The sequence below is a fragment of the Serinus canaria genome, chromosome 4 (genome assembly GCF_022539315.1).
Source record: "Serinus canaria isolate serCan28SL12 chromosome 4, serCan2020, whole genome shotgun sequence".
Taxonomy (NCBI): Eukaryota; Metazoa; Chordata; class Aves; order Passeriformes; family Fringillidae; genus Serinus; species Serinus canaria.
This window is the reverse complement of record NC_066317.1, coordinates 63915992-63986314: the sequence shown is the minus strand read 5'-3', so window position 1 is coordinate 63986314 and position 70323 is coordinate 63915992. Positions and strand designations below refer to the sequence as shown.

Here is a 70323-nt window from a genome sequence, read left to right as displayed (position 1 = left end):
CTTCAGGAAAAAGTAACAAATCTGAGCCTGATTCACAAACAGCTACTGAACACAGACCAGCTACATTTCTAGTCTGGATCATACCCACCTGGTTCCTGGGTCAGTGTGCTGCACAGAGCTGAAAGCTGAACAGCACCTCAGATTGCTTTTAATGACATCGACAGAATTAAGATACCTGTAAGCAAGCTGGAGCACACCACAGGAAAACAAGGGATAAACTAGCCAAAAAAACCCCAAAAAACAGTGACATAGAATGTTACAGTCTGAAGCAAGTGACAGAGCACACTGAAAGGTTACAGAATAGAGCAGAAACGGAACAGAGAGAAGCAACACTCACCTCAGCAGGGCAGGGTCATGTACAGGAGGGCACAGTTCAGAGGGCAGGGCACAGGCAATGCAGGAGGGTCATATCCCAAGGCCTGTGCTGAGAACCTTGTCTGAGTTGTACCAGGTTAGTTGGACTAATTTCAAATTATATACCACATTACGGAGTAACTACTGAGAAGTTACTCTGCAGAAATTTAAAAGCACATAAGCCATTTGCCAAAGGAGAATTATTTGTTGTGTGCTCCGTTATAACAGAGAAGTGCATCCCAGTTGTTTGCCTGAACCCTGCCCAGGGATTAGTGTTCTTCACAATGTTTTCTCCACATTCCACCCCAGAGCTGGATGCAGCACTCAAGGTGGGGTCTCTCAGAGGGGCAGAGTCCCCATCCTTGCTCTGGTGGTCATGCTGCTCTTGGTGCAGCCCAGGACACAGCTGCCTTTCTGAGCTGTGAGTGCACATGTGAGTCATTTCAAGTTTCTCATCCACCCACCAACATCCCCAAGTCCTTCCCCTCAGGGCTGCTCTCCATCTGCTCATCCCCCAGCCTGTATTTGTGCTTGAGAGATTGTCCCAACCCATGTGCTTCCTTATTTCAAAACCAGGTGTAAGTAACCTTACCCCTCAGAAGCCTCTAAACAATCTCTTGAATATCCCACTGATCCAACCTGTTTGGGAAGCTACAGTAGGGTAGAAAAACTTCTTTTAAAGAAACCAATTCTACTGGCAGTTCTGATACTCAGCTACAGACTGACACACCAAAAATACTTAAGAAAAACAAGGAACAGTGTGGCCAGAAAATGTGACATGAGAAAAGCAATCTGGGAAGGACAGAGGGTGCAGAGTGCAGCTACCATTTTGTTGCCTTCTCTGGGAAAAATACATGTTAGGAAGGCTGTCTCAACCTCAGAGCTGAGCACCAACCATATCCCAATGCCACTGCTTCCTCTTGGAAGTTTTCCTGATTTCAGAAGTGCCTAACAAATCAGACAGCTGTAAGCAATATTACTAGTTAAGATACTCCCTTGAGTTGATGAGTTTAAGGGATGTAACATCAACACCCAGAAATTCCATTTAAAGAGATAAAACCAGGTGAGGTGACTGTAAAAGATGTCCTGTAAGTGAAGAATTGTTCAACCAGCTCCTCTAGCAGCTTTTCCTAGAGAAGAGAACTTGGCAACCAGCTAATGAACATCTACAAAACAAAACTGTCTCAAATTCACTCTGGTGGCCATGTAAATAGATTTTAAGGTCTCCTCAAAGTCAGAGGATGGTGCCAACAGAGACATATCCTGGCTTAGTACCAGTATCAGACACTTGGCTTTCAGCATTTCCCTGCATTTCATTATGCACAGAGCACTGCTAGCAGGAAATGAAGAGTCATGTGTAAAAGTAAACGCAGTTCTGTTTATTTTCCAGCAACATCCCACGCAAAAGCAATAGAAACACGAACTGCTCTCGGCAGAAAATCTGTACAGTTGGTAACATTTACAACAGTTTTACATTTAAAACCAGAAAACTGAAAGAATCAAACACTTTCCCTAGACATTGTTTTCTTGACTGCATTAATAAATGACTGATGACTATTTACAAATTTCAAGTTAAGGCTACTACTTCTAAAAAAACCCCAACATTATTGCATAGACTTTACCATGTTGACCTCCAGTTTCTTGAGGGTATTAAACTTCCCATTGTTTCTAAAATTTTTTTGCAAAAAAAGTGTTTTTTTAAGGTAAGGTAGTTAAACTTACAGTAACTGCAGTAGATGGGCATTACTTCATGTCAGGTGTGTTACAAGAGCCATATGTAAAACCAAGGAAACATTAAAAAAATCCCCCTACTTGGCTCTTGATCTGCAAGTGGACAACTGAAATCATGTTCACAGTGGGGGAGGGAGTGGGGGAAATTGGTAAGATCTTGCTGTGCTATTTACAATTACTAGAGGATAGCACTGCCATTGGCTAGTTTTACTACTGTAAAGTTTTATAAAAAAATCTGATATACATAAATTAAAAGTTAACAAGAAGTCACACAACTTAATTGCAATTTTACATAAGTTTGGTCTGGAGAATACCCAGACCAATCACAGCTTTGAGAACAGCCTTCAACTTTGCTTAAGCTTTCTTACTATTAACAGGTTATGGATCAAGCTAAACTCTCAAATTTAAAAGAAACTTTCTCTAAAACAGTTTGCACAAGACTATTTAACTCACAGTATCAAATTCTTTCAGTGGCTCACTCAAACACACTTCCAAGTCAAATTCTCCTTCTGCTTGATAGTCAACATGTCTAACTTTGGTGGGAGTGCCAGAACAGGTATCCTGGAAGAGAAAGGCAATTAATAATTACTAGTTAAGTAGAGGTTATTAGTACAGGTAATTCAATTAGACCACCATATAACAAAGGCTTACAAATGCTTTAAAAGCCATAAAAACTCAATGCTAGTCTTAATTTTAAAGAGATGTAGGCTTCTGCCCATCCAACCACATTTGAAGATACCTTGCAAGTGCTACAAGGACCTATACATGCAAACATTAAAACATTACACAGATTTAATATTAGAAAAATAAATCCAGTAAGACAAGCATTCCTAGATCTTTAGTGCTCAGTTGTACCAAGTGCTTCCTGGACAGAAAAGGAGCTTACTTCTGTGTGACAAGGAAATTCCACCCTATTTTAATATTAGATATCGCAATCTAAAGTAGTATTTTAACTGTACATTACAGTTCATAACTGATTTGCTTTCAACAAATAAATTTTCTTTTGTAGGCTATGAAAAAATGGGATATTTTTAATTTGAGATGATCATTTAAGTTCTAATTCTCTAAACCCAAGACTACAGACAGATAATGGCTATAGCTGGAAAATACCTGAATTTCAAGATTGCTCAGCTTTATAAACAGTCTCTAAACAAAGTAGATTATGGGATTTGTGAGGTATTCAGGCTGCTCTGGATATAATTCTAAACAATGAACCAATTATCAACAAATAGTTATGCATATGACAGATATGCTTACATCGTTATCTTGACAGCTCGTTTGAGATTCAGTAGAATTGCTTCCAACAGATTCTGTCTCCATCTCACCAAGATCAACAGGACAACTGTAAAATCATTTAGAAGAATATAGCATAAAACAAATTGATTTTTTACTGTTAAGATGCACTTTGTGCAGTTCTGAAAAAAAATGGCCAGAAGAGAGCAAAGAGACCTTCAGAGATCACAGGGACAGTGGTGGCAAACTGGGGAGACAAACAGAACTGCGGGACAGCTCAGTAGTGTCAAACTGGCCAAGGACTGAATTAAAAGTCTTGAGACTGAATACTGCAACTTGTCAAAGACAAACCCAGTGTTCAAGCAATGTCTCAATGCAAATGTTACAGAAGAGGAATGCTTTTTTGTTTGTTTGTTTTGCAAAGATTTAATATCCATTATACACAGCATGTGAAGGCAGCATTTCTACACCAATGCACACAGCAGGGTTCTGGATGAAGGACCAACTCCCTCACACTGATAGCAAGTAAAGGGAAGCTAAAAGAAAGCTTTTCTTTTAGATCCTATTGCTCTGCAGTAGTTTTAAAATCAGCATTCCATTGAGGAAAAACATTACTTTATTAATACAAAACTGCCTGCTGAGGAATTAAGTTCCATCTTTGTCCCCTTCATTCTCTACTGCCAGTTTTATGTCACGTTGCTGATTAGCTGTATTGCTTTCAACAAAGGAAAAAAACTAGGGCATCTGTCTACATCTTCTAGAGCTTGGGCTGTGAACACTTGTGGCCATGCTTTGAGCTTGGGATGAGTTCACAATTCTCCATCTCTGGAGAAGAAGCATTTTATACCACTGTTCTTGAACTAGCAAGTGAGAAGAGTGAGGCAGGTTCCTGTACACTGGATTTCCAAGCTCAATATTCAGACCTGCCATTAGTGAGAACTCTCCAGCACTGCTCCTACCAGCTAATGTGAAGACTGCTCTGAAAGAATTGGCTCCTGCTGATGGTGTGGTGATTATTTTACAGAGCAGCACAGAACTAGCTCTGCTTTCACCATTAAAAAAGTGAGGGATATGGATGTATGCACTTCCAAGGATACTGGGAAAGAAGCTGCTGGTTATTTTGATTGAGAAGGAACTGCACACCACTAAGTGTGGATAAATAATTAGGAAAACCATTCAGCACTCACTGACTTGTCTCAAAAGAACTATGCTGGGGGTGGTGTTTATTTCTTAAACGTGAGACTTCACATCATAATTTCTTTAACAGCATTTTGAATACTCTGTGTACATACATTTCCTGCAGATCACATCCTCCTTCAGTTGGAGGATCCCAGGAATGCAGTGCAACCTTCCACAGTTTGATCTGCTGGTCCCATGACCTACGGCTGTACTTCTTAAATTTGTTTGGAGTTCTGGGATGAACTCCTGGTATACGATGGCATCTATTCAGATATCAGACATGAAAAATTATCAGTGCTTTATTCACACATACATAACATACCTTTAAATGTTAACTGATTGTATTATTTATGAGGAAAGACCAATGTGCAATTCCAGCATTCAAGCAAAGTTTTGCCAGCTCCATACAAACTTCTTCGTTTTTCTGACTCCAAGTCAAATGAAATAATGATAGTTATAAAGAATTATCATTCATAGGGCTGAAAACTTAATTCCAAACTCAACAGCAACTGTAGCCCATTTTGTTTTGTAGTTAACTAATGAGAAAACTGACTGCATAAAAGCAGTTTCATTTCCTCTCATTGACAGGCACATCCAAAATAACTTTCATTTCCATTTCAGCAGCATGAGGTATTTCTTATATACTGACTCATTAAAATAAACCCTTAAGCCACACCTCAGATGACTGTTAGTGTGATCTAACAGTTAAAAAATGTCTTAAAAGTTTAATTTGTAGATGCCTTCTATTTAAATGTGTATTAGATACCAAGTTTAGTACATTAATGTGCTTATAAAGAATAGGTATGACTTGTAGGTGGACATTTAGTTTTCCAGAAAGTCAAGCAGCTTACCTAGGAACTTCTTTAATGTATCTATCATATGCAATCGTGTTTTTTCCATAATTTATCTGTTTTTGTCTTCTCATCAAAACCACCTCATCTGTCTCAAGTTCTACTGCCACCGTGGACTCCTTTGAATCAGAACTGAAGAAAAAAATCATTGTAGGTTTGAGACTACTAAAACACCAGTGATACACAAACGCACTTGTAAAAGGCTATAAATAAACATGTTAAAACTTTTCAAACAAATGCTTGGGGTGTTACTAAACCATGGTGTTGGAACAGACTTGATATGAACTATTTTAAACTGTGTGTTTTAAGAAACAACATTGTACAATGAAAATTCTATTTTCAAGATTTTCCTCAGTGAAGCTAGAAATTTAACCTACCTTCCTGAGGAGGACTTCCTTTCTCTTGAAAATTCATTTATCAGGAGCTTTCTTCTGTGTCTGTAAGAATACAAATCAGTTTTAAGAAATTATATATACACCAAGAGGAACATGAAGGCTGCACTGTCACAGCTCAGAGCTGAATTAACTTTTCAGAAAAGCAGCAGCACCCCACACTGCAAAGACCTTTTTGCTATGAAATAGATGTTTCAGTTTTCCCTTAAAAAACAATAAAAACACAAGGACTTTCTTTTCCTGACTATATTTCCCTAAAGCAACTTCTTATAGCAATGATACAAAAAACCAGTCATTAGTGAGAGGGTATTTTAATCTAAGAGATTCAGGAAAAGCTTCTTCCAAAAGGGAGATATTTAGGGATACACATCCAATCTCCAGAGAGTATCCCATGACATTCCTGCAGGACTGAACCCAAAGCTGATCTAAAAGGAGCAGACAAGAGGCTAAGGTTGGCCTGATTTTACTACAATGGAGAAGTTAAAAATACAAGTTGAAACAGATTCTATCAGATAACTTCCATTTCTCTTCCTTTTACCACTTCATCTTAAACACGCAGGGGTACCTTGCAATTTCTTTGTGAACATTGGTCCTCATTTCATCTTCTTCCACTGCAGTTCCCCAGTCTAAACACCTGGGAAGGGGTCCAGGACCTTCTGGTGTTGTAAAACTAGAAAAAAAAAAAAAAAAAAAAAAAAAAAAAATCGAGGTTCTGTGTTAAAAGTTTGGGTTATTATATTTACCTCTCCCACTCACAGCTTGATCCCTTAAACATGATTATTTACAATACTCAAAATGGCTGTGAAAACCTTGTGTTCTATTAAAATTTTATCACTGTAAAATTAAGCATCAGTTGTGACTTCCACCTTGAGGTTGTGTGGTTTGTGTTGGCTTTTCTTAAAATTGATGTAGGTATCTATAGAAACATACCACTGTAGCTTGATAACCCAGCCTATGCTTTTAGTAACTTCCAGCTCGTGTTCTTCAGAAAATGGTACATGAAATACCAACTTTATTCCTTTACTCACTTGTTTTCACTCCACTAAATGACTTAGCAATTATTTATACTTTGATGACTGCAGACTCATTAGCTATATAAGAGATAAAAGCTGAAGCATGGAATTAAGTTGCAAAGCTAATGAATTAAAATTACATGATAGTACCAGGAGTTGCTCTGTGTAAATATATGCCTAGTAGAGAAGGTAAAGGCACAAAACCATCCTGTTTTAGCCAGGAAACAGAGATTTGCTCTGACTTTGCAAACTGGTTTAACAACTTTGCTGCAGCCCAGGTTCAGACTCTTGCAAGGTTGAATAAGCCCATATCCCCTCCCAACCATCTACTGCTGCCTGCATTCAGATTATTCAGTGTTTCCCCTGTCTGTCTTCCTGATGACCAATCTTCCCTAAGTAAAACTCAAAACTATCCTGCAGAGCTTTTTCAGCAGATCTGGAAATGCTCTGGAGACTTTCCAGGATTCTGTGCAAACATGTCCCCTGGAGTCAGGGAATTACATCCATCTGCACTAAAACCAGCTCCAACTCCCTCCCTGCTCCTAAAATGGTTTGCACAACTTTAAGCAATTTGTTAAATTCAAACTAAAAGTTATTTTTAGATGAAACCCAGTTACCAACTTGGCAAAATTAAAAATCCATAGAATACAGTACAGGTCCCTCTGCAAAGATCTGTTCAAGCTCCAAGGATTTTTAACTTTTGCTTATACCAATTTCTAGATTTGTAGAGAACACAGACCATGTTCTGTTATTGCTCTCCTGTGGTGGAGAACAAACAGCAGAATCCCAGCTGGTCCCAACTGCTGAGTTTTTTCCTCAACACTGTGATGTGATACCTTTTTAAATTTGTTTGATTCTGTACCTGTGCTGTGATTATCAAGAGGACCCAGCCTCCATCCTGATCCTCTTTACTTTTGAGAATTTTAATTTGACATGGTCAGATTGGCATAAACAAAAAGTAGTTTCGGCAGAGGAAGAGAACAACTTCAGAGCTCAATCCAAAGTGAAACCAGGAAGCATTTCTGCACAATTCAGTACTGGGAGACACACAGAAGTGTTGCTTATTTACATTTATCTGTAAAGTTTTATCCTTGTACTGCTGTTCAACTATGCTTCCTGGAATAAGTTTAAGCTACTCTGGATAATGTAACTTGAGCCACTGATCAACGTGTTCCCTGCTTATTGTCAGCAAAGGAAAATGGGTGGGCACAACCTATCCTGTTCAAGAAACCTTGATTCAATCAACTGGGCTGAGGGGAAAAGTCCCATCCACAGATCAAAGTGATTAAAGAGACCGTGGCATGAATAGCTCAGACTAAAAATGTGATATAAAATAAGATATTTAAGTCTAGCTGTGCTGGCAAACACAGAAGGCAGCATTATGGGGAGACCTCAAAAGTGGATCCCCCCACAAATGTGCTGAAATATAACATAACTTCTTTGTACTCCCTTCAGAAACAGAAAATATATGATTTCTAAAAATTGAATTTTTGTCATTTACTTCAATTTTACAACAACTCTTTGTACAGCTTTTATTTACATAATGGGCTTATACAATATTAATCCTCGATAAATAGCAGTAAACCAACACGAAATAGGACATAAATTATCAAGGACATATTCAAGAGGTAAGAATGAAAAATGCTGAGTCTTGAGAACTGACTCCAAGATAAGAGGACTGCACTCGATCATTTTCCCCTCCTTTAAGACCAGCTATTTGTCGCTGATAAGCGATTGATAAACAGGCAGGGCTAAGAAAACTGAGCAGAAGGGTCAGTACAACAGCTCCCGGGGAACAAAAGAGCAGGAAGTCGCTGCCATTGTCACCATGCTCACCTGTCCAGCCGGCTGTCCTCAGGCCTGGGCTTGTTTTTCTCAAACTCGGAGGATTCGGGCTCGTTCTGCCTCCGCCGCTTCCCATCGGCGCCGCGCTTCCGCGCCTGGGCCCAGCGCGGGGGGTGCTGCGGGCTGGGGACAAACACAGCGACACATGGGCACCCGGGTGGGCTTCAGGGCTTTAACCTCCTTCAGAGACCGCGCTTATTTACCCGTTTCACTCCCACCAAACGCAGGGAGGCGACGCCACTCGCTGCGGGCCCCCTGTGGGGCTCTGCGGGCTCTCTGAGGGAGCTCAGCGCACCCCCCCCCCCCCACGCCCTCAGAGAGCTCCGCCGCGGGACGGCGGGGAGAAAGGGCCGAGGAGCATGGAGGGAACGAGGCCCGGGGAGCAAAGGGGAGCCAGGACCGGGGAGCACAGGGGGAGCGAGGGCCGGCGCCGCCACCCCCGCCTCAGCCCGGCGGCCTTACCTGCTCTTGGTGCTGCCGTGCGGGCTCCTCTGGCGGAAGGACATGGCGCGGGGTATCCTCGGGAGGGAGGCCTGGAGGCAGAGCCGGGCGCGGGGAGCTGAGGAGGCCGGTGAAGGGGAGCTGGGAGGTGAGGGACTGGGAGGAGAGGGCAGCTGAGGCGGGCGGTGAGGCAGAAGCGAAGGAGCGCTGCCGCCTTCCCGCTCAGCCCCTTCGCATCTCCCGCCGGCGCTGAGCGACACGCCCGCTCCGCCTCCCCGCGGGGCGCCTCCACGGAGACAGGTGAGGAGGGGGGGGGCAAGCGGGAAGGCGCAGCGGCGGCCCCGCTGCCTTAGACGCTCACATACATCCCCCACCCCCCCGCCAGGGTAATGGCTTAGCCCGCTCCGCCCGGCGCCGCCCCCGGGGCGTGTTGGCGGGAGAATCGAGCGCGGCGGCGCGCGGTTTTGGCGCGCTGTGGCGGCGGGACTCGCGTGAAACAAGGGAAAAGCCCAACCCAAACAAAAAGGAAAATACAAATTCCCGCGAGTTAAACATGAAGGATGACGGTCTCCGGTGTGAAAAATGCGTATTTTATGATTGGCTTTTCGCAAATATTAAAATGAGTATTATACGGGTTATGTTAGAGAGTTATGCTGTATTAATTCTCTTAAGTAGTGCGTTAAATATAGTCTTAGGTTATAACAATGTTAAAATAGAAGCTATGCTATGTAAGATACTTCTTTTAAAGAGAGGACTTGCACCGAGTTAGCAGCATAAATCTTTCAGAGGAACAGAATTTATTGCTCTCTTATCAGAAGAAACGAACTTCTTCCTGCCTCGCTCAGCTGAAGACGCCATCAGGATTAAGAGGAAGAAGCTGACACTGGTCAGACAGAATCCTTTGTTTGAATGGAATTTATGCATCATGTATGAGGTGTATGAATAGGCACCAGGTTATTGCTTTTAAGGATTAATCCTCTGTTAACATGGGTCCTTTTAAAGGGTTATTTTGCCCAGAAAGAGGTACCCAGACTGGCCATAGCTCTTTTTATTGTCTCGTATTGTCCTAAATCCTAATTGTCCAAATTTTCATTAATTATATAACTATTTTAATAACCATTTTATTACTATTAAACTTTTAAAAACAAGTGATTGGCGTTTTTCACACATGGCAAGACTGTACAGTCGAAGCTCACAGGGTAGTTCAAACCCTACTCCAGAGAATTACCAGTGACATGGCTTGTTGGGTAATGACAGGTGATTATGCCTTGGTTCGTGGATCTTTCTGGGGTTTTTACTTGCACAATGAGATCCTGTTGGTCCTGCTATCAGCCATATACTCACACTTTAGAACAGTAATTTAGAAATAACCTGAAGACCTCCAGCAGGACACAAACAGCTTTTAATAATAATATATTTGCAGCCTGAAGACTGGTGGGACACTTCAGAGAGACGGTTTTCTTCTGGCCTTACAGTGGCAGGATTACTAAGGTTGAAAAAGCCTTACAATAACAGGTTCATTAAGGTTGGAAGAGCCCTCTAAGATCATCAAGTACAACCATTATTAACGAGGCATTGCTAAGTCCATTGCTAAACCATGTCCCCAAGTACCACATCAGAAGTACCAAAACAGATGGCAGAAGTAGCAAACAAAAATTTGTTTGGTGGGTTTTTCTAATCAGCCTAAAACACTAAAGCAACTATCCAAGTGCAGCAATGATTTTGGAGAAACTTTCCGAGCACACAATAACAGGTGGTGTTTAGGTTTTTTTGTTTGTTTGTTTGTTTTTAATAAAGATACACTTCAGCCTTGCTATGCATGAAGGGATTTACTTTGAAAATTCCATTCCTATTGCCTGGCCTTACTGTGTTAAATTTTATACAAACTCACATCTTCTGTGTGGCATTTGCATGAATACCCACATTCCTGCAGAAAAGTCTGCTCTGCTGGCACCCCTCCTTTCCCACTACTATGGAAAACAGAACGGTGTTCTTGCACCAAGGTCATGCTTGGTGCAAGACCTTGCAGAGGTTCAAAACATTGACAACAAACTCCCCTCCCTTCAGCCTGGCTCTGACAAAAGCTAGACCAGCATGTTTACCTGAACACACCCAAGCAAGGCAGACAGAGGATAGCTACAGCCTGGAAGCCACACTGTACTTCTAGCAGAACACCATCTACAAATTAAATTCAGTTTATCCAGCAGAAGTATCTGCTGGGACACAGCTCAGGGATTCCAGCTGCACTGCATCTTTCTATCCTTGTCAGCAAAAAATATCCTTCAGAAAAACAGTTTCAGACCAGGTGGGAATTTAAGGGGAGGAGATATTCTCAGCTGTGACCTCAAAAGAGTCATAGAAACAAAACAAAGTACACACAACCCGTGGGATTTCAGAACTGGCAGTGAAGGATGGTTTCCACAAACACAGATAATGTATCATCTATAAGGAGATTCTCCCAGTGGAAGCATGCCAACAGAAGATACTTGTCACTTCTAGGGAGAAACTGAAACCTGTCTGCTGAAGTTCAGGGTATATTTTAGTTTAATTATAAACTGAGCACAGATTTATGCAGAGGAGATTTAATTAAGTTGGGTAAAATTAAAGGAAAAACTGGGGGTGGAGTGCCAGACTTCTGCTTCACTTACCTCAGTTGCAAGCTCTGTGTCAGACAGCCTTGGGTAGGTAAACAAGTGCATGGACAGGCTGCATTCCAGTTCTGAGTGCTCTATTTAGACTAATGAGGTTACTAATTAGAACACAGGATAATTCTACATCCACTGGCAGCACTGCATGAAATTACTTTAGCAGACCTCAAACTTGATCTGCTGTTTCATTCCTTCCCTTGTGCTACCATAGCTTGCTCAAGCACACAGAATCTGGGTTAGGGAATAAATCTGCCCAAAATTTAACTGCCACAGGCAGATTGGTTATGCTATGTCTAGTCTAATATCTTCAACCAAGAAATACAAAGATCTTTTAAGGACTACTGAATTGCAAAATCCTATGGGGATGTGTTTCTAAATCCATGGCAGGCCATGTCTATCATAGGCAAAAGCTTAAGGGCACTTAATACTCATAAAATACTTCAGATGAGTTTTTCTTGATAGCCTATTACTCTTACCTAGCAGTTCCATCTTCCCCAGCAGGACCCTTTTCCATGGCAGAATGGGTGCTGGGACTTCAGGGGCTCCCTCCCACTCAGTTACAATTCCTTAAAACTGAGGGGCTGGACAAAACCAGAATTGTAAACTGCCTTCAGGAGTCTAATTCTAATCTCTGAAGACTCCTCTTTTCCCCTTTTAGCAAGAACTAAAAATCCAAAATCACTACCCAAACCAAGCAAACACCCTAAAACAACAAGAAAGGACTACTGAACCCACATATTCCTTTCATAATCAAACTGACAACAGAAGTGCAAAAGCAGACTGACAAGGATTTTTAATTCAAGTCTTTAATTCTTCTGCATAAAGGCAAATTGCCAAAAATGTAGCACATTCCCTTTATTAACAATCATCATAAATCACAAGGAAATATGCACACTGGAACAACAAGGTTCTAAATATTACCTCTTAGAAAAGTGCTGTACAGATGTGTCCCTTGTACACACAAATGCTCTGTGGTGTGTGACTGATACACCCTTGTGTTGGGAAAAATACCTGAGCATGCCTGGAAATTACATTTTGGGAGTGAGAGGAGTTTCTGAGGAAGCAGCTTACTTCAAAATCAGCAGCACAATGGGCTCTTGACCCTGGGTACTGCCACTCCCACAGCAAGGGAAAGCAAAACCAAACTCCTGCAGAGACAACTCCCAGCTCTAGCAGCCATTGGTATTCCAATACATGCTACACAAGGACTGTAAAACTCTTGTAACAGGCACATGGATTTAGTCCAAACCACTGTAGCCACAGCTCTCACTTCAAACTTCTGCACACAGTGCTAGCAGAAAAAAAGGAGAGCCTATCCCAACACCATCACAACCCTTAGCCTGGACAACAGCAGCTCCACACCTACAAATACTGCTATTTATCCCCAATAGCTGTAGGAACAACAGGCACTGAATGCATCCTCTCCTACTCTTTAACTAAAGACTGGCTCTTTGGGTCAGGCTGCAATGCACATAAAAGCAAAACCCAGGTATTTGAGCTGTGCTGTTGTTTTAACAGTCACTCAACCCCTTCAAGAAAAGGATCTGATTTTGATAAACCATCTACCTTTCCTTTCTCTTCTCTCACCTGGCTTAGGCAAATGCCCCCTTAATACATCTCAGAGAACAATAAATATGCCAAATGGGTGATCACCCAATCCGAAAGTTATGAACAGCTTGTCTTTAATGACTGGAGGAAGGCTGAAATTATCTACATTCTTTTGAAGCAGTTCTTCAGGCTGGATGTCCAGTTCTGGTCCAGTGGAGCAGATGAGGTTCCTTGGCTGGAGGGGTTGCATTTTTCAGTCTGACTTGACACTGGACCAATTCACTGGTAAAGCATCAGCACACCCTGAGGAACAAGACCTCCAGAAGGAATGGCAGGATCCATCACCTGAAGCAGCCTTTGAAATCTAATGCACATGTCACCTGCCATTGCAGGCACAGCAGGAATGTCCTCACAAAAGCTTTAAGCTACATTGTCATTGTAGCACAGGCTTCATGAAATCTGGAGTTTTACACTAGAGGCACAGCTTGCAGAAAACAATCTATCCTTATAAAGATCTGGAGAAACCTAAACAAAAAAGCAGGTAACAGCATTTTATAAACATGCTATATCCAGGCATTAGCAACAAAATATTCTCCTCTTTTCCTCTTTTAAGCTGTAGTGTTACAGTAGCAGTACATGGAAGAGAGCATATGGTGAGCTTATAGCTCAGTATAAAGGAGAAACCCATAATGTCCATACTATAGCAAGTGTTACAGCTGGTATGGACATTTTGAGGACATAAATTACTGAAAAAATACAGTACTAAATTCTCTACATTCCTGAAGTATTTGACAGAGAGAAAAGGAAGCAGCTGAGCCTGTTCTTCCCAACCCTCTGCATCGTCTTCATCTAAATGTCATTCTTAATTCATAAAACAGACTTTTATCTCAATTCTAATTAACAAATTTCTGCCATATCTTAAGTGTCCTATGGACTAAAGTTTCTTCCCCAGAAATCAACCAGATATATTCACATTTATTTCTGTTTAAGACTGAAATTTTCTTTAAGCAAAAGGGAAGATAGTGTGGAATTCTACCATGTAAACAACTATCTGGTTTTCAAGCAAGATTAAACTTCCACAGATAAAGTTCCTGACATTTGAGAGTTAGAGCTCATCACACCTAAAAGCCAAGGTTAAAGGCAATGTTGCTCTAAATACTGATCTCTCCATCCCAGAAAACCAATGTGTTGCTCCACAGGAAAGGTACTCACTTCATACATTCTACAACTAACAGAGCCTTTTTTTAATTAGAACAAGTGTGATTACAAACCCATTGAATATATACACTCCTCAATACAGCCTAATTTACAACAAAGATTACTGCAAAAATGCTAAATATCAACTATGTGGAAACCAGATAGGCTCGTAACTGTGATGCAGAGATGCTTCTTTTACCTGAATAATTTCACCTTATGTTGATTGCACTTATGCTGACTGAAAATCTCTTCCTCTTTCAGTGCAGATCCTACATGCCAGCACCAGTTTTCCAAGACTTGATCTGCTGATCTCAGACTACATCCCTATTCTTCAAGTCTTTTTCTGTCACAGGAGAAATTCTTTCTTCAATACTTCTATATACAAAGAGAGACTAGATATTTCCAAATATTGAATTAGCACTTTAAAAAAGTGAAAGCATGTTAAATCTTATTCATCTTCAAAGAATTTAAATTAAAAATCAATAAAGTCAAAAGAAAAATGTCATCAGCATAATTTTTAAAAGCTCTAGCTGCCTTTTACTTACATTGCTATAATCCAAAATCTAAGTGTTAAACTAATTTTGACCATATACTTAATAAGTTTTATAAGGCAAAATTTTCAAAGATCACTGATTAAGACATTTATATCCGAGTCCTGTTTCAGAGCCTGCATCAAAGGTAGATCAAAGACAGTCTAATTACACAAAAGACTAACTGCTAATAAAATCTGTTTAACCCAGATTATCACCTATCCTATTAATGCACCACAGGAACCTAAAGTCCAAGAGAAAATTTCCACTAAAATCTACTGCTGCAAATGCCAAGTTGTTATTTCATCACTAAAATATCAAGAGACAGAAAAGGTGCTATCGAAATACTTAAAAAAATTGGCACTTTTCATTTCAGAGATAAAAACACATTTTCTGCCTGACAGTTAACACTTTCAACTTAGCAAGTATGAAGCACTAGGTCTTTTAATTAAGGTGCTGTATTAAGTGCAAGAGGATGGGATAATACACTAATAAAAGAGGAACTGATCTGCCTGAACAGGACAGCTGGATTCTGTAGGATGATACTGTGGATGGGCGACTGAAACAGATCAAGTAAGTAGTCAGCACAAACTCACCTTGGTATTTAGATTTTTTTCCTCAGTATTGTATCTTCAGCATTTGCACTTTCCCATCCCCTGTCACGGTATTCTGACTGATGTCCATCCAATAAACTGCTACAAAGTTTAAGCCTACAAATAAAAAAACCAAAGCACCAAAGACTAAGTGGTTTTATTATGGTACCTTTTGAATACTAAATACAGCTAAAATCCTTCTACATTAACATACACTATAACATGAAAACATAAAGACAGAATTTTACCACACAACATATAAATATTGATCAACACATCCCTAAGACAAATAGTTAAAAAAAGCTTAAAAAAATAAAAATCAAATGTTTATAATAAATGGTTGGATTGAATTACAGCAAGAAAACTAAGCTACTAAAATAATATGCAAAAATACCCCTCAAACCCCAGCTGATGAGCTGTATTTGATACCTCTCCAGCCTGAAGTCTGCATCTCCACAAGTCTTGCTGTCAGGCAGGAAGAAGCAGGATTTCTTCTGTTTTGGATTGTTCCATACTGAAGAACAACTGGCTGGAATTGAGTCACTGCATAAAAAAACCCCTATCATTGTGGTCAATACAAAACAACATAATCTCAAGGGAGATAGACAATAGAACTTTCCAGCTCTTAGGCTAAGAAGTGAGAAGCAAACTTCCAGTTCTTTCCAAAAGACACTGTGTGAAAGGGACTCATCATTTTCCAGCATTACCTGGGATGGCAGAGGCAGAAGAAAGCAACAGATGGAGAGCCAGACTGGAAAAGCCAAGTAAACTCAAAGAACAGAAACAGCAACCAAACACACCACATGCTGGAGGAAATATAAGAAGGTTAAAAAAAAAAAAATAAGGTAGTAGTAACCATGAAGGAAAAGATGAAAAGAAAAGGAAAGGACACCTTTACAGCATAAGCAACAAACAGAAATAACAACATCATCACTGGGCTATTTACCTGGCTATTTCTAGACTTTGTTGCACTGTCATTACTTCATCTTTTCCACCAAAGGCTTCCCACTCTGAGCACTTTGAAAAAGCGTCCTGATGTCCTGAGTCAGTAAGGCTGCAAAGAAAATGAAAACGTCTGAATCCCTGCACGGTGGTAACACAGCTCCTCCTAATTTTTCAGAAGGGGGCTAAGCAGAGAGAAGAAACCACACCTGCATGAACATTTTCACTAAGGTCAGTGTGAAATGTCTCCTAAACAGCCAAAATCCTTAGTGTTGCCTAAATCTACACACAAAACACAACCTGTGCTGTGTCTTCTGACACTTTGCAATGGAGCCCTGTAAATATTTGCTATCACAGAGCACAATTATTCTGACATGATCTCCCTTCCTCATTACATTGCACACCTTTGGATACTATTGAAGCTAGTGACAAAGGGAGGGGAAAATACCAGTCATGTTCCAAAAGTCAGTTCATAGTATCAATGAATTCCCACATGGAGAATCATTTCATACCTTTCCTGAGTGTGGCACATCTCCAGATAATGGTTTTTGCTCTCTGAAACCACAGAGGAGTCAGAATTGTTTCTTCTTCTGCGTTTCCATACTGGAGAAGAATTGGGAGAACAGGAACTACAAAAACAGATTTTACACACGTAACATTTCTTATCTATGTTTAATGTTTATCACTGCTCTGCTAAATAACAGCACATGCTGCTGAGGAAGTTTTCTTTTGGGGTATGATTCTTCAGTCACACAGAGGAACACTGAGCAAATCTCTCACAGTTTGGAATCAAAACCATTTTGAGCATCACACACATCCCCCCAGGACAAGATATTTCAGTAAACAGGGAAGTGCATGTCACAGTCTCCCTGCTGTGCTGCAGACAGGCACAACTCTATGAAGGATGGGGACTCCTGCTCCTGAAAAAGCTCCCCTACTTTCAGCACATTGCAGCAATGGTTAAAGAAACCTCGCTACTCTGCTGTATAACCTGAGAGGATGAAAACACACTGCATTTCCTTCTGTTAAATCATGTAATTCAGCAATGCTGGCAATTTTTCCATATTTAGTGCTCTGTACCACTGATAGATCACATTCAACAGCAAAATGTCAAACCCCAAAGCTGCCCTTCCACACTAAACATTTCCTACAAAAACCTGACAGCACTGACCTGTACTGAGTTATTTCCCTAAGTTAAGAACAGAAGTTTGCTCTCATACCTCTCAGGTGTGTGGCCACTCTGTCGACATTCATCTTCACACTCATTTCTTGACTGCTTTTCCTCAAACACAAAGGTGCCAGGAACATCCTCATCTTTGCAGAACCATTCCTGGGAACTACCTGAAGGTTCTGTACTGCTAAACACAGCAGGAAAAAGAAAAAGCTTTAAAAAACTATCTGCCTTACAGCTCCAAACAGAAAACAGTTCAGCTGCAGTAAGAAGTAACAGTTAATGCCATCTGACAACCAAATGGTATAAAAACTGCAACTTCTACCACAGGTCAATTACAACACAGGTAAAACTATTTACACACTACAGTAACACAGCCAAGAGAATTCCATTCAGTCTTCTCCTCCCAGTTTACTAGCGCAAATCTTGCAAAGAATGAGTTGGCATTAACTTTTGAAAAGATAAAAATATTTCCATCTTGAACACAGTCGCCACCATCCTGCAGAGAATACAGAAATCTCTCTCTCATCTTCTTAAACAACTCAAATCCTCTCACATATTGACAGTGAAGGAGACACATTGTGGTTCCACTGACTTCAGGAAAAGGAAAGATGGAAAGTTATCAAACTCAAGGAACAGTAATTGCCAAATTTCTGCTCCTGCCTCTGGCTTTCCAGACAAGTAACATCACCTTGTGCCCACCAGTGTAAATACAAAGGGGAAAGGAATGTGCTACTGCAGGCAGACCAAATGCCTTTCTCCCCCATAACTCCTGACTGCAGATTACCTTAGACTAAGTAACTGCAATATATTGAAGACTAACAGAATTCTAATGGAAAACAAAGCATTCAAGACTACTCCCATTGTTGAGTCTCATCTTTTTACTCCCAGTCTGGGTGGTTCTAATGAACCACAGAGCCCACCTTAAATTCCTTAAGCCCTGACTTGATTCACCCATAGAACATACACGGGCTGCAGATCCCAGGTTTCTTCAGCAGGAGGATCCCAGGCATGCAGTGCTATCTTCCACAGCTTGATCTGCCGGTCCCAGGACCTGCGGCTGTACTTCTTGAACTTGTTGGGAGTTGTAGGGTGAACCCCTGGAAGTCGCTGGTTCCTGGAAACACACAGCAATATTTGTTATTTCAGAGCACAAAGAGTGCTTTCCTTAAAAAGAATCCTTAGTCCATCAGGTCACACAAGCATCGGTGGTCTAATAAAGAAATGTTCATATTTTTAAATACTTCACTGAAAGGTGTAGAAGATGTTACCAAAAATGAATCACAAAAGCGACAACAAACCATAATGTGCTGAGTCAGACTGGAGGCTCATCCAGTCCAGCACTCTGACAGCTGCCAAAAGCAGAGCTGTACTGCCCTTGAACAAGGATGAAACAGAAGCATAACTCATACTGCTTCAATATTATCCTGACCTCCAGATCCTTCTACTTTACTTTTCCTGAGTCAAGTGCAGCATCTTTTATTTAGTATTGCACTCAGCCTGTCGAAGATGGCGTTAAGATTCCTTCCTCCTCAGCAGTCCCAGTAGTGCTGTGTTTTGCATTAATTGCTAAAACAGTGCTGATAAACACACTGACTTTGGGGCATGACTGAACAGAGCTTGCACAGCTTCAAGGCCTTCTCCTTTCCCCAGAGACACTAAGGTGAGAGTGAACACTAAGTTGAGAGGGGAAAGTGCTGGGACAGCTGACTCAAATTACCCAGGAATATCACACAACATATAATGTCACACTCAGCAGGCAAGCCACAGGAAGAATTTCAAGAGAACTAAGGCTGTGTGCTATTCTACACACACCCACCAGGAACAACTAAGAGCTCATCTGGAAATCTGCAACACAGGGCAACTTACTTTGGAACTTCTTTAATGTATCTGTCATATGCCAGAGTATTCTTGCCAAAATTGATCTGCTTTTGTCTTCTCCTCAGGACCACCTCATCAGTTTCCCTTTCAGCTGGATTGGCAGAGTTGCTTCAAGCAGAATTTGAAAATAAAAATTAAAATTAAGTTGAAAAGAAACTAAATAGCATTTTAGGAATTTACATAAACACATAATCAAGAACTGCCCTGTATTCTTAATGTCAGACAGTGAGCACAACTCTTACCTCACTAGTTCTCAGAAGTAAAAGCTGTGCTAATCAAATCTGAATCTCTAATAATCACACAAGGAGCTTTTCAGATAAAGTTTTCAATGCTACTCCCTCCTTCAGGGTTCCTTCAGGCTTGATATGAAACAGCCTGTCTGTGGTTTCAAATCGTCATTAATGCATGTGAACTAGTCAGGGATCATCAGATGGTTGTTGCTAAAACCAAATACAACAATAAGCAGAAATAGCTCAATACCTACTTTGTCATTTTTTTATTTGATGTTCTCATTGTTTTGCCTTCTTCAGTTCTACCTTCCCAGCTGGCGCAACTGGAAAGCAGCCTAGAATGCTCTGATGTTGTAGAGCTAGAAAATAAAGGGAGTTCAACATGAATGTTTGCTGCTATTAACGCATTTAATCAACAGAAACATCAATAATGGACAAAACCAGCTCCACAACTGTAGAACCATGGGCATGTTCCTTCTCTATTTCAGTTCTTAGTCACCTTCAGCCTGCCCTCTTCTGTCAATTTTAAGGCCTCAACATTTAACAAGTCATGTAAGTAATACAGAAGCAGATGTAGCTGATACTCTTACTTTGCCTAAATGGTTTCACAGCAACAGATGACATTACCATGCAAGCTGACATTGTCATTTTAACACCGGACAAAGGCTCCACACTGAGAAGGAACAGATCCACTGAGGAAAAGAGAAACACAACACACTGCTGGCACATCCCTTCAGGCTCACACTCATGCAGTACTCTCAGTATTTTTTATGATCTCATCAAAGACACTGAAAACACTCCTGAATACAAGGCCCTTGCTAAGCTCTTCAAAACATTCATCCTTTAACAAAGCAATATTTTTTTTTTTTAAACATGCCATCAAAAATGAAAATCACCTTCATATAGTGCAGTACTCAGAAAGGTACGAATTACATAAAAAACATTTTCATCTACCCTTTGTAAAACTTTTCCTCTTACATTCTGTTCAGTTTTCTGCACATATCTCAGCACTCACCACTTTGCATCCTTGCTATCAGACTGTAAGATACCAGTCTGAACCATTTCCTCCACCTTGGGTCTTTAGTCTAGAATACCCAAATGTCAAGCAAAATATTCACAGAATTGCCCAAGTACAGAGTTCTATCTCATCTGAAATTGTCCTCACGAATGGACTAGAGGAAAAAATAGGTGCTCACTAAAAACTGCAGTACAGCTGAATATACCAAGTGGACTGTGAAGAGACAAAGATGGTCTGCTCACATTTACACAACAGGATGCAAAAGAAAAGTATGAAAGTAACAGCAAATGGCTTAATTGGGAGTTTTATACTGATATTGACGACTTCAGCAATTAAGGGCTTAAATTACTGCTCCAGTACATAGCCCTTCTCCCTTTCATTTTGAAAATTGCTAATACTGTGGCATGTATTTCCATGAGACACCCTGGTGTCCTTTAGGCATGATGCAGGTATCATCTCCTAACTCTGTGCTACTCTACTGGAAGAGAACACTCAACCTAAACATGTCCAAGCATTTCTTGGAGTCCTAAAGAAGAGTGCAGCAAAGTGGAGCTTTAAAAAACATTTATACTTGGTCCTTACCTCTCCAGCCACTGGTCTGAATGGCAACATCGATATTCCTCCAACACCAGAGAATCGGAATCATTGCAGCTTCTATGTTCCTGCTCTTGATGCCAGCAGTGTGGATGTTGCACAGAACTAGAAAAGAAGAATCTTCATCTGAAATCAAGTCACCGGTAGCCACTGAATGTGGCCTATCAAAATCAAAGATGGACAATTTGATTTGGCATACACATGTGTGATTCATATCAACTTACTCAGGCAACACCTACTTAACAAAGGTGTTGGTGCACTTGCTGAGAAAATAACTTTGACTATTGCAATTTAGACATCACAATTTTCAAACAAACAATATTTTGATAACAAAAAATAGACTCTTGTTGCAAACAAATTGGTGGGGAAGGAAAACCTAACTGATGACTGCCACCAGTGTTTATGGACTTGTTGACATGTCCATCCTCTGTCAGCAGTGCATTACTTGACATTTATTTACTGCCACATCCAACGGTAAGCTCACAGAAAAGGCAAGTCCAGAAACTACACTTCAATGCAATGGCTAGGGAGAAGTAGGTCAAATGTCGATGTGGAAACACTTTTATATAGGAAATTCTGGAGCCCTCACAAGGCAGCCTGGGACAGGGAGCTGCCTGTAGTGCTCACAGCACACTGCAGGTCAGCCAGGGATGGCTTAAGGGTTGAGTTCTCTACATTCTCCTCCTTTGACATCTTAAGTGGCAGCTTACTAAACAAAATACAACCGTAGCATCTCCCAACACCAGAGCTGGCTTCTGGGCTAAGGACGGCAGCTGCAGATGCACCGCCGCACCTGCCCGAGAGAACGCTCTGGCACTGCAGCCTCTGCACTGTAAATACACCACGTTTCTGGATATTTGTGTTATAAATCATAAATACAGTTACTGGCTTTTGCATTTATGTATTTACTTTTGTTTTGCATGTTATTATTGATCAGAAATATCCTGATAAAGCAATTACTGCTTTTGCTATATCTTTCTGTTTATATAGGTACCGTACACTGTTACAAATAGTAGTGCAATATATACTATTTTAGACCATTGCATAACAGAGACTGAGAAATGTTGAAGTGTTTTTTGATGTAACTCAGTAAACGGTGTAAAATGATTAGGTGATTTCCCACACTTGGGGACTATCTTATCTAGAAGACAAGATAACTGAAACCAAAACGAGAGCACCAAAAAAAGAAGCATTTGTTGACTCTTTGTTATCAGGGAGTGAAAATGCAACAGGATGGAAACACGAGAAGAAATAAAATACATTTGTTTAAGCTACAAGATGGCATGAAGACAATTGAAAGGTTAAAACCAAGCAAAAGAACATCTAAACTCAAAAGAATATTTGAATATGTATAAACTCTTAAGAATATGCATGTACCACCTGTAATGCAGGTATATTGCACCTGTAATGCAGTATATAGAGAACATGGATTAATTTAACTGTGTGCTTTTGGCAATTAGCCAAGCACCCCAGAGGTAGATTTTATCCCTTAATAAACTTTTATAAAATTTTTAATAAGTGAGCAGTGTTACCTCCACAATGAAATAAATGTTTTATATAGGAGACACCATTGTACATGCCAGTGTTTCCTTGGAAAAACAGATTTTTAGTCACTGCCCCTGCTGATTTCATGACATCCAGTGTCACTCCTTCCCATCTGGGAGTTGTCAAAAGTATTTGGAGGCTTTTTTTGTCCCTCCTGAGGTTCTTATAGAGATTTCATACACACCTTCTTCCATTTATGCACCCCTCTGCATTCAGGCTGTACTAGGAAAATCCATCCAAGGACGACTTACCATATGCACCTTCAGGAGAATTTAAGCCCTATTTGTACTTATTCCCATGTTCTTAGGTAAGACACCGCATACAGATAAGACAGGCTGATTTCCGCTCATATAAAGTTTTCCTTGGTAAACATAACTTTAAAATTAAAACCAGAAGTCTTACAAAGAATTGACTGTATTTTTATTGAGCTCTTCAGAGGGTTTTAAGATTAACTGCATGTATTCATGAAACCTTTTCCCCAAGGGCTATCTAAATAATACTGTTCATTTTAAACAGTTAAGCTATTTAGCAATAAAACCCACCAACCCCAAAACCCACAACTGAGAAATCCTGCAGTATGTCTTTGGAAGAAAATGTCTTGTGATCCATGTAAAAGCTTGAGGATTTATATCTCAACTCCTTAAACAGCTCAAAAGTCCACAAACATTTCTTTAAAAATGGCACTGAGAACCTCAGCCTTACTGAGGTTTGTCCTGAATGGAATGGTGCTTAGCTGCAGTCTAGCAAGTTTAACATTATCAGAGAAAAGTTTGAGTTGGAGGTGACCTTAAAGATCATCCAGTTCCAACCCTCTGCCATGGGGACACCTTCCACTAGTCCAGGTTGCTCAAAGTTCTGTTCAATCCCTTTTGCACTTCCAAGAATGGGGCAGCCACAACTTCTCTGGGCAATTTAATCCAGTTCACACATATATAATAAAAATACTCTTACTGTAGAGATCATACGATAACTTTGTATCTTGGTTTCAAGCTATGCCAAACCTCATGCTAGAAAAACTGTACTCATAAAATGGATTAAAAATATCTCCTGCTTGGAAAAAAAATGTCTTTTTTGGGTTGACAAATCACATTAAAATAAAGAAAAAAAAGGTAATATATTTTCCCAATACACTCTGGAACATTACAAACTGTGGAAGTAAATAATTGAGCCATGAGTCATATTTTGAGAAAAAGCTGTTGAGATGCAGCACACTGGGATATTTGGGCTATACATGATACACTCATATGGGGTATTTGTACTGACACAGTCCACCCAGAGACTGTCTTTAGTTTCATGACATCACATTTATATAATATACTTCAGACTACTAACATTGCCCATCCACAAATTAGTGACATGAAAAAGCATACACAGAGCTGGAAATGCAAAACTAAAGAAAATTCTTTAAGTAAATATTTCAGTCACTTGCATTACTTAGGGTCCTTAGTTTTGTTCTGTTTTGGTTTTTTTTTTTTCTTTTTTTTTTTGTTTGTTTGTTTCTTATCACTATAAAACATCTAAATCTCTAGGGAGACAGATAGAGGAAGGGTCCAGCTCTTAGGCTGAGAAGTGAGAGGCAAATTTCCAGTTCTTTCCAAAAGATACTGAGTGAAAAGGACTCATCATTTTCCAGCATTACCTGGGATGGCAGAGGCAGAAGAAAGCAACAGATGGAGAGCCAGACTGGAAAAGCTAAGTAAAATCAAAGAACAGAAACAGCAACCAAACACACCACATGCTGGAGGAAATAAAAGAAGGTTAAAAAAAAAAAAAAAAAAAAGCAGTAATAACCATTGTGAAGGAAAAATTAAAAAGAAAAGGAAAGGACACCTTTACAGCATAAGCAACAAACAGAAATAACAACATCATCACTGGGCTATTTACCTGGCTATTTCTAGACTTTGTTGCACTGTCATTACTTCATCTTTTCCACCAAAGGCTTCCCACTCTGAGCACTTTGAAAAAGCGTCCTGATGTCCTGAGTCAGTAAGGCTGCAAAGAAAATGAAAACGTCTGAATCCCTGCACGGTGGTAACACAGCTCCTCCTAATTTTTCAGAAGGGGGCTAAGCAGAGAGAAGAAACCACACCTGCATGAACATTTTCACTAAGGTCAGTGTGAAATGTCTCCTAAACAGCCAAAATCCTTAGTGTTGCCTAAATCTACACACAAAACACAACCTGTGCTGTGTCTTCTGACACTTTGCAATGGAGCCCTGTAAATATTTGCTATCACAGAGCACAATTATTCTGACATGATCTCCCTTCCTCATTACATTGCACACCTTTGGATACTATTGAAGCTAGTGACAAAGGGAGGGGAAAATACCAGTCATGTTCCAAAAGTCAGTTCATAGTATCAATGAATTCCCACATGGAGAATCATTTCATACCTTTCCTGAGTGTGGCACATCTCCAGATAATGGTTTTTGCTCTCTGAAACCACAGAGGAGTCAGAATTGTTTCTTCTTCTGCGTTTCCATACTGGAGAAGAATTGGGAGAACAGGAACTACAAAAACAGATTTTACACACGTAACATTTCTTATCTATGTTTAATGTTTATCACTGCTCTGCTAAATAACAGCACATGCTGCTGAGGAAGTTTTCTTTTGGGGTATGATTCTTCAGTCACACAGAGGAACACTGAGCAAATCTCTCACAGTTTGGAATCAAAACCATTTTGAGCATCACACACATCCCCCCAGGACAAGATATTTCAGTAAACAGGGAAGTGCATGTCACAGTCTCCCTGCTGTGCTGCAGACAGGCACAACTCTATGAAGGATGGGGACTCCTGCTCCTGAAAAAGCTCCCCTACTTTCAGCACATTGCAGCAATGGTTAAAGAAACCTCACTACTCTGCTGTATAACCTGAGAAGATGAAAACACACTGCATTTCCTTCTGTTAAATCATGTAATTCAGCAATGCTGGCAATTTTTCCATATTTAGTGCTCTGTACCACTGATAGATCACATTCAACAGCAAAATGTCAAACCCCAAAGCTGCCCTTCCACACTAAACATTTCCTACAAAAACCTGACAGCACTGACCTGTACCGAGTTATTTCCCTAAGTTAAGAACAGAAGTTTGCTCTCATACCTCTCAGGTGTGTGGCCACTCTGTCGACATTCATCTTCACACTCATTTCTTGACTGCTTTTCCTCAAACACAAAGGTGCCAGGAACATCCTCATCTTTGCAGAACCATTCCTGGGAACTACCTGAAGGTTCTGTACTGCTAAACACAGCAGGAAAAAGAAAAAGCTTTAAAAAACTATCTGGCTTACAGCTCCAAACAGAAAACAGTTCAGCTGCAGTAAGAAGTAACAGTTAATGCCATCTGACAACCAAATGGTATAAAAACTGCAACTTCTACCACAGGTCAATTACAACACAGGTGAAACTATTTACACACTACAGTAACACAGCCAAGAGAATTCCATTCACTCTTCTCCTCCCAATTTACGAGCGCAAATCTTGTAAAGAATGAGGTGGCATTAAGTAGCAGAACCAGCCTTGTTACAGAAGTTCAAACTGGAGAAAAGATAAAACTAATTCCTTCTTGAACGCAGTTGCCACCATCCTGGCAGAGAATACAGAAATCTCTCTCATCTTCTTAAACGACTCAAATCCTCTCACATATTGACAGTGAAGGAGACACATTGTGGTTCCAATGACTTCAGGAAAAGGAAAGATGGAAAGTTATCAAACTCAAGGAACAGTAATTGCCAAATTTCTGCTCCTGCCTCTGGCTTTCCAGACAAGTAACATCACCTTGTGCCCACCAGTGTAAATACAAAGGGGAAAGGAATGTGCTACTGCTGGCAGACCAAATGCCTTTCTCCCCCATAACTCCTGACTGCAGATTACCTTAGACTAAGTAACTGCAATATATTGAAGACTAACAGAATTCTAATGGAAAACAAAGCATTCAAGACTACTCCCATTGTTGAGTCTCATCTTTTTACTCCCAGTCTGGGTGGTTCTAATGAACCACAGAGCCCACCTTAAATTCCTTAAGCCCTGACTTGATTCACCCATAGAACATACACGGGCTGCAGATCCCAGGTTTCTTCAGCAGGAGGATCCCAGGCATGCAGTGCTATCTTCCACAGCTTGATCTGCCGGTCCCAGGACCTGCGGCTGTACTTCTTGAACTTGTTGGGAGTTGTAGGGTGAACCCCTGGAAGTCGCTGGTTCCTGGAAACACACAGCAATATTTGTTATTTCAGAGCACAAAGAGTGCTTTCCTTAAAAAGAATCCTTAGTCCATCAGGTCACACAAGCATCGGTGGTCTAATAAAGAAATGTTCATATTTTTAAATACTTCACTGAAAGGTGTAGAAGATGTTACCAAAAATGAATCACAAAAGCGACAACAAACCATAATGTGCTGAGTCAGACTGGAGGCTCATCCAGTCCAGCACTCTGACAGCTGCCAAAAGCAGAGCTGTACTGCCCTTGAACAAGGATGAAACAGAAGCATAACTCATACTGCTTCAATATTATCCTGACCTCCAGATCCTTCTACTTTACTTTTCCTGAGTCAAGTGCAGCATCTTTTATTTAGTATTGCACTCAGCCTGTCGAAGATGGCGTTAAGATTCCTTCCTCCTCAGCAGTCCCAGTAGTGCTGTGTTTTGCATTAATTACTACAACAGTGCTGTTAAACACACTGACTTTGGGGCATGACTGAACAGAGCTTGCACAGCTTCAAGGCCTTCTTCTGTTCCCCACCCCACAGACATTAAGGTGAGAGGGGAAAGTGCTGGGACAGCTGACTCAAATTACCCAGAGATATCACACAACATATAATGACATATTCAGCAGTAATAGCCACAGGAAGAAGAATTTCAAGAGAACTAAGGCTGTGTGCTATTCTACACACACCCACCAGGAACAACTAAGAGCTCATCTGGAAATCTGCAACACAGGGCAACTTACTTTGGAACTTCTTTAATGTATCTGTCATATGCCAGAGTATTCTTGCCAAAATTGATCTGCTTTTGTCTTCTCCTCAGGACCACCTCATCAGTTTCCCTTTCAGCCGGATTGGCAGAGTTGCTTCAAGCAGAATTTGAAAATAAAAATTAAAATTAAGTTGAAAAGAAACTAAATAGCATTTTAGGAATTTACATAAACACATAATCAAGAACTGGCCTCTATTCTTAATGTCAGACAGTGAGCACAACTCTTACCTCACTAGTTCTCAGAAGTAAAAGCTGTGCTAATCAAATCTGAATCTCTAATAATCACACAAGAAGCTTTTCAGATAAAACCTCTCAGTGCTACTCCCTCCTTCAGGGTTCCTTCAGGCTTGATATGAAACAGCCTGTCTGTGGTTTCAAATCGTCATTAATGCATGTGAACTAGTCAGGGATCATCAGATGGTTGTTGCTAAAACCAAATACAACAATAAGCAGAAATAGCTCAATACCTACTTTGTCATTTTTTTATTTGATGTTCTCATTGTTTTGCCTTCTTCAGTTCTACCTTCCCAGCTGGCGCAACTGGAAAGCAGCCTAGAATGCTCTGATGTTGTAGAGCTAGAAAATAAAGGGAGTTCAACATGAATGTTTGCTGCTATTAACGCATTTAATCAACAGAAACATCAATAATGGACAAAACCAGCTCCACAACTGTAGAACCATGGGCATGTTCCTTCTCTATTTCAGTTCTTAGTCACCTTCAGCCTGCCCTCTTCTGTCAATTTTAAGGCCTCAACATTTAACAAGTCATGTAAGTAATACAGAAGCAGATGTAGCTGATACTCTTACTTTGCCTAAATGGTTTCACAGCAACAGATGACATTACCATGCAAGCTGACATTGTCATTTTAACACCGGACAAAGGCTCCACACTGAGAAGGAACAGATCCACTGAGGAAAAGAGAAACACAACACACTGCTGGCACATCCCTTCAGGCTCACACTTATGCCATACTCTCATTATTATTTATGATCTCATCAAAGACACTGAAAACACTCCTGAATACAAGGCCTTTCCTAAGCTCTTCAAAACATTCATCCTTTAACAAAGCAATATTAAACATGCCATCAAAAATGAAAATCACCTTCATATAGTGGAGTACTCAGAAAGTTATGAATTACATAAAAAACATTTTCATCTACCCTTTGTAAAACTTTTCCTCTTACATTCTGTTCAGTTTTCTGCACATATCTCAGCACTCACCACTTTGCACCCTTGCTATCAGACTGTAAGATACCAGTCTGAACCGTTTCCTCCACCTTGGGTCTTTAGTCTAGAATATCCAAACGTCAAGCAAAATATTCACAGAATTACCCAAGTACAGAGTTCTATCTCATCTGAAATTGTCCTCACGAATGGACTAGAGGAAAAAATAGGTGCTCACTAAAAACTGCAGTACAGCTGAATATACCAAGTGGACTGTGAAGAGACAAAGATGGTCTGCTCACATTTACACAACAGGATGCAAAAGAAAAGTATGAAAGTAACAGCAAATGGCTTAATTGGGAGTTTTATACTGATATTGACGACTTCAGCAATTAAGGGCTTAAATTACTGCTCCAGTACATAGCCCTTCTCCCTTTCATTTTGAAAATTGCTAATACTGTGGCATGTATTTCCATGAGACACCCTGGTGTCCTTTAGGCATGATGCAGGTATCATCTCCTAACTCTGTGCTACTCTACTGGAAGAGAACACTCAACCTAAACATGTCCAAGCATTTCTTGGAGTCCTAAAGAAGAGTGCAGCAAAGTGGAGCTTTAAAAAACATTTATACTTGGTCCTTACCTCTCCAGCCACTGGTCTGAATGGCAACATCGATATTCCTCCAACACCAGAGAATCGGAATCATTGCAGCTTCTATGTTCCTGCTCTTGATGCCAGCAGTGTGGATGTTGCACAGAACTAGAAAAGAAGAATCTTCATCTGAAATCAAGTCACCGGTAGCCACTGAATGTGGCCTATCAAAATCAAAGATGGACAATTTGATTTGGCATACACATGTGTGATTCATATCAACTTACTCAGGCAACACCTACTTAACAAAGGTGTTGGTGCACTTGCTGAGAAAATAACTTTGACTAATGCAATTTAGACATCACAATTTTCAAACAAACAATATTTTGACAACAAAAAATCGACTCTTGTTGCAAACAAATTGGTGGGGAAGGAAAACCTAACTGATGACTGCCACCAGTGTTTATGGACTTGTTGACATGTCCATCCTCTGTCAGCAGTGCATTACTTGACATTTATTTACTGCCACATCCAACGGTAAGCTCACAGAAAAGGCAAGTCCAGAAACTACACTTCAATGCAATGGCTAGGGAGAAGTAGGTCAAATGTCGATGTGGAAACACTTTTATATAGGAAATTCTGGAGCCCTCACAAGGCAGCCTGGGACAGGGAGCTGCCTGTAGTGCTCACAGCACACTGCAGGTCAGCCAGGGATGGCTTAAGGGTTGAGTTCTCTACATTCTCCTCCTTTGACATCTTAAGTGGCAGCTTACTAAACAAAATACAACCGTAGCATCTCCCAACACCGGAGCTGGCTTCTGGGCTAAGGACGGCAGCTGCAGATGCACCGCCGCACCTGCCCGAGAGAACGCTCTGGCACTGCAGCCTCTGTTACATGTTTTGTACGTGTGACGAACAGTAAACACACTGCTATGTACCGGCCAGGTCTCTGCTCTTAGCTCAACAAGGAAGAGAAAAAATTTTTGATGTTTTACTCCTTTGTTAACCGCCAATCATTTCTTTCCTTTGCTCCTTCACCCTGTCTGGCTTTGGGAGCTTCCTGCTCTCAGAGGGCTCGAAGATACCAACACCACGCGGCACAAACAGCACAGCTTCCTCAGAATCACAGACCCAGGCAAACGGTCCCCTTCCAAAGCCGCTCAGTTTTCGCCAAGGCAATAAACGATTACATCCCTTCCCTAACCACCTTAAACAATTATCGGTTTACCGACTTGCAAGAAAACATTTTTTAAACCAGCTTAGGTACACGACAACACTCGCCGTAAGTACGACGCTGTTTGTAAGAGGAAATGATCACCAAAAATTATGCCTTTTACAAACATTCCAGCATTTGCTTTGCACTGCCCGCCCACTCTAGCCTGACGCCAAGCCCCAGTGCTCCCAGCCGGGCTGGGGCGTCTCGCCGAACCCACACGCCCTGCCCGGGACAGCTGGCCCCTCACTCGCCACCGACAGAGAAGACCGAAGGAGCTCCCGCACGGGGGGCGAGGCCGCAGGAGAAGGGACCGTTTGCTGGGAGAGCACGGGTTACACAGCCGGCACCTGCCTCCCGAGCCGCCCGGGAGGGGCAGTACCGCACCCCCTCCCGCCCAGCGGGGCGCTGCCCGCCCTGCTCCCCGTGCCCCTTCGGCCGCTCCCACCTGCGCTGCCCGCCCGACTCCGCTGCACCCGGGCGGCGCGGCCCGCCGGACATGGCCGAGGCGGGCGGCGGCCCGTCCCGAGACGGCCCCGGCCCGGCTCAGCCCGGCCCAGCCCGACACGGCCCGGCCCAGCTGCGGCGGCAGCGCAGGCGCGGCCCGTCCTCCGGCGGGGAGCGCAGGCGCGGCCGGGAGAGCCTCGGCCGGGGCTGTTGCTGAGTGGGTGCTGCTCGGTCCGGAGGAGAGAAAAATGTCCTGCGCCCCTGTGAGGGCCCGGGCGTAGCTTCCCTCACACCAGGGACACCATTGCCCTCACACCCTGTCTCTCCAGAGTGCATCCCCGGCCCACTCCGCTCGCAAATGTAGGGAAAACCCAGCTCCCACATCACAGCGTTACCTCACGCAATAGCCAAGGGTTTGTTTTGGGACAAGTAATTTTTCTCCTAGACCTCGTGAGGGGTTGGTGGCCACCACAGTGTACATGCTACAGGAATGTGTCCCACATTTCATACCATTAATGGAATCATAGAACAGTTTGGCTTGAAAAGGACCCTAAAGATAACTTTCTCGAATATTTATATCTCAGTTCCTTAAATAGCTCAGTCAACAAACATTTCTTAAGAAAGGCACTCTGAACTTTGGTTTTACTGAGGTTATCCTGACTGGAATGGTACTTAGCTGCAGGCTAGCTAGTTTAACAAAATCACAGAATGATTTGGGTTGGAAGGGACACTGAAGACCATCTCCTTACAACTCCCCTGTGATGGGCAGGGACACCTTCCCCTAGAGCAGGATGTTCAGAGCCCCATCCAGCCTGGCCATGAACAGGATCCCTTCCAGGGATGGGGCATCCACAGCTTCTCTGGTCACCTCTGCCACTGTCTCACCACCTTCACAGTAAAGGATTTCTTCCTCTCTATCTAATCTGAACCTACTTCCTTTCAGTTTAAAGCCATTCCCCCTTGTCCTGTCATGCCATGCCCTTGTCAAAAGTCCCTCTCCAGCCCTCTTTGAGACCCTTTAGGTAGTGGAAGGTGCTTTAAGGTCTCCCTGGAGCTTTCTCTTCTCCAGGCTGAACACTTCCTTCTCTCTCAGCCTGTGTCCATAGCAGAGGTGCTCCAACCCTCTGAACATCTTCTGGTTCTCCTCTGGACACACTCCAATAGGTCCTCTACTACAGGAATGTGATATAGGAATGTGATAAATTCTTTATTGCTGGTGCACAGTAATAAGTCTGAGCAAGGTCACAACAAAATAAGTGTTTTATATAGGACACACCATAGCTACAATGCTAGCGCTTCCTTGGAAAGACAAATTTTTAGTCATTGCCCCTGCTGATTTCATGACATCCAGTGTCACTCCTTCCCATCTGGGAGTTGTCAAAAGTATTTGGAGGCCTCTTTGTCCCTCCTGAGGTTCTTACAGAGATTTCATACACACCTTCTTCCATTTATGCACCCCTCTGCATTCAGGCTGTACTAGGAAAATCCATCCAAGGACGACTTACCATATGCACCTTCAGGAGAATTTAAGCCCTGTTTGTACTTATTCCCATGTTCCCAGGTAAGACACTGCATACAGATAAGACAGGCTGATTTCCACTCATATAAAGTTTTCCTTGGTAAACATAACTTTAAAATTAAAACCAGAAGTCTTACAAAGAATTGACTGTATTTTTATTGAGCTCTTCAGAGGGTTTTAAGATTAACTGCATGTATTCATGAAACCTTTTCCCCAAGGGCTATCTAAATAATACTGTTCATTTTAAACAGTTAAGCTATTTAGCAATAAAACCCACCAACCCCCAAAACCACAACTGAGAAATCCTGCAGTATGTCTTTGGAAGAAAATGTCTTGTGATCCATATAAGAGCTTGAGGATTTATATCTCAACTCCTTAAACAGCTCAAAAGTCCACAAACATTTCTTTAAAAATGGCACTGAGAACCTCAGCCTTACTGAGGTTTGTCCTGAATGGAATGGTGCTTAGCTGCAGTCTAGCAAGTTTAACATGATCAGAGAAAATTTGAGTTGGAAGGGACATTAAAGAAATGTCCCTGTGGCTCTTTGGATGATAACCTGAGGCTACTGACAAATGCGTATTTTTGTACTCTATTATTTTCATGTTCATATGGATTTTTAACAAGTTGTTTCTCTCATACAGTTTTTAAGAAGCTCACAAATGTTGGAGGCATGTCAGATTACTTTGAGAATTTAAACTTGGGGAAAATGACTTGTTTTAAGGAATATAAGTCAGGTATTATCATTAGCATAAACCATAATTTTGTTTTGGTAATTATTACTAAGTTTTCTAAGAGGCACTTCTGTGCATTAAAAGATGCAAGGGTATAAAACATTTATGACTGTTTCTCTGTTGTACTTTTATATTGACAAAAGAGGTAGGATGAACAAAAGCAAAATTCCACTGAAGTGAAAACTTCCAGTCAACTCAGAGTAGATTCCACTGCAGTGGCAATTACGAATTTAAAGCTGTCATTACATAAGATAGTATTGGCAACTGACCTGGCTTTAGTCTATAAAACCATCTGCAACTACATGCATCTAAGATTCTCAAGGCCTTTATGATTTCAGCCTCACATTCTTTACAATGAATATTTTTATTCTGAACGGGCTAAGTGCGGTAGGAACTGAATGACTGGTGATGGGAAAACAACAGCTCCAAAATCCGACCCTGTCTTCTGCAACTATTTCAAGGGCCAATCCCTTGTATCAGTGCCACATTATGTAAACTTTTCAGAAACAAATGTAACAAAATGCTTATTTGTGAAGGCTGCTGTGTAGTGATAGGTGCATGTGAGACAACACCACCCTGCCATGCAAAACCCTTCCAAAGGTTAAAAAATCCTGCAGAGACAATTTTATATCTGGAAATAACTTTCCCACAGAAGTACTAAGATAATATTTTAAATTCAATTGCTAATTGACTCCTAGATTTTTTTATTAGTTTTCAGACTTACCAACAAATCTGTCTGAAACTCCAGAACTCCATTTAATTCTATTCAGATGAAGAGTGACATGCCACTGAAGATCTCTTTGGGAAAGAGAGATAAATCCACACAACCTGTCTCAGTGTCAAATTTTCACTCTGTACATCCATACAATCCAAAACAGGAAGTAATGGAAAACAGAGAAGCCACTGTTTTAACAGGTAGTTTACTTAATTGCATAGTAGATGTTGTATATAAAGCAACTGAGATATGCTGAAGCAATAAATGTTCTTAAATTCAACCAGTTTGGATTTTTACGAATGAATATTATTTAAAAATTCCAAAGTTAAAATCCAACACCAACAATTAAATCCTAGCTTTCAAGCAATGCTGTCGGATCTGTCTTCAATTCTTTACCCCTCTATGGATTCTTGCTTGCAGCCACATTTGTAACCATTTCCTGGCTGGCTGCAAGTGCAAGGTAGGTGCATTCACCACCTGTAGCTCAGCTGAGACTCATGAAATGTTTCACAGTTGTACTACCAATACTTGTACCATTTTTACATCCTGCCACCTGTTCCTGCTCAAACCAGTTGTGTGTCATGGTAATCAAGAGGTTGTCATGTAATCACTGGCATGCCACCTCTGCCCATTATTCACTGGTAAGATCCTTGTGGGAGGATCCTGAATCCTTGTGGGATTCAGGTGGGAGGTATTAAGAGGTTTTATTCTTCTAGACCAAAGCTTTAAAGTATGCCTTTCTCTATGTGACCCAACAGTGATATTAATTTACAATTTAAAGCTCAGATGTTTGCTGCACTCCCTTCAAATGTATGAAAAAAAAGTCCCATCACCTAAAGAACATTGAAACCCTAAGCAACGTAGCTCCTGGAAACCAACAGATTTTAACCATGTATTAGCAGTGTAGGTAAGTGGATTGACAAATCCTTCTGTTGTTTGAAATAAAGACATCCATCAAAAAGTATGCTAGAGGTAAATTAATGGAATAAAATGTCCATACAGGACTTGTAAATCTTCAGGGATTACATTTCTCAGCCTACTGCAACCCTTGGTGGTAGATGTAGTGGAAGTAGCTCCTTCCAGCTGAAGGAACACAACTGGTGCACTTGTTTGAAAAACAACTGCAAAGATTATTAATAACTTAACAACTGGATTAAAGAATAACAAAAGTATCAATGAAGTCTAACCAAAGCAACTTTCTCAGTTAGCCCTTTATTAAATAATCAAAACCCAAGTTAAATTTAAAAATATAAAGAATTTAACCTACGTTAAAACCTGAAAAAACAACAGTACTGCAAATATAGAAGGATAACCTTATTCCATCCAAAATGTAAGAAAGGAAAACAGGGGTTTAAACAAAATTAAAATCCAGAAGCTGACATCAGGTGAGTAAAATCCACAGATAAGGTAAAAGTGGAAAAGAACTGAAAAGGTTTACATTTGTTTTCAACACTGTAAAAGAAACCTTTAGAGTTTGTACCCTGGTTGAACATGAAGTCTCAGAAACAAATCTAGCAGGCCTTAAACCAAACCCACTATGAAACACAGTCAAATAAAAAAAGTTAAAACATACCCAAGGTACTATTCATCGTATTAGGCAAACATCTAGAATGCAAAATTTGGCTCGGCAAGTCGGGCAAGGCACTTGGCTCGACAGCCAGGTCTCTGGGTGCTGCTGGTCCTGTCTGCTGGCAAACCACTTGCCCATGCAGGTGAGGCACCACATGGGCCGGCAGTAGCACTGCTGGCATTCCCCCTCGTTGGGCTCCTGGCAGTTCTTGATGAGCTTGATGTTGGCAATAGTCTGCATACAGCCTATGCACGGCTCCAGCTCCTGAGAGAGGAGAAAAAACATCAAAGTTGTGAACTGCACAGAAAATGGTTCCTGTTACTGCTTTTTCAAAGGCTTTTAGAAAATCATCTGTGGCAGAACTGCCCCACCAGAGGGTATCAAATGGTTTTACTAGAACACTCTCTAACAACTGACAGCAAAGCTTTTCTCTGAACAGAAAGCACAGAATTGCTGCATGAGACTAATGATTAAACAAAAATGACTGAAAAATAAATGTACTTTCACTCTCTGAAGAGCTTCCAGCAGCCACAGCATGGCAAGTATGCAGCCAGGTTTGTCATTCAAACTGTTTTTCAAAAAAAATGGACCAGTATAAAGTAAGAAAGACAAACCAAGCAAACACTTAAACAGCAAATGGCTGTTCCTATCTTCCATCTTTCTAAGTAAGAGACATAAATGAGGAAACCAGGGCTGTACTGAACACAAGGATGCTCAACCTGAAGGTCCAGAAATTTACTTAATTTTTTTTGATAAAATTGGAATAGCCAATTTTGCCCACAGTTAATTATGCCACATGAACTTATGAACTTACAGTTGCACATGGGGACAACATATTGCTGTGAAGTGTTTTACAATTAATAAACAATAATTAGCATTTCCCATGTCTTCCAGCTGTCCAAGAACTTGACAAAGCTCAAAAGATAGCACACTGAATAGGCACAGACACCTGAATCTGTTCAAAATGCTCTTGGTGGAACAAAAGCCAGCTCTCTATGTGGTCTCTAGTTCCCATCTCCAGCGACTCTTCCCTTGTCAGCTCAAGTGTCTGCTCAGCTGCACTGTCAGCTGGGCTGTGGAGCAGATCCACATGAACACAAGCTACTCAGCTTTAACTTGTGAAATTAAGTCTTAGCTTTAAAGCAGGAAAAAATCTAGCATAGAAAGATAAACTATTATTCTAGCATAGAAAGATTAACATATTAATGGAGCTTCGGAATAGGGAAAAATTTAATGGTGTATTTTTAACATCCTTATCATCATCTGTGATGTAATTTATCACCCAATGTCAAACCCAAGTTCAGCTCAGCTGACACTTAAATGTGTTACAAATTAAATGCTCTGCAAGAAAGCAGCTTTAGTATCTTCTCTTTACTGTGACCACCTCTTTTTGCGGGCAGTGCAATCACACACACAACACAATGTGCAGACACACCTGATCCAGTTTTATTTTAGCTAGTTCACAAACCATATAAGCTGCACAACACTACCAAAGATACCAACCCCTCACTCCATTAGCTGAACCAGTGGACACAGACTCCCTGCAGGGTCACCAGTACTGGTTTAATTGGTTCCCTCTGGTACATTGGACAGTGCTGCAGTCACACTTCCAACTGCTGCACTAGTATAATAATGACCAGGTCTCTGTGACTATTACTGGAAGTAGGACTCTGTGCTATTATTATTAACACCATATAATAATAGACAGAATAATTATAACTAAAGCAAACCCCAATTAAGAATCATTAGTTTATTTCAGCAGAAGATCCAGCAGAACCTGGCTGTCTAGAAAAGCAAGCTGTATTGGAGCAAACTGCCTAAAGAACAGCAACAGCAGCTGTGGCTCTGGCTCCCCATAAATGATGACCCTGTACTTCTGCAAGTGCAAGGTCATCATTTCCAAATGTGTTCATGTAACATTTTAGTAGCAATTATTACAGGGGACTTTATTTCACTATGTCTTTTTTCATGTCTCAAAACTGAAATGCTCACAATACAGTTTGCTCCCTGTAACAGGAACAGAAGCAGCAGCCAGAGTTAAGGTTTATGATCAGTTTACTGACAAAGCAGGTGAGCATTTGTGAAGGAAGCATCACCCTGACTAAACAAAGAGCACTTGGGTTCCTGGCATCACTGACCAGGAGGCCTGACTGGAGTCAGCCTTGGCTGTTCAGACCCTAAGAAATTGTGCTTGGCTGTATCTTCTCAGGAAGTTAAGGAATCTAGACCATGTCTTATCAGGGGCTTATCAGTATCATGAGATGAAACTGTAAGTCCTACAGCTGTATACCCATATCAAGGGGCACTTTAACTATCAGTTACACTCTAAGTAAATGACTGCAGCCCCCAAGCCCATGGAGTTCTCCTGTAGGAAGCCTCAGCTAGGTAAGAGACCTCTCAAGGGATCAAGAGATCCCTTACTTGGTATCTGTTATCTACAGAAAGGTAAGTAACAGTTTATATTAGATCTAAAACATACTGTATGCAAGCTAGCTGAATTATTAGAACTGTAGAGAGTAGCAGGGTGTTTAACTGCTGTTTAATTACCATTTAATTACTGACTGAATACTGCTTAATTATTAAATGAGGATTATTAAGCAGTAATCACATGATAATTATAATTTAATCATAATTTGTCATTTAATCAATATTTTTAATAAAACCTTTTTGTTAACCTCACAACCATGAAATCTCTTAGTAATTCACCTGAGATAGCCCTAGGTAAACATTTATCATTTACACAGTAATCACAGGCTCATCTATATTGAAAGTATAATTGTTACAGTCTCACATGGATAGAAAGTTTCACCTGAGTGCTTGGAACGTGGTATGTCTGGTTTATTTCCACCAGAGATGTAAATGTTTCTAAAAATAAATCACTAAGGCTTTGATGGATCACAACATTAGCTGCATTGCTGATAGGAGCACGGAGCTTCTCCCGGAGCTCCCCATACTCTGTGGAGTTCAACCTGAAGAAGAGAAGATGGAGCAAAATGTTACACCATGATTATCCACCCAAATACCTTGATAGTACCTTGCAAAGGTTAACATCTGAATCCACAGAAAAGCTGGTACTGATTAGTCAGAATAAATACACAGAATTGTGTTTTCTTGGTTTCTTCTGCTGTTTAGTTATTGGTTTTGGCACAACTTGGTCAACAGAACATTCTGTCCTCATTCATAACTGTGTAAGATTGCCAGCAGGGTATGTCAGAGGTCAGCTAAAACATCATATAATAATAAAGGCTTTTGAAGTAATCAGCATGAACATAAGCAATATAGGCATGTAAATCATACATTAACTGCAAAGTGCTGTTTGCACCATTTCTGTCACTTTTTTAATGCCTATTTACTTAGACAATATCTAAATTCTCAATTATAAACTCCTGAGGAATTTAGTTAGGATAAATTAGTTATATCATGCAGCAGGCATCACACGGTGATATAGTACTATACAAGTAGCAGAGGAATGTCAATCTATCAGGTTCTGTGATTTTATGGTGCAATCTAAATCACAGAAATTTCACAAAGGTCACAAACCACTGCTGAATTTAAGGTTTCAGCAAGCTGTGTTTCACACCAGCTGCTTCTGTAAATTAAATTAAAGTGATGTCCACAGCACTCAAGTAGCACCTGAGACGTCACACAGATCCTACAGTGATATATTCCTGTTGTCATCCCTTTTTAAGAGTTCTGAACTGTAGTGTCAAAACTCTTCAGCTCAATGCTTCTACTCATTAAACAGCTTTCATGGAGAAGTCCCTGGAAGACTGCCCTCATTTTCCTACCACTCTGAATTCCCAGAGCCAGCACAGTGCAAGGCTGGCTTAGCTCTAGCTCTCGGTGGGCTCCATTGTTTTTACAGCTACAGGATAATGCCATTTAACAGATGCTGTCTATACAAATCAGAGACATTTAAAACCAGAGGAACAATTCACACTGAACATGCAGAGAAATGTGGCCCACCTGCACAAAAGCACTTTTCTTCCAGAAACATCTCACTGTATTTGATTCTGATTCTGGATATATACAATGACCCTGGATGATTCTAGCAGAGATTTACTATCACTGACATCTTATTAGAACAGTTTTTAAACACTGTTCTTGATGCTATTCTGTTTAGTCACAAAATACAGCTTGGGCTTAGGACTTTTTTTCCATAAAAGGAATTGTCAAACAAGTCATGTTTTTCTCAGCTGTGGTGTACTCTGGCACTGAAGTGCTTGCAGAAGAAAATCATTAGTTGTTCAATACTAATTTGGTCGTCACCATCAGAGGTCTATAAAAGTCTCTCTTCTTAGCATTGTCATGCTTACCTTAACCAACCTCTTGTTCTGAGTTCTGTTCCCCTGCATCTCTACCATAATCACCTCTTTGCCTTCCTCGTGCTTGCCCGACTTGCACACCACAACTCCGGTGATCTGCATGCTTTTAATTACCTAATAAATGCTCCTGACATACAAAATCACAGCAAAAAGACACCTTTTCAAATATAATTTTAGGAGCACTAAGATGGCTTTTAACAACACAACAATAAAGACTTTAGCACTCAGAGGTTTCTGCTGAACTTGTACTTTAGCCTGGTTACACAGAGACCAATGAGATAAACAGCATGGGCCCTTGCAAAACAAGCCCTAACAGTTCACAATTGTTATGATTTACTGCTATGAGAACACCTAAGTCAGAAAGGGACCAAAACTTCTTCCTTGTTTTAGGGGCAGTTGGCATCCAGTAGCTCAGTGAGAGCTCTTCTGAGCAGTGATGAAATTGTGAGCCTTAAGCACAAGGAAAAATCCAAAGTCGTGGATGAGCAACAGACAGTTTTAGACAAATAGCTATTTCTCCACACCCAAAATTTAAAAGACTAAAAATTCTACCTTTCATTCCTGTTCTCCATATCTCACCTAATTTTATCCAGTTCCTTCTTTCAGCAACCAGCACAATCCTCTCCCTAAGAATGGATCAAAGAGGCCAATCCCTTTGTTTATCCATTGTCTATCCAGTGTTGCACATGTATGAAGCTTTCTAAACAACCGTCCCTGCACTGCATGGCAGAACTGCACATACAGCAGCCCTGAACACCAGGCAGGGACCAGAAAGGAAGGGATGAGCCTCCAGATTGGTCACAAAAGTGCTCCCTCAGCACCATCAAACAGCACACACGTAACATAACAGGTTTAGCAGTTGTTTTACCGGATATCGAATGCCTTGACGTAGGGATTAACGCTGGCAACGCGGATGGTGAGGAACTGCACGGGCACATTGGAGTCTGGGGTGAGTTCGTGCTGTCTGGAGTCCGTCACCGTCAAGTGAATGTCCTGCTGCTGGGCCACATGTAAACAGTAGGTGGTCACTTTAATCACCCACGTGTCCGTAACGATCACCCTCGCTCCTGGCGCTCCGGTAGCGAATTTGTCGATTCTCCTGAATTCTGTGTTGATGGAAGAAGCTACTGCTCTCCAGCCTGACTGTGGGAGGGCATGAACAGCGAGTGTCCGGGCTAGCGGATGATTATTCCAACCTTTCCGTGACCAGTAATACGCCAGGACACTGGTGATTGCTGGGAGGAGAATGGCGAAGAAGAAGAAAGTTTTCCACTCCTTTGAAGCCAGGTAAAAAAAACAGAGATGTTTTTCAGGTGCAGCAAAGCACATACCAAGGTAATAACCTGTAAAGGAAAAAAACCTTAATTTCAGAAAACAATTAAGTATCTGCAAAAGCAGATACCCCTGAATCATACGATCATCTAACCAGTGAGCTCACCTCCAAGAGAGGTATTGTATTTCTGGATGACTTCAAATTCAAGTCTCTTGTCTCAAGCAAGCTGAGGTAAATTCTTAGGCATCAATGATTTTTACCAGAATTATATACCTAAAGGAAAGCAATCTGAATTTGGCTGTTGAATAAAATTACCTGTGAGATGCCACTTAGTTTTAGGAGAATTATATGGCTAAAGAAAGACAATTTGCATTCCTTGGTTAAATCACAGAATCACAAAAGATGATGCACTGGAAGGGACTCACAAGGATCATCAAGTCCAACACTGAGCCCTGCAAAGGACACCCCAGGAGTCACACCATATGCATGAGAGCATTGTCCAAACACCCCTTGAGCTCTGCCAGGCTGGTGCTGTGCCCACTGCCCTGGGGAACCTGTTCAGTGCCCAGCCACCCTCTAGGGACAGAACCTTTTTCTAATATCCAACACAAACCTCCCATGTCACAACTTCAGTCCATTCCCTTAGTCCTGTCACTGTCACCACAGAGCAGGGATCAGTATCTGTCCCTCCTGTTCCCCTCAGGAGGAATTTGTACCTGCACTGAGGTCTCCTCTCAGTCTCCTCTTCTCCAGGCTGAACAGACCCAGCACCCTCAGCCTCTCCTCACACGGCTTCCCCTCCAGGCCCTTCACTATCCCCGTGCCCTCCTTTGGGCACTCTCTGATAGTTTAATGGTTTTGTTACCTTGTGGCACCCAAAGCTGCCCCCAGCACTCGAGGTGAGGCCGCCCCAGCCCCGAGCAGGGCGGGACAATCCCTCCCTTGCCCGGCTGGCCATGCTGGGCCTGATGTCCCCAGCACAGGGATGTCCCTCCTGGCGGTCAGGGCACTGCTGCCTCACCTTCAGCTTTCCACTGCCCAGGAGCCCCAGGTCCCTTTCCCTGGCACTGTTCTCCAGCCCCTCATTCCCCAGACTCTACTCAAACTGCAATTCCTTTGTGAGTGCAGCCCGCTGGTTACAAAGCTCGGGGTGCTCATTCCAGGAGCGCTACTCACCGAGGGGCAGCAGGGAGTGCGCCAGCAGCGTGCCGGTGCTGCGCCGCAGGTGGTACTGCACGAAGGCCGCGTCCTCGCTGCCCAGCCAGGCGGACAGCAGGCTCTGCACCGTCAGCCCCGCCGAGCGCACCTCGTCGGGCGGGAACACGAAGCACACGGCGAACACCAGGTAGGCCAGCGTGAAGGTCACCGCGGGGCTCTCCATGCTGCGCCCCGTGGGGCGCCGGGGTCCCCGGGAGCGGTAGTTCCCGCCGCAGCCCCGGATGCTCCAGCAGGGAGCGATGCTTCCCGCCGCTCCAGCGGTAGCTCCCCCCGCAGCTCCGGATGCTCCAGCGGTAGTTCCCCGGCAGCCCCGGATGCTCCAGCGGCAGTCCCGTCGCTCCAGCGGTAGTTCCCGCCGCACCCCCGGATGCGCGGCGCGGGCGCTGCCGGGCTGGCGGGGCCGCCGGGGCGGGACCCGCCTCCCCTCGCCCGGATGGTTCCCGCCCCTCCATCCATCTCCTCCCGCCCCTCCGCGCCTGCCCGGCCGCCAGCCCCGAGCCACGTCCCCGTTCCAGCCGGAGCTGGACCCAGCCCGCGCCCCGCGCCCCGCGCCCGCCCAGCCCAGCCCAGCCCAGCCCAGCCGGGACGCGCAGCCCCTGCCCGTGGCCCCAGGCATTGTCCGCGCTAGAGGTCATGCTCCACAGGCCTGGCAGGAGGAACCGATTCCAGTTCTTTATGAACGTAAAAGGCTCTCTTGGATGAGGGCAGCGTCTTTCTGAAGCGTCTTCCTGTTTTATTTAAGCATAGGGAAAAGCTTCTTTTTGCTTTTCCTTGGGTATTTTATGTAATGTTTTCTAATATTTTCTAATAAGACAGGGATGTAGCATCTTAAAATGCCTTAAAGGGAGGTATATTTCAAGATATCTTCCTACACCCCCAAATGCAGTAAAGGGAGAGGCCTGACAGGAATATCTTGTTACTCTTGAAGTACAAACAATAGCTAATAGCCACAAGATTTGCTGTTTCTTACAGAATGTAGGAAACCCCCTGCACGCACCCTGTTATAACCACAAACTTCCATATTTATCTCTTCTAGAGAAAAGGGAGATTGTCCAACTGGAAAAGCACAGCACAGAAAACAACAACATTGATGTTATATGCTACTAATGATGGGAAACCAAGTCAATAGTAAATGCCACCCATGGAGTGTGACATTCTAACGCTGGCAGATGGCTGATGTGTTACTGCTGTGATGGAGATCAGGAATTTATGGTGGTTTAGTGACTCTTAAGGATGGTTACATCAGTAAAATCATGCTTGGATTCTGTGCATCTTACTTCATTCTAAAAGACATCCTTGTTAACAGCTTTATTGTTTTAACAATCATTTCGTTGTTGCTGTCTGGTGACTCAACAGTAAGGACTGTTTTAATGTGCTGAATAGACTGTGAAGTCCAATAATAAAAAAGGGGTTGTTGAAGCAGCAAGTTTTCTTTCTGTGATTTCATGCAAAGGAATGAAGCAGAACAGCTGAGACTGTAGAATCATAAAAACGTTTGTGTTAGAAGGAGCCTTAAAACTCTTCTCATTCCAACCTCCCGTCGTGGGCAGGTATATCAAAGGTGACTCCGATGAAGGGGAGAGAGAATGATGCATCTGAGTCCACCATCAGGAGGCTAATTAATTACTTTATTATACCATATATATTTATACATATACCATATACATTTCATCTAAACTGAATCTGCCATGCACTCACTCTTGATCACAAGTGCACTCATCTCTGATTCTCTCTTGACTGTCCTGTGACAGTCCAACACACACACACACTTCTTGGCCCTGATAGGCCAAGGGAACAAACCATCCTCACTTTGGGTAAACAATCTCCATATTGCATTCTACTTTAGCACAACACAGGCACAACAAGCGAGATAAGAACTGTGTTTTCCTTCTTCTCTGCTTGTCTCACAGCTTCTCTCTGTTCAGAGGGCACGTGAATACCACAGGCAGGGATACTTTTCACTAGCCCTGGTTGCTCAGAGCCCCATCCAGCCTGGCCCTGAACGCTGCGGGGGATGGGACAGCCTCCGCTGCGGGGTCTGTCCGTGCGGACCCGGGGACGCGGTGCAGCCTGCGCAGTTTGAGCCGGGCGGAGCCGCGCCCGCACCGCCCGCTCTGCCCGCGCGGGGGCGGACTCGGGGGGGACGCAACGGTCACGCGTGGCGCTGTCCCCGCCCCCTCCCGCAGGACGCTCTTCTGATTGGCGGGCGCGTCCCGAACGCCGCTCCCTCATTGGCGGGACGGGGCTTCCGTTGGATTTGAAATCGTGAGGCGGCGGTGGAGGAGCTGCGGTCGGTGTTGCGTGCTGTCTCAGCTGGGCGCCCTCAGGGCTCGTCCTGGGAACTGCCGGCAGGTACGAGGGGCTTGGGGATCCTGCCGTAAGGTGGTGTGAGGCTGGGGCGAAGTGTTTAGGTTTTCCTTTGTGAGATTGGGTGCTGTAATCTCGGTGAGCCCTCTATGAGGGAGGGGGAGGGGACAGGCTCGGGGAAGTTCGAGCTCCGTAGGCGCTTGAGGCAGTGTGGGGCTGGGAGGGGCTGCGTCGGGACCTTTTTGTGAGATTGGAGGGCTTGGGGACCGCTCTGGGATCTTGGGGTGCTGTGGGGCCCTTTGGGAGCTTGGGGTTGGGGGAGGGTTTAGGGGCCTTTCTGTGACCCTGGAGTGCAGGGGTTACTCTGTGAGTTTGCGAGGAGACTTGGTGACCCCTCTGGTCTTGGGATGATTTGAATTTGATGGAGGGTTGGCTGAGGGCCCCTCAGTGAGCTTGGGCTGCTGTGGTATTTGGGGGGTTTAGCGACCCTTTGGGAAATTCACGCTTGGGCTGCTGTGGGACCGGGGGTACCTCCTTTTCTAGGGGTGTCAGGGGAACTTCTGTGAGCTTCAGATTAAGACATTTGGGGATTATTTCTGTCAATTTAAGGATGAAGAGAAGGCAGGAACTTGGGGGTAATGGGTGGAGCTCAGGTGCTCCGCCCCACTGAACTGGTGAGCGAGGTGAGGCTCTTGGGAGCATCTCTGTGTATTTTCAGGATGATATGGGGTTGATGGGCAGCCCGGGGTGAGTCAGGAATAAAGAGGGACTGAGGCAGGGTTGCGGTTTGGATTTTTTTGTGGGGTGTTTTTTGTTTTGGTGTTTTTTTTTTTTTTGTTTTTTTTTTTTTTGAGTTTGGTTTTTTTGACTTAAAACATGTCTCGGTGCCATGATGGGCAGGGATGGACCTCCTGAAAAGCCTTCCCCTGAAAAGCTCCTCCCCTGCAGTCAGGAGAAGGTGATTATGAGAGAGTTCCTCTCAGGAGAGTATTTATTTGTTCTGAAGTGAGAAATTTGCACTAAAATAAATAAATACATATATATATGTATGCATGTATGTGTGTATATATATATATGTATGTATATGTATACATCAGCTATATGTCAGTTTGTGTGGAAATATTCACAGCACATACCAATTTGCTTTGCCATTAGTGAGTGCTCTGCATATCAGCTGCTGGAGGAGTTCAGAAGGATAATGAAGTAGAAAAATTCCATCTCTGCCAGTGGCTTTTCAGGCATTTGAGACCACGTTGGTGTTTTGGATATTGTGTCCTGGTATTTGTTAAACAACAGGTTAGGTTGAAGCACTTTACACATGATGGTTAACTGAGGATTAGTTACCTGATATGTCACTGAATTTATGTCAATTCTTAACTGTTGAATGGCAAGTTCCTGCATGTGCCCACATAAATATGCTTCTAAAATAAGGAGCATTTCCATTTTTGTGAACTTTGATGGATCCGTGGAAAAGTTTGGGTTGAAAGGGACCTTGAATATCATCTAGGTCCAACCTCCCTCACAGGGACTTGGACACCTTCCAATAGACCAGGATGCTCCCAGCCCCATCTAGCCTGGCCTTGAGCTTTGTTTTGCAATAGTGGGAAAACCTTCTGCCTTTCATAATACTTATGTGCCTTGGATGCTGACCACTTTAAACAAAGATATGAATAAGGCCACCCTTTCACTTTATCACACCTACCAGCTAATGAACTTGTGGAATATTATTTAGATCAAAATTTGACTGCAAATTTTTAAAATAAAGTTAATGATTGCTTTTAGTATTTCAGTCTCAGAAATTTCATTTTTAGATTTAATATCTAAAGTGATCTATGTATATGGTGTCAATTTATTTGGTTTAGCAATGGTGCACAAGTAGTTCAATGACAAAGCTGAAAAAGTCTCTAAACAAACCTCCCCTGCTTATGAAGCTTGTTTTAGAAGGTGTTGACAACTTTACCATGTCCTAGGCTTGCTTCTAAAGTAATTACAGTAAAATATGCAATTGGTAAAGATTTGCTTCATCTGTTGTCAATTTTAGTTTGGAATAAAGGAAAGCAATGAAGTTCACTTCAAGTTCTACAAGTGGTTAATGTAAAAATACTTAATACAAAAAATAACCCGAACTGAAGCATTAATATGATGAATAAAGAAGGAATGAAGAAATAGCTAATACTGGCATGCTTTGCATGCCATTGCTTCTGCAGCTATTGTTTGCATTCCATTGCTGATTGAAAGTGCTGCTGTCAGGCTTGCAGACAAAGCAGCTGAGTTCTGTGGAGAGTAGGAAGCAAATTTTCCCATAAGGATTACTGCCTACATTATATTATTGTGGAGAAATGTTTGGAGGCTTATTGTACAGAAATTTAAATACAGAGGGGCAAGGAGATTGAAAACATGACTTAAAATTTTCAGTCCAAGTGTTCTTGTTACCTCTTTATGACACTGAAGACAATTGTATGTATAGATTAATCCTGAATATATGATGGAAAAATAGGCTAAGGATGACATGTTTGGCCAAATCAAGCATTTGAGATCACTTAGAAGGTTACACATTGCAGAAAGCCAAAGTTTCTTCCACTTGATATTGATTATCTTGTACAGGTGACAAAAGATAATACAGCAGCTCATATGAAATAAGTTGCTTTGATAGCAGCTTTCCAGGTAAATAACTGCCCTTCTCAGGTGTCATCCTTCATGGACAGCGGTTATGCTTAGATCTTCCTTGCCTTCTCTCTCTTTTTTTCAAAAGCAGCTGTGCATCACTGAGTGCTAGTTTAAACCTTTAAGAACAGCAGTGGCTCCAATGGGAATAAAAAGCAGGCAGAGTTCAAGTGGTGGCTTGCCTAGTGTATTTTAAGTGTGCTTTTTCTCTATTTCTAATTTGTTTTCATCCTTATTCTTAGTAGCAGTCTAGGCTTTAGTTTCAAGTCTATCACAGTAGTACAAGTAGATCAGTATTTAACAATCTACTAAAGCTTGTGTGTGTCCAGTGTAAGAGCAATACTTCAGAAACACCTTTCTAATGATGACTTTTCTCATTTGCATGCCAATAATGTTTATGCTGCAAAGGATTCCTAAGTACTGTGTGCTTTAGAAGAGCAGCATAAGCTCAGACAGTGCAGGAAAAGGCTAATTTGGTGCAGGACTCTGAACCGAAACACACCCTAACTAACCAAATTTGTTTCTGCTGTTTGCTGGTGTGCAATGTAGTAATGAGACCATGTGAGTAAACAGATGATTGTCATCTGTCTCATGTGGCCCTTGCAGGAGCAGTTGTGTTGCTTAGCTGGATGCCCTGTTCCGGGAGACACGGCTGTACGTCACTGCCTGAAGGGGCTGGGAATGAGGCAACATTGCAGGTGATAGAGCTCCCTTTAAAGGACAGGCTAGAATGTGAGCTCTGAAAGGCATAATATCAACAATTAGCTTTTCAAGCCCTTACCAAAAGCAGAGGGGCTGTGCATGGCTGCTTTTAGACACTTCAGAGTCTCCTGAGATAGACCTTTCCCTGTGAAGCCTTTCCATGCTTCCAACTTTCCCTTTGAAGCTGTTAGTCTTGGCTAGTCAGTGCCAGGCTGCCAACTTCTTCCATTATCTCAAAGTGCATCTGGCTGACCACACCCTCTCATTCATGCTGCGGTGCTGTGTGTGTTGATGTTCTAGAATGAGTCTGCAGATTTTAAATGCAGAAAATGGAGAAAATGGAGGAAGCCTTAAGGATGATTTAACAGCGGAAGGCTGTGACTTTTTCTTTGCGCCGCCGGAACCCACAGGGAGACCTTCTATTCTTCGCCTGTCCCAGAAAGAAAACTTGCCACCAAAAAGTGGGGGAAAAGTGATGAAGGTAAACTTCTGGTTTTGTATTATTTTTATTCTTTCTCCTTCTATGATATCTGCCACTGAATGCATGTGCTATTTGGTGCTTGAGAAGTACTGTGCTCATGTTTTAACTTTCTCTTCCCCCCACACCCCTTTCTTAAAGGTAACCTTTCAAACTCCTCAAAGAGATCCTCATACTAGAAAAATCCTGAGTCCTGCTATGACAGACAAACTTCAGACTGCTTTTGCACTTGACAATTGCCGTGAAGATGTGGCAGATGATGTTTTATTTGCACCCTCTGATGCTGAGTGAGTAGTGTTACCCATGTGGCACATGCTCAAGTTAACTTTCCTTAATTTAATCCTGTATAGTTAAAGTATAATATTCTATAACAAGATGTAAACTATGCAAGAGGAACAAAATTAATATTGACCAATGCATGAACTTTTCCAAAGATAACTGTCATTACTTTTAAGAAAACTTTATCTTGATTGTAATATTAATTATTGAACTTCATTTCTAACTCCTCTGTAACTGATTTCATTAAGGTAACTTATGGTATGGATAAATAGCTTGAGAAGAGATACTATAGGAAAGTTTTGTATTTTCTCCTTGATGTAAGGTTTCTGTGTGAGAATGCAACTATTCTGAAGCTAAGCCTTAAAATATCTTCTCTTGTATGTTAAGTACTGTTGTATCTTGAGGAGTAAAATCTAAAGAGATAAATCTTCTGAAGGGTTAGCTTGAACTGACACCTTGATTCAGGGAGTATTAAGATTTCCTTTATCTAGCAGCACAAAGTGAATACACCATCAGTCACAAGTGTAAACATGTTTATGTGCCTTTATAGTCTAGCAGACTGAGTCTCAAAGTGGCTCATAGTAGCTGTTTGTACAAGGGCATAAAATCTGTAATGTTTCCATTGGGGGTGTCGTGATAATATTAAATGCAAATTTTGTACTGCCTTTTAGCCCCCCTTTAAACTACTATAGACACCTGTAATTCCCATCAGCAAGAAGTTTCAGGTTAGTTTTGCCTTCTGCAAGCAAATACACCCTTTTATTTGTGTTTAACTACCCAATACTTTCATTTGATCCCTGTTTTTGTTGTTGGGAGGGGGAGACAGGGAAAAAGGTGGCAACACTTAAATGTTCTTTAAGTGTATATATTTGCTTCTACTCTTTATTTCCATGTACAGTCTAGTTCAGAAAGATATTTCTGAACTAACCACCACAACTAAATAATGTTATGGTATTTATGCCCCAAATTCATTGCTTGCACAAATAAACAAAGATTTAGTACTTACGAAGTACAAGTGAGTTTAAAGGATCAGCACCAAATTGTTTTAGTTAGGGCATGATTGTTTCAATGCACTGCTTGTGCTGAACGTGTCCTCTCTAGTTTTAAAATGTGACGATTTGTTTGTAGCAAATAAGGGAAAAGGCTCCGTGTTGCTGAATGGGGTCACTTTTGACTGGTCATAAGCGATTGACGTTTCAAGCATGTGTCTCGCTCCTGACTGGCATTTATTAGGTTAAACGCTGAAGGAGAGTGGGAGGGACCCGAGTAGTCGCAGCCTGGGGCTGAGCTATTGCCGGGAAGAGGTGCTCTAACCGGGTGAGAACAACTTCTTCAGCTCTTATCTCCTGCCTCTGCTTTCGAGTTTATCAAAGTAGAGTTTTTAGTGAGTGGCTTTTAATCATGTTCTGTTCTGCAGCAGATAAGGATGGCACATAGAAATAATAACTTTATGGAAGGACAAAACAATGGGAGGAAATCCTCTTTCAGGAAGTAATGGCTTAACTCTCTGTAGTCTGAGGCTAAACTTTCAGAAGTTGTGGGGAGTTTGGGGAAATAAAGTGGACAGCTATAACTTGTAGAATATTCAGCAGTAGTGAGTACACAAGCTCTTTAACCTGTGTCTTTCACTAGAAAATGTTAACCGTTCTCTTACTGGAGAAGTGTTTTCTTGTATATGGCTCTGGTCTTAACATCTGTTGTTGTACAGAATTTAGAGTGCCTGAAGTTCAGGGTCTGGTTTTGTATGTAGGCCCTCAAAAATCAAATGGTGGTGCATACTTTCGGGGGGAAGATAGTTGCCACAATGTCCAGACAAAGTAAATACTTGTGTGGGAGAACCTGAATCATAACTTGGTTTGGTCCCAGACTTGAGTGTGTCATGACTCAGATGAATCTGCATGAAGATGGTACCACAAGTTGTGTTTGTGTTTGAGCTGCTGACTGTCAATAACTCCTCCTAAGCAGTGTGTGTTTCACTGCCTAGTGAAAGGGCAGTGTCCAAATGGCAATGTCCAAATGCTGTGGTGAGTACAGCAGTCTCCAGGAATGACTGCATAAGGTATGAAGGCTGTATAGAACAGGTAGCTCAAGAACACTGGCTAATTTCAAGGGTTGATCTCCCAATTTTCATGTGTGCCAGAGCTCATAAGCCTTGGCTATTTAGGTGACAACTGAATTCTGGCTGTTATATTTTGCTGTCAGCTGCCTTACTGCCAAAAAAAAAAAAAAATCTGATTATTCTGACCATGCAAAGTTATTTGTGCAAATCTTTCTAAAGATAATTTCAAGCTATGCCTGCAAAGTAACTGTCATCTTTTTTTCTTTTTAATGCAGCACATGTCAACAAAAGACTGAAGCTGAAACAAACAATACACAAATGCCAGAGAAGGTCAGCGTGGCTCCTTATCCAGATGATGAGATGCCAGTGAAGAGTCGAGGTTCCTACAATCTTGATTTTGATAACTTAAATGACATCAATCCTTTTCAAAGTTCAGTACAGTTGCCTCATTCTCCTGGACCTCTGCAAAAGTCTCCTGTAAAAGTATCCAGCAGCCCCCAGAAAACTATTGAAAAAAGTAGTGATTCTCTTCTGTGGGATGATGCAGCTCCTTTTGCTTCAACCACAGCAAGTACAGAGTGTTTAAGTGAAGACAAAGCTCTCATCTCTGGAAAAGAATCTGCACTGAGTGAGCTGGAGTCTTACAAATCCAATCTGTCCCCTAAGCAAGCAATTGGTGACTCTGAGCTGGGCGTGAAGTCTGCTTCCACAGATGCAAGCCAAACTGATAATTCAGTGGTATCAGCAGAGGCACCTACACCTCCTGTACAGTCACCTGGCAGCTTAGGTCCCAGTAGTTCTGATGTGAGTAAGCCTTTTAAAACTGGCGAATCAAAACTTCAGAATGCTTCAGTAGCAGAACAAGAGTCAAAGCCTGATGAAGAGCTGAGTGTCTCCAAAGAAAAACCTGCAGAAAAGCCTGATGTCGCCAAGGCTGGACCAGTAAAACTGGAATTTGATTTTGATAATACCTCTGCTAGAAAACCACCTCCTAAGAAACTAGGTAAAAGACCTGGAATTAAGCCACCTTCCAAAAAAATTCCTATTACCAAAACAAAACCAGAGAATACTGAAGTGCAAAATAAAAGTAATGTGGAGGATGAAATCCCTATTCCTAAAGCATCTTATCAGTTTGATTGGGACAAACTTGATGATCCAAACTTTAATCCATTTGGAGGAGGCTCTAAAATTTCCACCTCACCCAAGCGTTCTAAACCCAGCCTGCAGAAAGCTCACCTGCCAGAGGAACAGGAGAGCACTTCACCAAGAAGGGAACCTCTTCCAGTGGAGCAGGATAACAGGCCAAGTACCTGTGAAACTCTTGAGAAAGAACACAAAAATCTGTAAGTGAATCTGTAGCTAAATGTAGGAGCACCTTGAATTCATGTGAGGGAAGTTAGATAGTATCTCAAACTAGTCCATTCCTCCTACTTAGACAGCATCCCTCCCAGGTTGGCAGAGTCTGTTGTAATCTGTAACACAATTAATATTGCAACAGGAAAGATCATAACTGGGGAAGCTCCTGAGATGACTAACTTTAGGCAAAAGGTGTTTTAAAGTCTGGGAGAATGGGAGAGAACAGGCTTGGGTGGAAAGAGCATTGTTCAAGTGGTGCTTTCCTCAGTTCTCCAAGATTAAAGTGTGGAGAATCAGGTGACTGCTACTGTCTTTAAATAAAACAGGGAAGTAGGCAGCAGTGTTGTGCATGGTACAGTATGGGAAGGGATCAGGCAGTTTTGTTCTTTGCTGAACTCTGAGGTGCTGTTTCTTCCCTGCATGTTCTTTGTATCTAAATGCTATCTCTAGTAAAAAGACCTGGCTCTGGAGCTGCATTTTTCTTGGCAGCACACAGACTTTTTACTTGGTGATGGAATATGTTGTTACCTTTCCTAGAAAGTGTAGTTATTAATGTTACTATAGACAGTCAGGTGCTTGCCAGAACTAGACTGGCACAAATTGTTCATTTGACAGAAATGTTTGCACTCCAGCTCTCTGTGTAACATGACCAGTTACTGTTTACCAAGGTGAAAAGTTTGCTTACTGCTGACAGCAGAAGTGGAGTATTGGACTTCTCTAACGAAGTTCACTCCAATAATCACAACATTGCCTTGGAAAGAGGAGCAGGCTGCTTGTAATTCTGTTCTTAATTAAACAAAGAACCTATCTTTAAAAAAGCAATGAGCTTAACAAAAAAAAATGAGAGCAGTGTTAAGTGAATAGAAATAAATGATGCTGCTGTGACTTTCTGCCTCCCAGGAAACACTACTTCTCATGGTAGGAGAGCTTTCTGTCACCTAAGTTGTCACCAGGCAAGACAGTAAATTTACATCCCCACCCTCTAAGTTTCCTGTGCTGTGGCAGTGGAATCTCTCAAGGAGGCTACCTTTGTTCAGTTCATCTGATAATACAGAATTTGAACTGTGTGTTGTAAATACCGATTTTTTTTAAATTTTGTTTGTTTTCTTTAGGGAAATTGTTCAGCAGAGTGTGGTAGAAGACATGCCAAAAGCTCAAGAAGAAAAGCCAAGAGTTCAAGCAGAAGCTGAACTTGCAGGAAAAAGAGAAGTGGTAAGGTATAGGAAAGACAGCCAGTTCTTACCAAGTTGTTCCATGAAACAGAGTTCTCTGGCTTAATGACTTAATCTTGTGAAAGCTATTTCTGATATTTTGTCTAAGAATTAGTTGGCTTAGGCATCTTCAGCAGCTCTAGAAGGGATGTCAGCTGTGCAGACCTGTGTTTTGAAGGTAACATCAGAGACAGCCAAATTGGTGCCTTGGTATTTTAGCATCTTTTGTGCTCAGCAATTGCATATAAGGACAAACATAAGGGTGTGGCCTCTAGAAAAGTGGCTCCTAAGCTGTGCTCAGTGTTGGTTGTTTAATTTTTATGCCTGTGAATTTTTGTTTTATTATACGGGCTGCCCAGTCAGTTTATCACAAACCAATTTGATCATTAAAATGATTCTCATTGCATTTTAAAGTAATTATTTTAACAAATAAAAGGATTTTGTTTTTCTCATCAGGAGAAGCAAATGAGCCCATCTAAAATGGCTTCAGCTAATGTTGCCCCCTCTCAAGATAATTTGGGTTCCACTGACAGTGGAAAAAAGTCCATGCCTGCAGAAGAAATTAAACCTAGTTCCCCTAGAATTGATGTAAGAGCAGATGAGACAGCTAATGCTGAACCTGACGAGATCTTCAGACCATCATCAGAAGGTAAGGGCATTTCTTTTAAACAGACTACTGAAACAATACATTTTTAATGTGTACAGATATTTTTCTACTTAAGTTCTATTATGGATAGTTTTTTCTCTCATTCTGCCCTTCTGAAAGGACTCCAGAACCCCCAAAGACTAGCAGTGCTGGGAAATGTATCCAAGCCTATTTCTAACTTCCTCTGGTTTAAGCTAAGTTCAAAAAGCTGGCTATTAGAATTCAGTGGTCTGTGAGGATGGAATTTAGGCTGGTACAGAAACTATCTTTTTATACTTTCAGTGGCAGTTTCTGGGCTGAAAAATTGCTCCCTTAAAATAATTTCTGGTGTTAAAAGCTTTGTAAATTGAGAGCTTGAGAGAGCTGTACATCTGTGTGTTCTTGAGTCTTGTAGGTTACTTCAGGCCTTAGCTCTACTGGTTTCATATTGCAGTGAGTGATCTTCCTGACAAGGATGCTTGTCTTGAGAGCTTCCTACATGGCTGTGACTTGACCACTTGGAAGGGTTATTCCTGGTAGGAGCATTGTGTGGAAAGATGAGCAAATGGTTTGACTGCAGTGCAGTCTGTCATTTAACCTTCACATTGGAGTGGAATCACTGATTTGGGAAATGGTTATAATTTCATCCTTCAAATCTGAGCTGTGTGCTAATTTTAACAGTGAGATTGTGTCAGTCTTGCTCTTTCATGGGGCATTGTGTGCAACAGAATATCTGAGTGTGCTTGTCACTTCAGCCATGGAACAAAGAAGTTCTTCAACTGTGTGTTAAATCCTACACGTTCTTACAAGTACTTGGGAACAAATGGAAGATGTAAGTTTGTGTAGCTTAGAAATCTTTGCTTTTTTCATGTCTGGATAGAAAGACATTTTAACCAATGAAGAGCAAGAAGTCATGAGACTGAGAGCAGGGATTTATTTGCTTTATGCACATTATGTGTTTGTTTCTGTCTGTAGTAGGACAATTTGGCAGTATTGCATCTTCATTGTATTGTTTCCTCATTTTCCAGTTTTTGGAATGGGCATAGACTATCTGGAACAGTTTGGGTCTTCATCAGTAAGTATGATGTTAAATATTTTGTTTGCCTTCCTGGCAGTGTGGAGAGGAAAGCAAAGATGAAAGTGTCAAGCCTTAGATGTTTTCATGAATTAACTTCACTTTGAATTGTCCACAGAAATTGTCATCTACTCCAAAGGAATGTGATGACAAGGCTGGGTAGGGGGTGATGGTGCCAAGGAAATGTAGTTATAAGCAATTTAACTAAAAATCAAAGGTCTCTGGCTGTCAGTGTGTAGAGGTGTTAATTTTTTTTTTTTTTTCCTTTTTTTTTTTTTTTTTTTACAAAAAAATTAGCATTAAAACTGAGGTGAATGATATTTCACTTCTGGCCAAAACTGCTGGAAGATGATGCTTTAAAAGTGCATGATCATTGTTTCAAAGACAGTTTTTCTAAGCTCTTTTGCTTTATGGCCAGTTTCAGAAAATCTGTCTATAAGTGGGGCTTGTCATGTTTTAATCAGTGCAGTTTAGTTATTCTTACTGTTATTCTGAACCAAACAGGAAAATTTCTGAACAGTGAATGCACTGAATTGAAATTGTTTTAGTCATGCTGTGTTTGTCCTTATGAGTTTATAAGTGAAGAGAAAATGGCATACACTGGTTTTTCAGCTTATAATACTCTTTCCCTGTGTCTTCTGGTTTGGAATAGTTCATTAATGTTTGCCCTTCTGATTCAGTCTGTGAGCAGATTGAGCTCTTCTGATATTACATAAGGACTTAAGTATGTGGGCACAGAGTTCTCTTATGTAATTTTCCTCTGAGAACAGTGCTCTGGCCACTGAAGAATAGGCTCACCCACTCTTCAGAGGATTATTTGTGTGTGGGTGGGATGTGTGTGTTGAGCTCTGAAGCAGATCTGTCAGTTTATGCCTCTTTCCCCCTTCAGTTCAAAGAATCAGCTTTGAGAAAACAGTCACTGTATTTGAAGTTTGACCCTCTGTTGAGAGACAGTCCAAGAAAACCAATTTATGGTACTATTGAATCAAGTGAGAGTATCATGGCAGCTCCATCTCAGTCTGGGTAGGTATTGACTTAGTACATAAAATCAGAGTTGTTTAGCTTGGAAAAGACTTTCAGATTGTCATGTCCAACAGTTAACCCAGCACTGGGGAGTCCACCAGTAAACCATGTCCCCAAGTGCAACATCCACACATCTCTTAAATAACTGCAGGTCTGGTGACTTGCCTGTTCCAATGCTTGACCACCCTTTCAGTGAAGACATTTCCCCTAATATCCAATCTAAACCTCCCCTGGTGCAATTTGAGGCTGTTTCATCCAGCCTTGTTCCTTGGGAGACCAACCCCCCCATGTCACTACAAACTCCCCTCAGGTGGTTGTAGAGAGTGAGAAGGTCCCCCTGAGCCTCCTTTTTTCCAGGCTGAGCCCCCTCAGTTGCCCCTCATCAGATTTGTGCTCCAGACCCTTCCCCAGCTCTGTGCCCTTCTCTGGACATGCTCCAGCACCTCAGTGTCCTTACACTGAGAGGCCTGGAACTGAACACAGGATTCAAGATGTGGCTTCACCAGTGCTGGGTACAGGGGGACAATCACTGCCCTGGCCCTCTGGACAGACTGTTGCGGGTACTAGAGCTTTGCAAAGAAAGACAACACTTGAATTTAATGGTGTAATGTCTGTTCATTTTTAGGCCTGTTGCTGATTTAAGTAATGTGCCTGAGGAAGCTGGAAAGCCTCTAGTGAGTCTTCAGCCTGAGGAAACTGGAAAGCCTCTAGTGAGTCTTCAGAATGAAGAAAAACCAAAAGGACTAGATCTTCTGGGGACATTTACAACTTCTGTAAGGGTGTCTGGAATGCTATCAGGTTTCATGTTGATAGTTTAGGGAGGGGATAGACTAGGTTCTGGATTTAAGACTTAGGCAGGTATATTAGGGATTGCAGAATCTGATAAATCTTTACTTAAATTGTTGTTTTAAACCAGGTTGGATACTCATTTATATCAAAGTTGAACTTTGTGATGAACATTTTCTTAAGTATTAAAAGTATTTTTTGTGGAAGCTGATGCCATTGCACCCAGTCTAAGGGAATTTGAGCTGTTTTTAAGAATGCTCTAGTCAAGCAATCTTTTTTTATGCAGGTCAAACTACAAAAGGCAAGCTATGTTTTGTAGTTGCATTGGTGGGATGAAAAGCACTTAGGTTAAACTGGATGCTCTTGCATCTATGGTTTATAGTTTGAACAGATCTGCCTGCAGTGGCTCATCCTGAAATGATCACTTTTGTTTGTGAGAAACAGCATGGTGTCATCTGCTTTGTTTCTGATAGCTGTAATTGGTGGATAGCAGTTTTGGTTCTACCTTGTAGGTATTTCTTAGAGCTATGTGGTCAGCTTCAATGTAAGAAAGTTTCATGCTAACAAAGTTGTGGAGGTATCTGGTGTGTTTAAGTGAGATACATTGACTTAAAATAACATGCATGCACCTAATCAGTAGTATGACAATGGAATCTGTTGAAACTTTGTGTTTTTCTTTTCTTTACAGGATGCTGGTCCCCTAATTCCAGACTCCCTCAGTAGTGATGTTCCTCCAGTGCCTTTTGCTGCTTCTACAAACACTGCAGTGGATGCTATTATAGATGTGCTAAAATATAGCCAAAAAGACATGGATGCAGCTGTTGAACTGGTGAAGAGAGAGGTATGGTGGCCATTCCAAAGCAGAACTTGGCATAGCCTTGGAAGGTCCTTTTCTTTGGATTATCTGGGATAAATCTCTACTTTGCAGTTTCTCATCATTCTTGACATAAGTATGTCATTGAAAAGCTTGCTGTGGACTTGATGGGTGCTGTAGGTATAGAACTTTTTAGAGCTAACACTTAAGGGACTAGGACAAACTTCATTATTAGTTAAGTTCTGCCATATATCTGGTCACTATTAAAAGGCACATGTTATCAGATGTGATAGTTAGGCTTAATATCAGTAATCTGGATACTTCTTATTTGACAAGCAGGAGCACATTTTCATGCCAGTGGAGGAGAGTGGCTCATGTAACTCCCCTAAGACAAGATAAAACTGTAGTGCCAGTTCAGTGCTATGATCAGTTCTTTTCTTGTGGGACCTGAATGCACAAGAGCATGTCCAGCTGATAAAGTGAAGGTGAGGTCTGGAGCTCACTCTAGAGGATAAAGACATTAGTGAAGGAGGGAAGAAGTAGTTGGTAAGATTTTAAGCCTTTTCTGTAATTGCAGAAATTGCCTTTAAAAGCCCATCTTGTGACTGATGCAAGAGGACTTATATATCCACTTACTTCAGCAATTGGAGTACTTGATTCATTATGACTTCCGAGTTATGTTACCTTACAAACACTAAATAATGTAAGAGGAGAATTTAAGCATAAATGTCCTTAAAGCTAATTGTATCACTTAAGCAAAAAATGGAGCTTCCAAAATTCCTGACTGCTGTACTGCAGGCAGTGGCATTGGGAACACCAAGCAAAGATGACCTGTGATTATTTGCTGCTTAAGTTCTTCTTTTGCTTTAGAGTACAGAGATAGTGGCTTTTGTAGGAATAACTATTGCATTCTGTCATTTAGGAGGTGACTTTCACTCAGCATATTGTCTAGTACAGGAAAATAAATGTGGCTTTGACAGGGGACAGCTTTTAGTGCATTGATCTAAAACTAAGAACCTATATAATAGCAGGGGGTTAAGCTTGTAATATCTTTCAAGTGCTGCTGTTTCATGTTGGAAAGAACTACTTTAAACCTGCAAACACTGTTGTAGGTGTGACTGGATGACTCCAGCTGTGTCACTTAAAAAAATATGCCTGGAATTACAATATCATCCTGAAAGGAAAACAGGCTAAATTTTTTTTTTTTGCATCTGTGAAACAACTCAGGAATAGGAGCAAAGTGAAAACCTGTTTTCCTTCTGAGCAAATACAGCACTTAGGAAAGCTCGCTTTTTTGGGGTCTACTGAACCCTTTTTGAGCTTTCAAGTGCAAGTTTTTAATTTGTTTCCATCTTCACATACTTTTGCTTTTGTAATATTTTTTTCCTAGCTTAGCTATCACTACTTCTCTTAATAGTACATTTTATTTTTGCTTGTGTCCTGCTTCCTGTCACCTGAAATATTGCACTATATTTAAAATTAGATTGCTCTAAAAGAAATACTGAAAAATCAGTTTACTACAGTTTACTATGTAGTTTTGTGACAAAACTATTAGTAATCATGTGCTTTCACTTTCTCTTTTTTGAATTCCAGATTATTTTATGTATTTTGAGCCTTGTCTTTGAAGGCCTTCCACAGTACAGTCAGCTCTGTGGTTACAGCTCTTAAGTTGCTATGGAGCTTGCACAAAGTGTTTAGCAAAGAGTATTTGTGCTGCTTAATTCTGTTACTGTGAGCCCTGCTTTAGTTTAGCTGATGTGAACTAGGTATCATTATTCTCAAATTAATTGAGGCATCTTTTAATCCTCCCCCTTCCTCATTCCCTAGTTTAGTGTTGAGTATGAGTTACTGCAAACAGCAATTTGATATTGAACAGGCTTCTGGTATTTGTTGCTTTGTGCATTAATATTAGCAGGTTTGTGAATTGCTTTTTTTATCTGCCCTGTAAATAAGAGGGAAATGTGTGTCACTTGAGAGAATGTTCCTTGGCCCATTGTGTTCTGTCAGAAGTTACAGTCTACACAGACACTGAGTAAGAGGTAGCCAGGAGGTTGGTTGGCTGAGTTGACTCTGATCTTGCCACTTGAAAAGATACTGGCAATGTGCTGGGAATCATATATGCAAAAACTATGTATTAATCTAAATTTTATTTGAATCAAGTTTGTAATTAAACAATTTTGATTCTGTTAAGCAATTAGAACTTATTTCTCTCTGTGTTAAGTATACCCAAGTTGCCCTTCAGATTGTTTTTAGTATCAAATCTTTTGTCTCTTTTTGTGCAAAAAAGTAAAGGCTTACCTTTTTACCCTCAAAGGTTCAAGAGAAAGAGCTGGAGATTAAGAATTGGAATCAGAAGTATAATAAACTTCATATGGAATACAAAGAAATGGGGTATGAATCTGTCCTGACTTTTATATTTACTTAGTTATTCCAGATGCTTTTTCTAACTTATGTTCAACTTTTCTTTTTCATGGTTTTTAGAAAAATAGTTGCTGAATTTGAACAGACAATAACACAAATTATGGGTAAGTTCCCTGTTTACAGTTTGAGTGCCTTGGGGGGTGGGACATGCTTAGCCCAGAGTTACTAAATGAGGTTAGTACTCTTTCACCTCTGACGTTAGTATTTCAAGTGCTTCCAGGAGAAGTGTAAGGTTTAAGACAAGACAGACTAACAAGTTTATGCATATCCATACAGACATGATATCACTTCGTAGGTAACGATGACTTTTTAAATCAGGCATGAACACAACCTTTCCTTATTCTGCACTGGAGCTGTGGGCTTTTTAAAGCTGGCAGATCCCGTTGTCAGTACTCTGTTTAATTGTGTACTCTCTGACATCATTTAAGTGGCAAAGTATCACGAGAAGTTCTTGCTGGATGGATTTGGCCTTTTGCTTTAGTCAAGTTTATGCTTCAAAACTAGGAAAGACATCCAGTGAAACTTTTGTATAGTTACAAGTTCTTAGCTCAAAGCTGAATAAGGTACATCTGTGCCAGTTTTCTGTGCTCCTCTAAGGCCATGGGAAACATAGCTTGGGTGTACGAACCCAAACCTCTTAAAGTCTGCTGTGCTAGTCTGACTTGTTACTCAGTCTCCTCCAGATCTTCCAGCTGTTGTATGTTTAATAAAAAATATTTTTGGATTCCTTGCTTCTATCACAACATTCGAGACTCCTGTAACAGTAAACTCTAGTGGAGTATTTTGACTACAGTGCAGGAGAAAAAAATGCTCTTGGCAAGCACATTGTCATGGTGCTTAATGACTTTGAGTTTGGTGTGAGGTAATATGTAAGAAAGACTTCTTAAAAGCACAGACATGGTGTCCTTACAGGTGAGAGGCCATGTTAGGAAGCCTTTGTAAAGGGAAGAATTGAAGGTGTGGGGGTTATCTGTCTGTAGTGTGGCACTGGTTTTATGCTAAAGCAATAACTATCTTGGGTTAACTCCTCTTTCTCTAGAGGATTCTCAGAAGCAAAACGAAGCCTCAAGGAAAGAAATAGAGAAGCTGACAGAAGAAAAACAGCAGGCTATTTCAGATCTGAACTCTATGGAGAAGTCCTTCTCTGAAATCTTCAAACGACTTGAGAAACAGAAAGAGGTGTTAGAGGGTTACCACAAAGTAAGATGGTTTAATGCAAATAATACCCTTCACTAAATCTTTTATTTTGGAAGAGGAAATGTGAAATTTCTAGAGTAGCCATTAATTAGGTAGTATAAGGACTACTTGTAAAACCAGGTGCTAAGTTGTTTATTTAAAGATAATTAAAAAACTAATAATTTGTTGTATTTAGTGACTGACTTAAAGCAAGATAATATCTTAGAAGGCAAAGTTTCTTCAAATAGAAGTGAGCTGTTTCTTGCTGCAGCACTTCCTTTTTTGCTAATCATAGGGATACTCTTACGTGGCAATTGCTGCATAAGAGTAGCTTGTTTCCCCTACATCATATTGAATAAATGTTGAAGAGGATGTGCAGTTACAAGTCAGAATAACAGGTTATTAGGTGTTCCCTACTAAGATGTTTGTGGGGTTTTTCTAAACCTAAAGTCAAGCCTTCATTCTGCGGCTTCTTCAGAAGCTGAACGGAAGAAGCTAATGAGTAGTATAAGCTATGGTTTCTTATTCTATGAAACGCATGAAAATTGATTTAGTTGGTGCTTTAAAAAGTGCCTTCAGGTTTTTTTCATTCAATTACCTTTAATGTCCCTGTTTACTAAAACTCAGAAACTAGCCCCTTAGTTTCATGCTAGTCTAGGTTTTAGAAACAGGCATAGTGTCTGTTACAACTTCAGTTTCTTCTTTGCTAACATGTCAGGCTTCCTTCATCTTCTGTCCCTTCCATCTCCACCTTAAATTCAGAAGTCTTTTCCTTAGCACAGAGATAAACATTGCTTGGAAACACAATTACTAAATTTAAGACCTACAATTAGTAGAGATCTTAGCAATTGTTTCAAATAGTTCCAACTTCCCACAATGCTAATCAAGCATATTCATAGTGTGACTACCAGGGTAATTTTCTTGCTGTTAGTGTTGAATTTGTTTACATCAGGGTCCAAAGCCTGAATCTTCTGGTAGGTTCTTTGGAGAAGTTGGATTTCTAGCTATTCTTGTGCCAATTGCAACTTAATACAGAGCTGATTTTAAAAAAATTGGAGCAAAACAAATAAAATCAATTAGTGACTTGTTTTAGTGACCTTCCTTACTAGAGTTTGCTACTAAATAATGTACTGGGGGGAAATATGGTGAATAAATGTTTTCAAAGTTAAGATAGTTTAAAGGAAACAGTTTAGTCCATATAGGCCTGTGGGATTTCATAGTTCCTGTTACTCCAGGGAGCAAATACTGTCCATCAGGTGTAGTCAAATAACCCAGTTGTCAAGTGGGGAGACTCCTCCATCTACTAGCTTAAACAGCTAACTGGACTTTTTTGGGTTTTGGAACAGAATGAAGAAGTTCTGAAGAAATGTGCAGAAGATTACTTGGCTAGAATTAAAAAAGAGGAGCAGAGATACCAGGCACTGAAAGCACATGCTGAAGAAAAGCTGCAGCAGTAAGTACCATGTCAAGAAGCCAGGTACCAGGAATGGCACACACAGTTTTCACTGTAGCTGCAGAAAGTGGTTCAATAGTACCAAAATCTGGCTTAAACATATTTAATTTAGTAATTAATCTCAAGTACAAGCATCCAGTGTTTCTGAGAGTTCTTCTGTGCTGTCTGAAGGGGATGTAAATACCATCTTGTGCCTATTTCAGAGCCAATGAGGAAATTGCTCAGGTCCGCAGCAAAGCCAAGTCAGAGACTGCAGCACTTCAAGCCACTCTGCGCAAAGAGCAGATGAGGATCCAGTCTTTAGAGAGGAGCCTTGAACAAAAGGTCAGTCACATTAATGTCATGGGTGAGTCTACTCAACCTATTGCCTTAGACTAAGTTAAGAACTCCCTTGTATCAGGGCCAGGAGGAGCCTTGCTAACTGTGCTGGTTTTGACGGCTGCTGTGCTGGCAGGCTTTGGGAAATTAAATTAGCATTGAGACCTAAGACACAAGTGTCATGTCAGGACATCTGTATGTTTAGATTTTTTTGGAGCACAAGGTTCATTTCCAAACCAGTCTGGGTTCCTGTGTCAGGAGGTTACTGAAGGAGGTGGTGATTAGCAGTTACCCATGGTGCAGAGCAGAATCTGGGACTAAATTTGCAAGACTGTCTGGCTCAGCTTGTTTATGAGCATGACTTAGTTGTAAGCTGTTAGCACATGTTTAACTGTATGTGACTTAAGTTTTCAATATTGTTCAGGCCATTTGTCCTTGTACTTTATACTGTTTCATATTGCATAGGTAATGTCTTAGAATGTTTTGTAAAGGCATATCCTTTGCTGTAACCCTTCAAAGGAATAAGCTTTATGACAATTAAAAGTCACTGCTGGAAATGCATGCTGTTAGTTTTACTGCATCATTGTTGTTGCTGCCAATTCTGAAGACTCAAAAATTGATAATGCTGACAGGTTCCTATTATGGAAAACAATCATATTTTGAGTTTTCAGGTTTATGGCTGAAGTTTGCATAGCAGAGGAAACAGTAGGCCTGTAACTGGAGAGATGAGACAAGCCATTTAAGACAGAACTAGATTTGGTCTTGTCATAAATACAGTAACACTGTAAGAGTTCTTATTGAAATAGTTTAACTGTTCCATAAGGAATTCTACAAACTGGGAATTGTTACATGTCAGTAAAAATATCAAGGCATCATTTTACAGAGTCTTTCTTGTGAAGATTAAAATCTTTATTGTCCGTGTCCTGAATCCTAACAAAGGCTGAGCCCCAAGTCTTGTTTCCCTGGATCAGTTGGTCTCCATTTGTTATGGGAATGTCTGTGGAAGAAGCAGAAACAGTATAGTGGATTCTGGCTTATTTCCTGGAGCTCCTAAGGATGCCATGTGACCTTTGGCATAGTAGAATCTCCTTTACATTGAATTTGCATGAGCCACCATCATGTAAATGGACTTTCTATTGCATATACTGGCAAACAGGGCTTGCTGCAATCAGCTCACTACAAGCTTCTACCATAATTTGGATATACCTGAAACTCACTCTCTTTTTTTTCTTCCACAGACTAAAGAAAATGATGAATTAACAAAAATCTGTGATGACTTGATCTTGAAGATGGAAAAAAATTGATATCTTAACTGTCTTGTAAATATGTTTATGTTCTGACTTGCTGTCTTGTGTGTTCATTCACTTTTTTATGTATGTGGGGAAAAAATAAAATTCTTGATTCACACTTCCATATTGTTGGCTGTATCTTTTGTAGGAAACATCTGTTAACTTATGTTGAAATGCTGCTTCTAGTAAGTAACAATGTCTTTCATAGCATTTTCACACATTGCTCAAAGGAAAAACTTCCCATCAGTGTACCTTCAGTCTGTTCCCTGTGTAAGAACTTCAGAGTTCTATACTCTTGACCTGGCTTTGCTGGGGAGGGTTGCCATGGGCATGGTCTATTTTGCTCTTGCTGCTCTTTCACTTTAAATCAAGGCATTCCAGAGTTACAGGACTGAAGTAAAACTGAACCTGCACAAATGCTATCAAGTATTTACTAATGTAAAAAGATTTGGAGCTTTGGCTTTGGTTTGTGGGTTTGGGTTTTTATTAAGAGGAGCTGGAGTGATTTTGTTTTTGCAGAGGGTTTGATGGCAGGACTGATTGCTGCTCTCCTTCTCTGGGATTTTCCATGTCATTAGTCTGTCTGACACTATTTGCTATAAAATGTTCAATCTCCCTAGCCCTGCCCATAGTGGAGAGCCTTCAGAGCTGTGGGCTGCATGTCACAGGCCATGATGAAGTCAGCCCCAGGCAATAGCAGAGCTCTTGGGCAAGCTGTTATTACTTGGCAGACAGCAGCAGGATTGTCTCAGTGCAAGCTACAGCTTCTGATTTCTAAAATTACTTGGGAGGTTATTCCCTCACTTCCCTGACTTGTAGGTGTATCTTCCCCAGAAGGGCTGTTGCTGCTGAGTGTGCTGAGCTGCACTTGGAGCCCTTCCCTTAAATCAGGGTGGTCTGCCTGGGCAGGTGGAAAAATGAGCAGCAGTGCCTTAAGTCCAGAGTCAAGTCCTCTGTGTGGCAGCTACTGCTCAGTGTAGGTGCAGGAACACCTACAGATCAAAGCTAGTTAATCAACATGCTTCAGGTTTGTGATTTGTGGGGTCTTCTTTGTGAGTCCTGCACTAATGTGAGAGGGTGGCAGCAGTGGCAATGGTATTAAATGCCTGGCTCTGGTAGCAGTTGTGCTGTACTTTTTAACTTGCAGGTTAGGGAAAGTGGCAGATGGAAGAGGAGGGAATAGCCATAGGAGAGCACACAAAAACAAAGTTTACTATCCCCTCTCTCAACTTCAGATTGTAGGACATCCTTGGGCTGTTCCTTTGTAAATAACCATACTGATGAGAAATATTGTACTTGGTCTAATTTGGGAAATGTCTTAGTTATAGAAACAGATTTTCACTAGATTTGCAATAAAATGGTTTGAAAGGGACATCAAAGATCATCTCATTTCAAGCCCCAGTCATGGGCAGGGACACCTTCCCTGAGACTGGGAGCCCCATCCAGTCTGGCCTTGAACACTTCCAGAGGTGAATTATCCACAGATTCTCTGGGCAACACATGAGGTTGGCACTGGAGCTGCAGCTGTTAGGCTACAATTAGTAAGGGCTCAGCATTCAGTCCCAGAGGCCAGGCCTGAGTTTTGCTCCCTGGTGCTGGATCATGGCTGTGGATCATGAGCCAGACTGCTCTGGGGGATGAACTGATTGGCTGAAGCTGCTGTTTTACAATAGATCCATGTGTGGTGCAGGTTTACTTTGTACATTGTGCATAAAAAGAGGGCAGCAAAGAGCAGAGCATTTCCAGATATTCATGGATATTTATTAGGGATATGCCTGCAATCCTAAATATTTCCACAAGATGTAGCTGCTGCTCTGTGAAATGGAGGCTTTTATGGCGTAGTGCTTCAGCACTTCCAGGGCTGGAAGATGTTCCTCTTCTCGAGTTGTGCTTAATGCTAGTAAGACAATCGTTCTTATGGATTTCTGTTGGAATGGATAAAGAGCTGCACAGGGATGTATGATAAATAGTAAACTGTAAATAGTGACAATGCTCTCTGAAGTTTTTGTGCTCCAGGTGACACAGCATTACACCACTTGCAGCTGTTTCCTAAAGGTACATACATCAGGGAGCACTGGGCTTCTCCTTACCATCCTGTATTCTTTCAGGGTAAAATGACTTTCTATCTTCCCCCTGGCTTTCTATTATTTATGCAGCATATCTCTGGTCCAGAGATGTATATATTAAAATGTATTTTGTTGTTTCTTGAATATAGCCGCTGTACAGACACCACCAAACCCAGTATATTGATGGAGGTGAATACAGAAGACCAGTAGAGACCAGCATGCCAGATACAGGTGAAAATGTTGTTTTGGTGCCTGAAAATTCTTGTCTGATCTCAAAACTTTTATTAAGAATTACACCTTGTGTGTCCAGTTACTGCTTGTTGATATTAAATACTGGAAATTGCCACATTCCTGCTATGATCTGTGACCCCCACCTGGGAAATCTGCCTGGGGCTCTCTTGTTTGCTGCTTGTGTCAGCACCTACAAGAAAACTGACAGTACATGGAAAGCAATGCTTGAATGGAGATGCCTGTAAAATGCCAGGGCACTGAGCAGGATGAGTGAACAACTTTTGTATTTATGAGCCCCTGAGGCTTGACTTCAATGCACTGCCTTGCATAACTATTTTCCTTGCCAAAGGCTGTGGGGCAGGGAAGGCTTCTGCATTTTAAACTGCTCAGAAAGGATGGTTGATTCTTCTCTGCAGGTGCAATGTGTACCTCCAGTTTAACACTCCCACCATCTGTTAGAATTTGGTATTTTGTAATTCCTACCTAAAGTCATCATTTAAATAAGTGTTGCCTTCCTTATTTAAAGAATTATTCTTGTTACTATCCTAATGCTGAACAGCCCCCTCAGAGCTCACCTTTATGGTGTACAGTGGAGGTGCCTAATACATATTAGTCAATTTGTGTGAACTGTTGTGTGGAAGATACTCATGGGTTTCAGTAGGATTAGCGTTTTCTTACTAAGATAAGAATTAAACTGTCATGTTTTTTGCATTATTGGCGTTTACTTACTGATGAATTGCCTGCTCTGCAAGCAGGTTATTGGACAGAAAAGTGATACTACTTGGTGCCTCTGCCCACTTAGTTTTATTTATTATTTATATGAAAACCTGTCAGGTGCTGTACAAACAGGGGATGACAGTTCTTGCTCCAGGCAGCCTGTTTCCAGCTGAAGTACTTGGGAGGATGTATTTTATCTCAGAGCTGATTAAGGTGGAGCAAAGGTACTGGACCTTCTTCCCAGCCATTTCCACTGCTGTTCCACCAAAAGCAATTTCTAGCAGAACATTCATCAAGGTCCAAGCACAGTCTTTAGTGCCTTGCACAATTAAAGACTTCTGTTCAGAAATTGTGGCTTAAACCTCTTTGGAGTCAGGGAATCTCTCCAGGTTGATTCTGGAGTCAATGGGTTATGTGGTGACCAATTTTCCAGTCCTGTTTAGCTTTGACGGCACAGAGTATGTAAAGAAATGTCACAGTTTGACATGAGGGAGTTTCAGGACTCATCCTGGTGTGAAATTGAAACCAGGCAAGAGCTGAATCAAACTCTAGCTGGACTTCTAAACATACAGTTCTACTTCTTAAGTTTCAAGTTACACCTCCAAATCAAATATTTTTCTCCTCCCTGTTGTAAAAATTAAAACACAGAAGAAAATCAGAGAAATAATGAACAGTCTCCTTTTTTTTACTCAGTTTGGAGGATGAATTTATTACCTGAACAAAACCCAACAGAATATCTTAAAGCAGAAAAGGCGAATTAGTGCTAGTTTTATATTAGAAAACAAATGGTAGAAGCATTTAATTTCAGCATGCTATCTTTGGATGTATGAGGAGCTCTCCATCTCTTTAAAAGTCATTAGATCATGACATGAATAATGCTTTTATGGTTTTGAAAGATCTTTGTGGTTTGACTTTGACAAATGGATCAGTCACAGCATCTACTTTCTTACAGATTTCTTTTCCTCTCCAGCACATCTAATACAGACAAACTAAATCCTCTGTATTGGTCACGGGGAAGGAAATTCCTTGTGAATTTTGTCCTATTTTTGATGATAGTGCATGTAAAATTAACAACAATTTACACCAACTATTTGCTTTTCAGTTTCTGCTGCCAGATTTTTGCTGGTGATGTCTTTACTGTTTGAAAGTCTCTCTTGTAGTTTGCAGACAAAACCGGTGTCAAGCTCTGATTTTTTTTCTCCTTGTTGTGAGCGGGTTTCACAATGAAGTTCTGCTGTCCTCAAGAGGTTTGTGGTGTAACTTTATTCATCTCCATGGAGCCTCTCCTGGCTCTGGGTGTGTAAGGGGACAGTCCCTTGGGTAGTGCTCCCTGTCAGACCACTGCAGGAGCTGCTGGAGCTGGGAGCAGCCTGGCTGTGTGTGTGATGGCTCTCAGTGGCCCAGGAGCAGCTGGGGCTCTTCAGTGGGGTGACACAGGTTGTGGCACCAGGGGTGCTCACAGGTGTTGTATGGCTTGTTTGGCTTGAGGAAAGAGCCACTGGGACGCAAATATGGTGAATCTTCCTCCCTCCTTCTCTTTAAATCCACTTGGACTTGCAGCACAAGACTATGTGGGGAGATCAAACCCTTCCATACTAACTTCTGTATCACATCAGCCCCAAACTTCATGACTTTTGTACAGGTTGACTTCAGATTCTTCTGGAGGAAATGGTGCAGGATGACACTGAATTAGTTTATGAGTAATTTAATTTTTTCTTTTATCTCTGTTTTCCAGGCTTCTAAGCAACATTGCATCCTGGAACCCAGTTGGCTACTTTATTTTTTACTTTTTCATTCCTTCTCATACCTTCTCTCCAGTGCCATATAATTTTTTTCACTAAATCAAGAGCCTATATCACCCCCTCCCAACACAAGTAAATGTGTGTGTCAAATTCAATGAACCCATTTCCTTTAGAGTAAGTTCTTCAAACCAGTTATCCATGATTTCCTCTGGGAAATGCTTTGGCTAAAAAGAGAACAAAGCTAACTGAAAGCTTTGGGGATCAAGCAGCCCATATTAGTCAGTATGAGCAGGCTGTGCCTCCTGGAGCTCAGGAAGGTGCCAGTCAAGGTGGAGAGGAAATCCAAATGTTTCCCATGAATCTCATGTCTGGGATTTATCTCCAATATAATGGACAGGTAGCATTAAAGAAACAAAAACAATGAAACAAACCAGCACTTGATGGTAGATCCAGGAATTGAACATTTTTGGGAGAGTTAGTTATGCAACATTTCAATATGCTGGAAGTTCCATTGGTTGTCCGTCTCTTGGCATTTTAAACTCCATTCCCTGCCTTTCTTTCCATTGGCAAAGCCAACTGGCCTGTGCTTGGGAGGCAAGTGACAAGAGCTCCCCTGGCTTACAGAGGAGTTTTGTGAGAGCCTGTGCCTGACAGCTGATAATTTTATTTATGATCATGGCACCATGGTTCACTGTTCTGTTTGAAGGCATTGTTGGTGTTACACAGAACTATGTTTGGATTGGAAGAGAGGTAAATGTTGGTCTAAAAATACATCCAGCCTGGCTCCTAAACTGAGGAGACTCAGATGCAATGGCTGCTTTTTTTCCCAATCACAGCATCATCTGCTCCTACTCTTA

General features: G+C 41.4%; 4 protein-coding genes across 9 annotated transcripts; 1 reads left to right on the top strand and 3 right to left on the bottom strand.

The window, feature by feature from the left end:
- Positions 1-1712: 1712 nt before the first annotated feature.
- LOC103823672 (histone RNA hairpin-binding protein) lies at positions 1713-9414 on the bottom strand. Its single transcript, XM_009098797.4, has 8 exons — positions 9061-9414; positions 8590-8721; positions 6306-6410; positions 5726-5785; positions 5349-5480; positions 4611-4760; positions 3343-3427; positions 1713-2646 (listed from the first exon to the last, which is right to left on the bottom strand). The coding sequence occupies exons 1-8, from the start codon at positions 9102-9104 to the stop codon at positions 2530-2532; spliced, it is 825 nt and encodes a 274-aa protein (XP_009097045.1). The 5' UTR covers positions 9105-9414; the 3' UTR covers positions 1713-2529.
- A 3061-nt stretch (positions 9415-12475) lies between these two features.
- On the bottom strand, positions 12476-31451 carry LOC103826116 (uncharacterized). Of its 6 annotated transcripts, none has more exons than XM_050973574.1 (19): positions 31324-31451; positions 29714-29830; positions 28378-28482; positions 27881-28000; positions 26987-27136; positions 26037-26174; positions 25329-25445; positions 24821-24928; positions 21380-21496; positions 20034-20138; positions 19538-19657; positions 18636-18785; positions 17718-17855; positions 17010-17126; positions 16502-16609; positions 15985-16098; positions 15559-15672; positions 14632-14824; positions 12476-13760 (listed from the first exon to the last, which is right to left on the bottom strand). In XM_050973574.1, the coding sequence occupies exons 1-17, from the start codon at positions 31374-31376 to the stop codon at positions 15567-15569; spliced, it is 1983 nt and encodes a 660-aa protein (XP_050829531.1). In that variant the 5' UTR covers positions 31377-31451; the 3' UTR covers positions 12476-13760; positions 14632-14824; positions 15559-15566. The 6 variants fall into 6 exon arrangements, with proteins under 6 accessions (XP_050829531.1, XP_050829532.1, XP_050829533.1 ...); XM_050973575.1 differs by having other exon boundaries at positions 14632-14775; XM_050973576.1 differs by having other exon boundaries at positions 17718-17852.
- Positions 31452-32972: 1521 nt separating this feature from the next.
- TMEM129 (transmembrane protein 129, E3 ubiquitin ligase) lies at positions 32973-43068 on the bottom strand. The gene is made up of 4 exons (XM_018924053.3): positions 42633-43068; positions 41052-41526; positions 38668-38827; positions 32973-36122 (listed from the first exon to the last, which is right to left on the bottom strand). The coding sequence occupies exons 1-4, from the start codon at positions 42835-42837 to the stop codon at positions 35874-35876; spliced, it is 1089 nt and encodes a 362-aa protein (XP_018779598.2). The 5' UTR covers positions 42838-43068; the 3' UTR covers positions 32973-35873.
- A 1796-nt stretch (positions 43069-44864) lies between these two features.
- Positions 44865-64832, top strand: TACC3 (transforming acidic coiled-coil containing protein 3). The gene is made up of 16 exons (XM_009098817.4): positions 44865-45026; positions 48648-48828; positions 48967-49112; positions 51439-52506; positions 53632-53731; positions 54187-54379; positions 55384-55430; positions 56320-56453; positions 57079-57226; positions 57928-58080; positions 60368-60444; positions 60535-60578; positions 61514-61674; positions 62997-63103; positions 63307-63427; positions 64660-64832. The coding sequence occupies exons 2-16, from the start codon at positions 48649-48651 to the stop codon at positions 64723-64725; spliced, it is 2745 nt and encodes a 914-aa protein (XP_009097065.2). The 5' UTR covers positions 44865-45026; position 48648; the 3' UTR covers positions 64726-64832.
- The last annotated feature ends 5491 nt before the right edge of the window (positions 64833-70323 follow it).

What these genes read in the sequence shown, in the direction of transcription:
- LOC103826116 (XM_050973574.1), bottom strand. Translation starts at nt 31,376, where the DNA reads ATGTCCGGCGGGCCGCGCCGCCCGGGTGCAGCGGAGTCGGGCGGGCAG. An exon ending in GAGTCGGGCGGGCAGCGCAG is followed by an intron (nt 29,831 to 31,323) that starts GTGGGAGCGGCC and finishes CTTCTTTTCTAG; the next exon opens with TTCTGTGCAACATCCACACT. An exon ending in TACATTAAAGAAGTTCCAAA is followed by an intron (nt 27,137 to 27,880) that starts GTAAGTTGCCCT and finishes GTGTGTTTCCAG; the next exon opens with GAACCAGCGACTTCCAGGGG.
- TACC3 (XM_009098817.4), top strand. Translation starts at nt 48,649, where the DNA reads ATGAGTCTGCAGATTTTAAATGCAGAAAATGGAGAAAATGGAGGAAGC. An exon ending in GAGAAAGAACACAAAAATCT is followed by an intron (nt 52,507 to 53,631) that starts GTAAGTGAATCT and finishes TGTTTTCTTTAG; the next exon opens with GGAAATTGTTCAGCAGAGTG. An exon ending in GACAATAACACAAATTATGG is followed by an intron (nt 60,579 to 61,513) that starts GTAAGTTCCCTG and finishes CTCTTTCTCTAG; the next exon opens with AGGATTCTCAGAAGCAAAAC.
- TMEM129 (XM_018924053.3), bottom strand. Translation starts at nt 42,837, where the DNA reads ATGGAGAGCCCCGCGGTGACCTTCACGCTGGCCTACCTGGTGTTCGCC. An exon ending in GCACTCCCTGCTGCCCCTCG is followed by an intron (nt 41,527 to 42,632) that starts GTGAGTAGCGCT and finishes TTTCCTTTACAG; the next exon opens with GTTATTACCTTGGTATGTGC. An exon ending in ACCACGTTCCAAGCACTCAG is followed by an intron (nt 36,123 to 38,667) that starts GTGAAACTTTCT and finishes CTCCTCTCTCAG; the next exon opens with GAGCTGGAGCCGTGCATAGG.
- LOC103823672 (XM_009098797.4), bottom strand. Translation starts at nt 9,104, where the DNA reads ATGTCCTTCCGCCAGAGGAGCCCGCACGGCAGCACCAAGAGCAG. An exon ending in TACATTAAAGAAGTTCCTAG is followed by an intron (nt 4,761 to 5,348) that starts GTAAGCTGCTTG and finishes ATATCTGAATAG; the next exon opens with ATGCCATCGTATACCAGGAG. An exon ending in GGATGTGATCTGCAGGAAAT is followed by an intron (nt 3,428 to 4,610) that starts GTATGTACACAG and finishes ATGATTTTACAG; the next exon opens with TTGTCCTGTTGATCTTGGTG.